Source organism: Lagenorhynchus albirostris, chromosome 4 (assembly GCF_949774975.1).
Source record: "Lagenorhynchus albirostris chromosome 4, mLagAlb1.1, whole genome shotgun sequence".
NCBI lineage: Eukaryota > Metazoa > Chordata > Mammalia > Artiodactyla > Delphinidae > Lagenorhynchus > Lagenorhynchus albirostris.
This window is the reverse complement of record NC_083098.1, coordinates 109,461,226-109,533,314: the sequence shown is the minus strand read 5'-3', so window position 1 is coordinate 109,533,314 and position 72,089 is coordinate 109,461,226. Positions and strand designations below refer to the sequence as shown.

The 72,089-nt window shown below is 43.1% G+C and overlaps 1 protein-coding gene across 1 annotated transcript; it reads right to left on the bottom strand.

The window, feature by feature from the left end:
* Positions 1–36,028: 36,028 nt before the first annotated feature.
* On the bottom strand, positions 36,029–66,797 carry HS3ST1 (heparan sulfate-glucosamine 3-sulfotransferase 1). Its single transcript, XM_060147349.1, has 3 exons — positions 66,538–66,797; positions 65,815–65,924; positions 36,029–37,405 (listed from the first exon to the last, which is right to left on the bottom strand). The coding sequence occupies exon 3, from the start codon at positions 37,294–37,296 to the stop codon at positions 36,361–36,363; it is 936 nt and encodes a 311-aa protein (XP_060003332.1). The 5' UTR covers positions 37,297–37,405; positions 65,815–65,924; positions 66,538–66,797; the 3' UTR covers positions 36,029–36,360.
* Between the last annotated feature and the right edge of the window lie 5,292 nt (positions 66,798–72,089).

The window sequence follows — 72,089 nt, the reverse complement described above, 5'->3', positions numbered from 1 at the left end:
GCTCCCTGGTACAGCCTGGGAAGTACCTAGAGACTCATTCTGACACTGGATGTCTTGAGTTAATGCTCCAGCTACTCAAAATTTACTATGTCCCATCCAACCCCCTTCCTTATGCATCAGACCTCCATGCTTTTGTTCAAACTACCTCACAGAATAATCTTTCCATCTTTATTAGATGATATAATTCCATTAATTCTATAAGACTCAATTCAGATATTACCTTCTTCTGAAAGTCACCCCTGAGCCCATACCTGGTCTGTTCCCTCTTCCCTAGCCTGGCCAAATTCTTCCTCTGAGATTTTACAACCTTGGGCTCTCCCTCCTCTCCTCTTTGTCATGGGACTTACCACACTGTCTTGTGATTACTTCATACATATCATTTCCTCAGTGGACTGCATTTTCTTGAGGGCGGGGCCATCTCTGCATCCTAAGTGCATTTCAATGTTTGCTGCACCATTTTGTGCTCAAGTTGGTTACTATAAACTCCCTCCGGGCAGTGGATGAATTGTGTTGCTGCTGTTCTAGGCAATCAAACAATAGCAATTCTAGTTAGTGGCAGAGGCCACATCGGGGACCTATACTGACTTACCGAGTGCTTTAATATTGAGACGAAAAACCTGAACGACTAATACCAGCAATGTATGACATGGGGATTCCAAGGATGTCGGCTTAGAGGCAAACTCACCTTGGGAATCATCGGGACAATAAGGAGGGTGGATGGTTTTAGATGTAGTTTAAGTGAAAGTCTATACACTAACAAGATGTGTTGGGATTTACCAAATGGTAAGCCCTGCTTTCCAGACAGGCAATCTTTGCTTTCCAGGTGCCTGTAACCCCACTGAGGAAAGTAAATATGCACACACTAAAATGGCAAGGAATGGTCCAAGTGTATAAATTATATGGAATTGACCATCAGTAACTGAGACCCCAGGAGGAGAGCAGTCACATGGCTCAGGGGCAACACTCAGCTTTAGCGGCTTCCAGATCTGAGTTTGAATCCTGTTTCCTCCACTTGCTCAATATAGGACCTTAAAGGAGTCTCAACACTCTCTGAAAGATGATGTAATACATTTGAGCTGTTTATTTTCTATGTGCCAGACACCACTCTCACTACCTTACCTGGGTTGATTTACTTAATCCTTACCTTCACTCTATGAGATTACGTTCCTCTTCATTTACAGAAGAGGAAACTAAGGCACAAAGTGATTCTATTATGTTCCCAAAGTCATGACCCCAGTATGGGAGGAGCAGGAATGTCACCCCACACCATCCCTCTGTGTTTCTGCCTCTGTGCCGTGCTCATCTGACCACCCTTCAGAGCTGTTGCAAAGGCTGAACAGTGCAATGGATGTGGAAGAAGTTGTGAGTTCTTGGGACATACCCCAATGCAGAGAATGACTCCATTTCCCCCCCTCAACCCCTTCCTCTCAACCTCACTTTGTTGGCTTAGGTTGATAACCTTAGGATTTGATCTGCTCTGAAACATGCATAATGATATTGTATATGATTTGCCTACTTCCGTTAGCAGTTGTGAGAAATCAAGTGAGATCACAAAGATTAAATGACTCAGTCGTAGGAACTGAACACATTTTTATTGATGTAGTTAGTTGTTCATGTTTCCACCGGTATTCTAGCTTCTCTTCTTTTATAAAGGTTCTAAGTTTTCCCAGACCATTCCAAAGCTTTGTAAATCAACTAAGTTATTTCACTCACTCAATCATTCAGTCATTCATTCAACAGGTGATTATTGCCTACCTTTTTCGTTCCAGGCACTGGGGGGTTGGTATAAACAAGACAGACAAGGTTTCAGTTCTCACAGAGCTTACTTTATAGTAGGGTGTCCACAGACAACATACAAGTTAGCAACTAGATAAACAGGGTAAGTTCAGATAAAGGCAACTGCTAGGAAGACACTACAATAAAGAAATGTGACAGAAAATGGTCTACGTGAGCAAAAGTATGTTAGAGGCAGGGGTGTGCACAGGCCTTTCACAGGAAGTGACTGAAGCTAAAATCCAAATGGTGAGAAGGATGCCCAAGGTCGGGGTGTTTGAGGCACAGAAGGAAAACCAGGGAGCAAGGGAGATGGAGGTCATGTTGAGGTCAGAGAGGAAGACAGGACCCAGATTAGGGAGGGCTTTGCAGCCAGGTCAGCAGAGGAGTGTTGTGATCCGAAAAGAAAGTTTAAAAACTCTCTCTGGCTTTTGCATAGATGGTGCATGATGGCAGTGGGGTGGGGCATGGGGAGGGAGATGAAGGTACTGAGACCAATTAGGAGGCTATTCTTATGCCCACGTGAGAAATCATAGCTTGGAGTGGGTGTGACAGTGACGGCTTCAACACACAGTGTCTAGTAATTGCAAGTGCTCTTTTCCTATATGGCATGAGCCCTCACCTGGAATGTCGAATCTGTTCCATCCAAAACCACATCAGATACTTCCTTCCGTCCTCACATAAGTATCTGAGCATCAGTCAAGAGTGAAAACTAAAAATTTATCTCCAGATGAATTTTATACTCTCGTCCCAAAAGCTCAGCTTTCTACTTCAACAGACCTTTAGATGTTAGGTTTTGTCAGATGTGTATATTTTGAGCAAAAGCAGAAGCAAAAATTAACAAATCTAGTGTAAAATATGTTGCCACCATTTCATCTCTCCTTCCTCAACAGAGCAGAGCATGCCACACTGACTATAGAGATTAACTTCGGTTAATTTTTGGTGATCTTAGTTTCTACAGTTTCTTAGTTTCTGCATTAGTTTCTACAATTCTCTCTTTCCCATCCATGGGATTAACTTATAATGTTACATTTGGGGAGCAGCTCCACCCTCTATTTCTAAATTACCTGCTATCCCTCTGTGCATGTCATTGAGGCCCTGGGTATCCCTGTAGAGCTTTGGAGACATCATTCCTTTTATGGGTTTCACCTCATCATCACAATATGTATTGGTTATTCTAACCTTTCTTCAAGAGACAAAGAAGGCAGGAGTCCCTCCAGGGACTGTTTTGGTTTTTTCTTGTTTTTTGTTTTTGTATAATTCTCAACGTGTAGGCCATGGGGATGGGAGGCATAGAGTGATTTCAAGAGCTCTTGAACCATATATGTACTATGCTTTGTCTCTACCCCAGATAAAATAACTTGCCCTTTATAAGTTCTAATATTTTTTCAAATGCATATTAATGATGGTTTGTGAAATAAAATCCTGACTCATTTTACATTTTTATTAATACATGACAGTCTTGTATTTTTTTCAATACTTGGATATTTAATTGATAAGCACTTTCCCGTGGTGGTTGCAAAACAGACTTTTAAAGAGGTGTTTCACAGTCCACAATGTGATGATTCTCTGAAGTACGGGCTGGGGAGTCAGGCATGTGGGTTCTTGTGCCTGGCAGACTGTGGACTCCATGAGGGCAGGGTTATCCCTGACGCTGTCTATGTTTCTCACATCGCTGAGCACAAGCTCCGGGACCTCCTAGGAATGAAAACAAAATCACATTCCTGGGTGTTCACACACTCTGTGCATTAGACTTGGGAGGCTGACACAATTCATTTTCCGAAACCCAATGAAGGAGGTATTTTCATGAGGATGATTATACTGATGATGAGAATCTTCACTTTACAGAGAAAGAAACAGGTCCAGAGGAACCTGGAGCTCAGAAAGATTAAGTAACCTCCCCCAAGTTCACAGAGTCTCAGAGGCAGAGTCCAGACTTGAGCTCTAAAATGTGAATCAGAAGCTCTCGGTAAGACCTCATGCTGTTTCAAATAGAAATGTGTCAAATCAGTGAACGAATGACTCACCTTACAAAGCCGAATCCCAGACATCTCAAAAATCTTCACTTTCATAGCTGGGACCTGGGACCCTCTTCAGGGATTCATGCCAGCCTGAGAAAAGGTGGAGATGCAAAAGGAGGGAGGGAGGAGGAAGTGTGGGATGCTATTTGCTTCTCTAATAGTCCTGTGACACCAATATTTAATTTTCTCGCTGAGGATATTTCCCGTTGTGTCAGCAGAGCTAAGGAAATTGCTCATTGCAGAGAAGGGCCATATTTATGCTTCTGTTAGGGAAGAGCAGAGTGATGCTGTTCACTGACACAGTTGGTGCCCTCCGCTGAGAGCCGACAGCAGCACTGACGTTTATTATCCACTCTCTCATCCATCCTCCCCCTGGCCCTGCAGGACAGGCAGCCAGAACTCTCCTTGCCCTGCTCTAAATGAGGAGCCAGCTGTCCACATATTCCTGTGTGCCCTTGGGCAAGTCACTTTCCTTCGCTGAGCTCATTTTCTTTTCATCTGTAAAAGAAGAAAATTAATCTTATATTACATGGTGATTTTGAGGATTAAATAAGACATCAGGTAGAAAGTTCACAGCACTGCGGTAGTACCTTGTAGATTTGACTGATTTTGTCATAGGCATTGGTAAGTAGTGACATGCAGGTAAAAGCATGGGCCTGGAGCCAGTTCTGCCCAAGATCAAGACTTCAGTCTGTCACTTACCAGATTTGTGATGGTGTCACATCTCTGAAATTTGTCATTTGCCCCTGGGAAACCACAGTATGGCCATTTCTTTTCTCTGGAACCCTTCACTTGCCCCTCCACCTGCAGGCCCACCTCTGGGCTAGGTCAATACTCAGAGTCCAGCATTTGGTCAGCAGGTTCTGGGCTTACTCCAACCTGCAGGTCACCAGGTAACGGAGTTGTTATATTTTCCCTTGTGATTTAGGTCTTGTCAAATGCAGCAGCCTCTTCCCCAGAGGCTGAGCCCTGTCCTGCGCTTACCATCGGGGATACTTACTGATTGGCTAAGGAGTGTCCGTCACAGGGAGCAAAAAGGTGGACAAAACATAGTGCCTGCCCTCAACAAGATCAGATTTTAGGGAAGAGAAAAATAAAGGAAAAATACCAACCATTTATTTGGATGTTTACTGCAGGCCAGGGACACTATAGCACCTTCCTACAGCCAGGTCTGAAACAAGACTTATTTTTATAACACAAATGTTTTCCAGCATAATTGATATATCAGGGAACAATTTGAGCATAACACAAATTTTGTGTTTGCTTAGCAGAATTTTGTCCACAAGAAGCGTTAGATAAACAAAGAAAACTGCATCCATGTGAACAGAGACATATGAAAATAAAAAAAACACAAAACGTACCTCAGACATCCACCAACTACCCAGTCCCTCGCGTGTGCCCTAAGCCACACTCTCCCATCCACATCCTGTGTTATGACTTTCCACCCAGTTTTATGCCTCTCCTTCCTCACTTCTCCATCACTCACAGTATACAAGCTTCAGGTCTTTTTCAAAGTCAAGGGCCACATTTATTGAAGTATTTTATTTCTTATCTACTTACTACGTGTAAAGCTGTGCCATCACTTTTATTAAGTTCCTATCTGGTTCTTCTTTAAATGTATCAGTGATGAAGTTTTTGAGTGCTGTGCCAATAACTCCATGCTTCCCTTGAGCCCTGTCATTTTTATTGCATGATTGTGAATAGTGTAATGATTTTTAGGGACTCATACGTCACATTACAGCAAAATTGACTGTATATAATCTCATTTAATTTAGCTTCATAATAGCAGGTGGGTATTATGTCAGTATTTACTAGGCGGATATTATTTTCACCAATAACATCTGTGGGAACTAGGGCTTAATCCAGATTTCCATCTACTGCTTGGTAGAGCTGAAATTAAAACCCAGGTTAGTCTGATGCCCAAGCATGGCTCTTAGCCACGGTGCTTCCAGAACTGAAGAAATCTACTTCCCTATTACTCAAGAGATTCACAGAAGCAGGATCAGCTTTTCACAGAGCGTTTGAAGATTTCCAACTACAATTTTCAGAGCTTGGATGCTATCCAGGGGAAAGTAAAGTGTGACACAGTCCACTGCTTCTGTTTAAAAGTTTATCACATCTCAGAGAATGAAATCCAGGTCTTCCACCTGGAAGAATCGAGGTATTCATTAGTTCCTTTCCCCCAAGGGATTTCACTGTGATTCAGGCATTGCTAGGTGTGTGGATACTGAAGGAAGCAGACATCTTCCCCACCTCACTCTGCTTAGGGTCCAATGGAGGGGGTGGAGGAGGAGACAAGCCCGGGGAGACAGGTATCACGCATGCTAAGAAATGGAGCATTCTAAACTGGAGGGTGTGGCGGGTAAGGTCAAAGATTGCGGGAACCTCCTGTAAAATAGGTGTCAGCATGCAGGAACCGCGAAGGGGAGGGCTGGGGATAGAACCCAGGTATACCTTTGGATTGAGCAAATGAGAGAGACGCGAGACATAGGGGCAGGCGGTCCAGGGAAACCCTTTGGAAAAGTTTCACTAAAAAGCAGTATTGGGCTTCCCTGGTAGCGCAGTGGTTGAGAGTCTGCCTGCCGATGCAGGGGACGCGGGCTCGTGCCGGGGTCCGGGAGGATCCCACATGCAGCGGAGTGGCTGGGCCCGTGAGCCATGGCCGCTGAGCCTGCGCGTCCGGAGCCTGTGCTCCGCAACGGGAGAGGCCACAACAGTGAGAGGCCCGCGTACCGCAAAAAACAACAACAACAAAAAAAAAACAGTGTTAATAGGTGGGGGCATGAGAGTATGGGATCTTTCATTTAAAATGAGAGGAAATGAACCTGCGTAAATGCCAAAGCGAAGGAGAAGATTGAAACCTCTGCTGGGGGTAGGTGATTGCTAGTAAACCCCAGCCTCCACAACCAGGAGTTCTCTTCCTATCCTCCCGCACCCTCGGGGGCCGGGGGCGGGCGGCTGTTCAGAGCATCTTCCCTCTGATCACGCCCCTGTGCCCCATCCCCAGCAGCCAGTATCCTTTGAAATGAAAAGGCTCGTGGGTGTGTGTCCCGCGTGATTCCAGCAGTCTGGGTGCCTGAGCAGCCAGGTAGGACAGGTTCACCCAAAACCACCGGCCTCACACTTTCCTTCTCATCTTTAATCGGCCAGATCGGCACCTGAAACAGGGAGGAGCCATCATCGAAGGCGAAAACCATGGCGAGGGAACCCCATGTGCTGACCATGAGTGTGATGTGTGGCTCTAGCTGGAGCTGGGTTCCCTAGTCTGGAACCAATTCTCCTTCCTTCTTCTCCTATTGCCCCTGCCATCTCCTGCAATTGCTGAAGTGGATGTCTGCAAACATTCGGCTGAAGTAAAAGCTGGGCTTCCATTTCAATCAGCTTGTGGCAACATCAGGCAGAGTGGGGCAGAGATTTGGAGCCAAAAATAAAAGGTTTGCATTGTGGTCGCCCTACACCTAGACATGGCAATTTTATAGCACACAGATGATGATTTTTTTAGTTGAAGCTGAAATTCACATAAATACAGTTAACCATATTAAAGTAAATAAATCAGTTGTTTTTGGTATATTAATAATGTTGCACAACCACCACCTCTCTCTAGTTTCAAAGCTTTTCATCATCCCATAAAAACATCCTGTACCTAGCAAGTAATCAGTCCTCATTCCTCACATCCTCTGGTAAATGCATATCCATTTTCTATCTCCATGGATTTGCCAATTCTGGATAATTCATATAAAAGGAATCATACAATATGTGACCTATTGTGTCTGGCTTCCTTTATTTAGCATAATGTTTTGAGGTCCACCCAAGTTGTAACATGTATCAGTACTTCTTTTTTGGCCTCATAACATTTCCTTTTATGCATATACCACATATTATTTATTCATTTATCATTGATCGATATCTGAGTTGTTTCCATTTGGGGGCTATTACGAATAATGATGCTCTGAACATTCATATACAAGTTTCTATGTGAATATATGTTTTCATTCTTTTAGGGGGGTGGGTATATACCTAGTATTGGAATTGTTGGTCAGTGATTCTAGAGGCAGGGCAGGAATAAAGACGCAGACGTAGAGAATGGACTTGAGGACACAGGGAGGGGGAAGGGGAAGCTGGGACGAAGTGAGAGAGTGGCATGTACATATGTACGCTACCAAATGTAAAATAGATAGCTAGTGGGAAGCAGCCGTATAGCACGGGGAGATCAGCTCGGTGCTTTGTGACCACCTAGAGGGGTGGGATAGGGAGGGTGGGAGGGAGATGCAAGAGGGAGGAGATATGGGGATATTTGTATATGTATAGCTGATACACTTTGTTATACAGCAGAAACTAACACACCATTGTAAAGCAATTATGCTCCAATAAAGATGTTAAAAATATTTTAATATTAATTACATATTTATTTTAATGTGTATTTTATATGTTTATATATAACACAGTAAGCCCTTAATTATATATATTGTTTCTCAAGACAACTCTAAGTAAAATTAAATCAGTTTAAAGAAAATATCAAATACAATGGAAATACAAGTAGTAGGTATATGTGGCCCAGACTGTGTAGGTGATACAGGAATTATTTGGGAAACACTTAGGCAGATAAATAGCTCAATGGAAGATATTCAGTCTCCTCATTCTTAAAATAGGACATAATAACCACTCATGGGTTTTTATAAGGTTGAAATTAGATGACAAATGTGAAACCTCCCCAGTGTCCTCAGCTTAGAAGTACAGATGGAATCCCGTAAGCATCGTTTACCTAACTTTCCAGCATAATCATATGACCTCAGTTCCCTTCAAAGTGCCCCCTATGTTGCAGTATTATTTCTGGGAATTTTTTGAGCCACTGACACCCAAGATGGAGACATAGTCCAGGCCATCTCAAACCTATAAAACCCTCAGGTGCCTAGTTGGTTTGGTGCAAACTTCCAACTCCCCAACAGGCTTCCAGAGAAGAGTTCCCTTTAGCTTCTGCTCCAGATTCTTCGACTTCTAAGTTTGGCCCATAGTCTATGACTATAGCCATAGCTATGACTCCCCCAATGCCTATTCCTCTGCCTCAGACTTCAGCCAAAAAAGGAACAAGTCCAGTGTGAGCAAATTGATGCTTGCAGCCCAGCCCACTCAGCCCCTTTTAGATAGAGCAGGGCAAACCTGAGTTCCCCATAAGAACAACTAGAGTCATACTGGCACATGGTAGGGGCTTATCAAAAGTTCTTCACCTCCCTTATTAGGGTTTGAAATCCAGGTGCCCTGACAACCCCTCCAGGGCTCTCACATGCATGAGGCATGGTGACATCTCCCTGGTCTAATACTCATGAGTAGCACTTGGGCAGTCACAAATTACCTTTCTATATATCTTCAAAAATTCTCATGTACCTCCTGGGAGGTTTGCAGTATGAGCTTCTTCTCACAGATGAGGCAACTGAGACTAAAGAAAGGTCAAATAACTTTGCTATCACTAGAGATAGTCACTGGAAATGCCAGATATTATAAGCTGAATTGTGTCCCTCTCCCCCAAAATCCATATGATGAAGTCCTAACTCCCAGCACCTCAGAATGTGACTATGTTTGGAGATAGGGTCTTCAGATAGGTAATTAGGTTAAAATGAGGTCAATGGAGTGGGCACTAATCCAATAGGACCGATATCCTTATAAGAAGAGGAAATTTGGAGACAGGTATGCACACAGGGAGAATGCCATGTGAACAAAGAGGCAGAGATCAGGGTGATGCTTCTATAAGTCATGGGATGCCAAAGATTGCCAGCAAACCCCAGAAGCTAGGAGTGGGGCATGGAACTGATTCTTTCTCACAGTTCACAGAGGGAAGCAACCCTGGTGATACCTTGATCTTGGACTTCTGGCCTCCTGAAATGTGAGATGATACATTTCTATTGTTTAAGCCCTTAGTTCACAGTATTTTGTTATGGAAGCCCCAGCAAAATGATACAGCAGGATTCAATCCCAATTCTATCTTAAAGCACAGCACTCACCACACACCTACAAGCAGGCTTAGAACAAAGAATATACATATGTGCACGCACATGTGCACACACACACACACACACACACACACACACAATCCCTTTAAACCACCAAAAAATTTCAGAAACTGAAGTTCATGTACAACTTTCAAAGGACTACTACTCAGGCCAGCATGTAGCACCTGTTAAGTTTTATTTTATTCACAGTTCTAAGTAGTTTGACAATATATTTTCCAGCCAGTTAGGAAAGAGATGAACTAACATGTACCAGGTACTGTGTTTATGGTTTACAGTTACTGTAGACCATTTGCATCTAACAAAACTCCTCTGATTTAAAATGTTTATTCCAACACTTATGGTAAGTTGTGTCTAAGAAGAGACAGGAATCCAAAAAAAAATAGTACCCCAGAGTAAATAAAGGGAAAATCTTACATACATAAACATATCCTCAGGGGACTACACATTTCAATGCAACTTAAGGGTACATATGATGATTGTACAAATATCATGAACATGAAAATAATTTTCCAGGAAAGTTTTTCCATCTAAGAACACAGGAAAATGTGATTCATTGTTATGAAAGAATCCATCAAGAATAGTATCATTCTAAATGTAAAAGTTTAAAGGAACCAAGTTTTACCAATTCCAAGAAAATGATTCACTCTAGAAAATGTAGTTTCCTGAGATTCAAGAAGGTAAGCATTGTGTGAACTCACATTACCATGTTCTCTCCTGCAATATTACTTAGGCATAATCACCTGGAGAACAAGGCAAAAGAACTTAAGTTACAGCGGTGTAAACAGTGTTCCCAGGAAGGTCTCACACTCCAAGGTCTCCAAGATGCCAGAAAGGACATCTCCTCCAGTCCACCATGGTATTTGGAAATAAAACATAACCCCTGTAGTCATCTTTTACAAATGTTCCCTATTTGATGAGCTATCAGGAACTAAGTACAAAATAAAACAACAAAGACCCAAGAGAATGACCTGAAGAGAGACTAGAATGAAACAACACAAGACAGGAACAACTTTTTTCAGGAAATAAACGTGGGTGCAAAATAGTCAATTTTATTTTTCTAGAAATCAGTTGAATCTTTATACCTTTGCACCTGGCGGCTGAAAACTCCAGCTAGGCACTTCCAGGTAGACATTGCTGTGTTAGTTTTCTGTGGCTGCTGTCAAAGTACCACAAGTTCCTTTCATTTTCTCATAGTTCTGGAGGCTAGAAGTCCAAGATCAAGGCATTGGCAGGGTTGACTCCTGGCTGTAAGGGAAGTATCTGCCACAAGCCTCCCTCTTTGGTTTGTAAATGGATGTTGATTGGGTATCAACTGTATCCCCCCAAAATTCATACGTTGAAGACTTAAACCCCCAGTACTCCAGAATGTGACTGTATTTGGAGATAAAGAGGTGATTAAGTTAAAATCAGGTCCTGTGGGTGGGCCCTGATCCAATAACATGACTGAAAGAGGAGAGTAAGAGACAGACACAAACAGAGAGACTGTGTGAGGACACAGGAAGAAGACAGCCTTCGACAAGCCAAGGAGAGAGTCCTCAGAAGAAATCCACCCTGCTGACATTTTGATCTCAGACTTCTAAAACAGAATCATGAGAAAATACACGTCTGTTTTTCAAGCTGCCCAGTCTGTGGCACTTTGTTACTGCAGCCCAAGCAGATTAATAGAGTCATCTTCTCCCTCTGTCCCTTTACATTGTCTTCCTCCCACATGTGTCTGTCTCTGTGTCAAGAATCTTTGTTTTCACTGGGATAACCGTCATATTGTATTAGCGGCCACACTGATGGTCTGATTACCTCTGTAAAGACTCTGCCTCCAAACAAGGTCACGTTAAGAGGTATTGGGTATTAGGACTTTAACACGTATCTTTTGGCGTCACACTTCAACCCATAACAATTATTTCAGCTTTAAACGCTGTTGAACTATTCTTTTTTCCAAACTGCACAACTTGACCAATAAACATCATAAGAGAGAGGGCTTTAGTTTCTTCATCTATGAGGAAATGAGGGGAGTGAACACGTGACACCGAGCTCTGACTTTCTATGACCCGAAGCCACCGTGACTTTCCTTAAATGCTTGCAGTGTTTCTCTTCAAGACAATGAACCTGATTGATTCCTGCTAGATTTAAGGAAATGGCCTCTGGGTTTCCCTTAACTTTAATTTAGAGTGATTCCAGTGTGGTAAAGGCCCCGTTCATATTAGTGCTTTGCTGAGGGCTACGTACAGTATGCTTGCTCACGAGAGGAGGACAGGAAAAGTGCCAAGAACAGTATCACAGGCGGCAGGTTTGGGCAGTGAGTCAGTGAACAGAGGCTAATGCCTGCAGAAGGGATTTGTTGTAGAGTTTGGCTGACATTCTGCCATCAGTTAGGGCAGTTACCAGTGTTAATATCTCTGCTTGACAGGGTATAAGTGAAGGAAACCCAGGCTTCAGAATCAGACAGCCCTTAGTCACGTTCCTGCTCTGAGATGCTTGAGGCCTATAACTCTGTCCAAGCCAATTCCAACCAAAATGGGTTAGTGATTCCTAACCCATTAAATTAAATTAAATGAGGTATGCTCATTGACTTTTAGTAAATGTCAAAAACATACCAAAAAACAGCAAATCAAAAAATACTGTGTCCTTTCCCTGTCGTGCAACTTACGTGAGTCTTCACTGAAGAATCAGTACAACTTTAGGACAGTTATAAAGAAAAGGAAAACACACTAGCTATACTTTCCTTGCCTCCGTGTTCACTGTTCCTGTATTAAAAGTCTTCAATGAGGAAAGATCAGTATAATAAGCGATTCAATTATGAATTCATTTTTAAAGCAGGGAAAGCTGATTAATTTGTTAATGGATGAGTGTACTCACTGGTTAATGAATTTTATAATTTGGTTAAATTCTGTACCTGTTCAATGAGGTTTTATTTTATGCATATTCACTTAGCACAGGTATTCATTTTGTAAATGACATTTTATGAATATTTATTTAGCAGTTTCACTTTTCAGCATAGCAATGTATTTAGTATCCCTGTATGAATTTTGCCATTCTATGGAAGCAGTAAGAACGGGAGTTGTGATGCCTGCTCTGTGCCTCTACCCTCAAATTGAGGGGTCTGCTTTTCAGAACATGGCCTGTTTCGTAAAAACAGAAACAAAAACAAAACACAGTGCAAGCTGACTATTATAGGAATGAAAGAAGCAACATCAGCTGCTAAGCACAAAGGTGGGATTCTTAAGAGAGCAGACCCAATACACTGTGGGTTCAAAGATTTATATAACTCAGTTTTGCATACATTTTGATATAAATTATTGAGTAGCAATGCTGCTGGGGAATTTTATTAAACACTTAACATGAATTAGCTCATGTAATCTTTACACTACCACTAATGATGGTATGATACCCATTTTACAGATGAGATAAGTAAGTTGCAGATGAAATAAATTTCCAAAGTCACTAAAAGTGGTGAGGCTTAGCATGACCCCATGAACTCTGAGCCAGTGGGTCAGTCATTCTTTGTACAAGAATGGGGACAGGCTTGAAGCAGAGTAGATGGATTGTGACACAGTAGCAGGGGCCACCTGGAGGGAGAGGAGAAAACAATAATGATGAGAGTTTACATTTATTGAGGGATTATTATGTATCAGGCACTTTACATGTAATATCCTGGTTAGTCCTCAAAGTAAACCACTGAAATGGGTGTTACATTCTCATTTTATAGAAGAGGAAACTGAGGCACAGAGAAGTTAAGTAACTTGCCTAAGTTCAAAGAGCTTACAAGTGATGGAGCCAGGATTCCAGGGTCACTTTCACTCTGCTAGACTCCCACTGGAGTCTGGGGCTGAGGCTGCAGACACGTTTCCTGTCCTGAGCAGACATAGCTCAGACACAGGGACAAGTCTTGTTCTTAAAGGATGTCCTGGGGTCCATTGAGGAGCTGGAGTGTCATAGACTCAAAGGTAGGGCTTACAGATTCTTCTCAGGAGCTGAAAATAAATATTTTATTTGCCTTTTAGTTTATTTATCACTGGAAGACACATGTGGGAAGAATGTCTAAAATGGCATACTATAGTATAGAAGAGTATTGAAAAGCAATTAACACAATCGTATGGTTCATGAAAGCCACCAGTTTTCATAAGAGCACAGAGCCCTTGCACCCCAGCCATAAGTCCATCTCACTGTGATGCAGTCACCTACTCAAGGGCTAAAAATTCCCATACACTTAGAATTATGAAGGAATCATGGCACATCACGTGCATAAACCTATGCTTGTCAACATCAGAGCTTGTCATGCAGAGAGATACATTAAGAAGTAAGCTAGAGAACAGAAAACATTTTTAAGGTTTTTAGAAATCATGACATATTCAACAAAATCCCTTTTAAGAAGATAATTCAGTAAGATGCATTGTTCTTCAGAGAATAGTATAATTCTTCCAGAACTTATAGGGACAGGAACGAGTACCTGCTGTCTGTATTTCACAGTGCAGGTAATACCTGAGGGACCATCCAGTGGGACTTTCCAGGTGTTCTAGTCTATTCCAAAGGAACCCTTTAAAGACCAGATAAGCAAAGAAATGAACACATCCAAAGGAGTACTGTGTGGGACCTAAAATTTGATTTCTCAACAAAACCTATATTTGATGGAGATAATTAATAATTATTTTAATTTAAAATAAACAACCAAAGGAACAAAAACCTATAACAGTCTATTAATTATATAAAACACGAGTGGAACTTCCAAGTTCTAACAGGCTATCCTAGACTTTCTTGGAAATTAAAACAGTGGAAATTCTTTGTTAGAAGTTCTTGAAAACCCTGAAGAGCTTTGAACACTTAACAATATGGAAAGAGAAGAAATGGGTACCAAATTAATGAAAATATCATGGACAATACCAACAATTTATTTAGGTTCTTCTGCTTGTCAGCAAGGAGGCACTTCATTCATAATTTCATTTAATCCTCCCAAGAAGAAATCCCAAGAAAGGGAACATTATTATCCTTCTCTAGTGGCAGGAAACAAACACAGAGAAGTCAAGGAAACTGTCTAAGGTAACACAGCTCATTATCAGTACAGCCAAATTCTCACCTATGTTACTCTAAAGGTCATTCCAGCCCCCAGGATAGCACACTGCTTCTCATTTTCAATTTTCAAAATGGCCTAAAAATTGTTTGTTTGTTTTTTAACTTTTTAAGATGGATTCAAGTAATGAATGATTAGAAATAGTTGAAAGTACAGTACTTTGTTGAAGATCAGATCATAATGAGAAAAAATTACCTCTAGGACTCACTTTTTTCCCTTAGAAAAAGCAACTTCTGCCATAAGCTGGGACTGTAACTCAAGTGCTTGTATGAACTTGATTATCAAGTTCATAAGATATTCTGGGAATGAGATAAACAAGTTGGAAAATCAAAATGAATTCTCTTGAATCCCAGGAATATAAGGGAAAATGTCAAATCTAGACAGAGCTTCTGAGTAGGGTGTCCTGAGTATATTCATTGGCAATTTCATGAGGGGAGGAGTATTGCAAATGATAATATCTTATGCACTTGTGGGCAATAGATTCAAGAGCAATCAATTTAAATAAATCAAAAAGTGGGTCCAAGTAGGGGAGAACCGTATTATTTATAAATGGCTTTGTGGATCAGCTAGTGTCCTAGACCCTTAAATGTTCACTGAATCCTCCAAGGAACCCATGAGTTGGGAATGGAGATTCTCATTTTTTTTTTTCATATAATTAAACAAAGCCTCAGGGCAGTCAGTGTGTCTGAGGTTTCACAGCTGGGAAATGTTAGAACTGGTTACATTCACATCTGTCTAAGTTGCCTCAGGAGAATGAGAGTGAAGAGGCATCTGAACACTGCTCCATCATGAGGAATGAAAGAAAGTACCAGAGGTGCTTTCCTGAAGAGCAGAAGTCTCGGATCAGATACAAGAGATGTCTGACTTCAAGTCAGGCGAAATAGATAAAGAAAGCAGGGATGCTTTGGTTAAATGAGGAGAGAAGGGGTTCCAAAAAGGTGTTCCTAGGCAAGTTAAGCTAGTCAGTAACACAAGAGTCAGAGTAGTAAACAGATAGTTGAGTCCAATTGCCTGGGTTTGAGCCCCAGCCTAGGTCTGTGAACTTAGGCAAACACCTGAAACTCCCAATGGCGCATGCATTAGTTTGGGTCCACGGAGAACCAGATGTCAAGATGGGATTGTAGGAGTAAGACATTTATTGGAGGAGTGGATTAGTATCAGCACAGGCTGCCATAACAAAATACCATAGACTGGGTGACTTAACAGAAATTTATTTTCTCACAGTTCTGGAGGCTGGGAAGTCTAAGATCAAGGTACTGGGCAACTGGGTTTCTAGTGAGAGCTTGCTTCCTGGCTTTCAGATGGCCACCTTCTGGATGTGTCCTCACATGGGAGAGAGAGCAAGAGAGAGAGAGATTAGGAACAGGGGAAGGGGATATAACACAGTCCATAGCATGGAGGGAGCAGAAAGCAGGCAGAGCCTTCCCCCTATGTGGATCTGATATCTGTGAAAGAAGAAAAGGGAGGAAGATTTGAGTAGGAAGGATCTTTTACTGCAGCCCACTTTCAAGAAAGGTTAGGCCAGGCTAATAAGTATTTTTTTGTTCTTCTTTTAGCTTTATTGAGTTAAAATTGACATATAAAACTGTAAGATGTCTAAAGTATACAATGTGATGATTTGACATTCATAGACATTGTGACAGTGCCCCCATTAAGTTAATTCGTACATTCACCACCTCACATATATACCTTTTTAAAATTTCTTTTTATTTTATATTGGAGTATAATTGATTTACAATGGTGTGTTAGTTTCAGGTGTACAGCAAAGTGATTCAGTTATACCTATACATATATCTATTCTTTTTCAGATTCTTTTCCCATTTAAGTTATTAGAAACTATTGAGCAGAGTTCCCTGTGCTATATACTAGGTCCTTGTTGAATATCTATTTTATATATCGATATAATAGTGTGTATATGTTAATACCTAACCCCTAATTTATCCCTCCCCCCACCAACTTTTCCCCTTTGGTAACCGTAAGTTTGTTTTCTAAGTCTGTGAGCCTGTTTCTGTTTTATAAATACGTTCATTTGTGTCCTTTTTCTTTTAGATTCTACATATAAGTGGTATCATACGATATTTGTCTTTCTCGGTCTGACTTACTTCACTTAGTATGATAATCTCCATGACCATTCATGTTGCTGCAAATGGCATTATTTCATTCTTTCTTATTGTTGAATAGTATTCCATTGTATATATGTGCCACATCTTCTTTATCCATTCATCTGTTGATGGACATTTAGGTTGCTTCCATGTCCTGGCTATTGTAAATAGTGCAGCTATGAACATTGGGGTGCATGTATCTTTTTGAATTATGATTTTCTCCAGATAATCTCCAGATGATTTTCTCCCAGGTGTGGGATTGCTGGATCATATGGTAGCTCTAATAGGTGTTCTTGAGATAGTCACTCTCTGGAGGAGTCTTGCATCTCACTATGCAGTAGAGTGTCCTGTCATTGGGCTGGGAGTAGCCCAAGGGAAGTATGCTTTTGGCACACATGGTAGTGAGAGCAAAGGGGCAGCAGCTGGGACTATCAGCAAATTGTGCTCTTACAGAAGAAATCTTAGTGGTACATTTCCTTGGCTGCTTCTGGGCACAGATTGGAAGATACTAACCATAGTGCATAGTTCAAACAACACTTGGCAGGATGAAATGAGTTAATATAAAGTACATGGCTCAATGCCTAGTGCATGGTGGCCATTTAATATTCATCAGCTCTTATTAAAATGTGCTTCCCATCCACCCTGGTCTTTGGGTGACAAACGTAAAGAGGGCCAATTACATATTCATCCCAGGTTGTGTTTGTTGATCATCAACACCCACACTTCAATTAAATATATCATTGGTTTTATTGCTTTGTAAAAATCTTCCAAAGATAATCAGTGTGAATGCTGAAAATTGTTCTTGCACTGTAAAAGGAATAAAGAGCTCAATTTTCCTGACTTGAGGCTGGTGATCATAATACACAATTGCAGCTGCATTGGTTATTTATATGTTTCTAGTTCAGTGGAGGTACCTTAGAATTACAAAATCTCAGAATTAAATGGAAAATTTTAAGCCATCTGGTCCAAACACCATGCTCTGCTTGGATTTCCCAAAGAAATGATCCTTCAGCCTCTCTTCACCAACAGCAATGATGAAAAACATACTCTTTTATATGGTTGGATATTCCTTTTTTGACACGCTTTTCTCCATAAGGATGGTCTCTAGGGACCATATTCTCATTTCCAGTTAGATTGAGCCAATAGGTTTAGCCAACATCCAGCAGGATATTGGTGGGTGAGAGGAGAGGAGTCAGGCTACTTCTCTCCTTGGGTCCTGTCCTAGGGGTGATGTAGGACAAGCGAGTCCCCGATTGAAGCCACCACTCCTCTCGAGCTAGTGGGTGCTGATAGCCATCTCATCGTGCACTTTTACTAGCCGTGGTTATCACATTATCCTTCGTGGTTCTCCCATACCTTTATAGTTAGCTCCATTTATAAGCCCATTTCAAACAACCCCAGTTTGAATTTGCCATCTGTTTCTCATTGGTACCCTGACTACCACAGACTGTTCCTAACTAATAGAAAGGTCTCCCTTACCAAGGTGATGGGACCCTTGTTCCATTCCTTGGAGTCAGGCAGAAAGGGTCCCATGTATCTTTCCAAATAAAAGTTCTTCAAGTCCACAAGGCAGATCTTAATAGAAACCTAAAAATCTGGACATGTTCAGTCTGAGGCTTTTGTGATAAAGATTTCGAAAGCATTTCAGGAAAAATCAAATTTGAAGCTAAGTACTTTCCTTAAATATCCTGCTGAGCTTAACAATCCTTTGTACACCTTCCATTCAAAAAATGTCTAAGACTTTTAATAGTCTACTTATATTTCCAGTCTTTACATCTTAGGAAAACACTTTCCCTTTGCTCATTCTTTTGTGATGCTAGATGCTTCCTCTGTGTTGAATAAAGTATTATAGCCTTTAATTTGCCCTCAGTTGACTATGCAAAAGCTTCCCCTGAAGACAAATTCTACATCTTTAATGTTATTATATGTTTTCATTTTAAGAGACCAGTAAAAATCGGGGGTGGGGAGAAAAGGAGAAAATGGAAAAAAAAAAAAAGAAGAAAGACAGAAATCTACAACCTCACTATTCAAACCACCCAGTTAATAGTTTCCTGAATAATTTATAGTCCTCTGAATGTATAGTAACCATATATTTATTTTTAGCCTGCATTTTCTATTTAACTTGACAAGCATTTTCCCATATTTTCATGTAGCTTTCTGAAAAGCTGCTTGAAGACAACATAATACACCATTGCATGTCTAGGTCACAAGTTACCTGACCATATCCCATCATTTGATAGGTAGGTTGTTCTTATTTGACTTTTTAGAAGCTTTGAGTATTATAATATTTGTTACAATAAATATTTTTGTAAGTAAGACTTTCCGTTATTGTTGCCCTTGATGTTAGTTTTCTTCCTCAGGTTTCATTCTCAGGATTAACCCTAAGTACCAAAATGTTTAACCAATCATCCATCTCTCCCTGGAATGTGTAAGAATTTCTGTACAACCACATCTTGGCCAGCAAGATGTTGCTATCAATGCAAACTCTGCTAGTGTTTCATTTCCAACATTTCTGGAATTGTTGTGGTCTTAGCTAATACCGAATCAGTTACACAAATGATTACTGACCCAGAGGCTTGAAAAATTAATGGTTAGAGAGTGTTTTCTTCACATCAGGATTTATTCAGACCTTATGCCAGGTGGGCTGATGTTTGTAAAATATTCAAGCAAGATCTCTCATTTTATATATTTTGTAATAAATACATTTTAGATTGATATATAGCACATGTGTGTCTTAATAGATACACTTAGTCGCTTTCAATATAACTTTTACAATATCTGTATTACAATATCACTTCAATGCAATCTTTGTTCATAAGTCTTTGCTTCAGGTATTGCTATTTTCTTAACAGAGATTTATTGCAGCAGAATTAGTGAGCAGAGGACTCTACTCATTATTAAGGACCTTGATATATATTGTTCAGTTGCTTTCTGGAATGTTTTCACCATTTGAACTTGAGATTATATGAGCATGTCCTAATCTATCCATAGATCTTTATCAGTGTTAAATATTACACACATGTAAATTATATATGCACATATATATTTAAATATTTAATAATTTGGTGGGTGAAATCATCATTCATTTTTATTACAATTAATTTAAAAATTATCCCTGGAGTGTTGGAGCAATTATCTATATCTTTGTTTAGTAAGTATTTTACCTCTAGGGAGTATGCATTTTTCCCTCCTGCTCCTGGAATTATAGGTGGACCTTGATAGAAAGTCTCCTTACTCTACATATACATTTCTTAAATTTGGCTACACAGCCCCTCAGTTTCTCACTTTTCAAAATGAAGAGAACAAATAGCATAGGAGCCCCAGAAGGAGAATGTCCAGCTGGCTGGTGGTTATCAATGCATGGCTTGCTAACATTCTAATTCCTCCCTCTCTGGTGCTGTTTGTGGTTTCGGCTAATGCTTGTTCACTTACACAAATGGTTACTGACCCAGAGGTTCAGGGTATCAAGTTTTGAAGTGTAGCCCATTGTGGGCTTGGGATGCCCCTGGATTTAAAAACAGGTCCTTCTCTCAAAGTGGAGAAAGAAAATATTAAATGAAGGCAGGTAGAAGAACACCAGTATCTACGAACTATCTATTAAACATTCAGATATTCTTTCACCAAACCTTTTTTTTAGCACTTCTGCTATGAGGTCGTTGCTGTGTGAGGTGCAAGGGAGACAAGGTGACACAGGAATATTGATGGACTTTGTACCTGGTCAGGGACTCGGGCCCAGAATTGACCATGACACTGAATGGTCAGGCCTGCCCCACAGACGATATTCTTAGAAAGTACTTTGAGGATGCCATGGAGGTGCTAAGTCCTTCCACCAGTGAGGACCAGGGAAAGTTAAATCCAAGAGGTGACATATTAGCAGGGCTCTGAAAGCCATGGAGGCCACTGCTGGGTAGCAAAGGGAGGAACATGTTTTGAACAAGGCATAGAGGTATGAAAAGTTGTGGCCTGTTTGGGAATCTAGGCTAGAGTGTCTGGTACTCTTGTGTCTTAAAATGTGGCCAAGAAGGTAGACAGGTAGAGAAAGAAGACAAGAAGGTAAAGGTGGACCAATATTGCAAAAGGCTTTAAATGCCACATTTAAAAAGCAAAAAGCAAGCTTACCTGCCATCAATGGGCAGCCATCAAGGTTTGTGAGTGGGAAATAATTAATACCCCTCCAAAGATCACAGTCAACAAAGATAACTTGAACTCCATGCAAATGCCAGCCAGCTACAGAAATGGAGCTCCCAACACCATCCACTTGCTTTCTGCGTAGAGGTTCCCATCCCTTTATTTACTGACTTTTATCTAAACCTCAAAAACACATTTGTGTTTATTAATGACTGTCTATAGTATATCACAATTGTGACATTTGAAAACCTGAAGTCATTTGAATTATGACATTGCCAAGGAAACAACAAATTCCTTTACATTTGAAAGCTTCCGAATTCTATCTGCCCCCATGGTGTTGGAACAAGAGCTTAAGGGTTTTCAAACTCCAAGCATGTTTCATAGGAAGAGGAACCAAGCATGAAGTATTTCAAACATTAGCTGCTGTTGTTTTTTTTTTACACTATGAATATGTCAAGGTCTTCAACAGGAAAGGTCCATTGTCTCTAGTGTAGTGATAGTAAAGTACATAATGAGATACGATTATGCACACTTTAAAATGATGCATGTGCAGGACAGGGATGAGAGCAGAGCAAAAAGGAAGACAGACTCAGTGCTATATGATGGGGAGAGTTGGCTGCAGGGTGAGACAGTCCTGGCTCAAACCCCAGCCTCAGTGTCCTCTCCTCTAAGGAATCATTGTCAAGGTTCAAGGGGACAGAATATACCAAAGACATTAATGCTGAATCCAAGCAAGATCTCATTTACATGCAATCTAAAACCATGGTGTCATGAACCCTACTGACTTGATTACAGGGTCTCATTTCCTCTCATCAGCATCTTCCAATTCTTTATTGGATCCCCAAAAGGAGTATATCATACACTCACAGTTATCAACTAGTTACCACAGCCTGGTGGGTTGTTTGTCTGGTTAAGCTTAGGTTGTATCATATAATGTAAGGTTTCTACAATAGTGACACCCCTGAATCTCAAGGGCTTGACACCCACTGTCTGTATGGCTGGGGAGGAAAGGGCTGGGATGTGGACACTGGCCTCCCCCCCATTCAGAGTCACATTTTCACTGGATCCTAAGAAAACCTTGCTCCACCCAGAATTCCACAAAATCTCCCATGAAATCAACTCCTTCATCTACCCTTTTCCATACCTCCTCTCCTGCACGCAAGTCTCAGAAAACAAACTTTCAAACACCACCTCCATCTCTCCAATGATAAGGTATGGTTTGCAGAACATTCTAAATCCATTTCCTCTCACTAGTCCCTTGCCAGGCTCCAACTCTAGACCAAGACAGCCTAACTTAGCCACTCACACCTCACCAGTGACTGACCAAGATAACATGTGAAATAGAAAATGGATTTGAATTTCTAAACCCATGCTGAAATCCTGTCTCTAAATCCTATCAGGATGGAGGGGTGACTTTTCAAGAAATAAGATTTGTAAATAGATGCTCTCAGGACAGAGGAAAGAAAGTTGTCCTCCAGTTTCCTCCTCTAAGAGCATAACAAAATGGTTATGGCTTTTAAGTGATTATTTTTCTGGCTTCTACCCAGGACAATTTCAAAAATTTAAGGTACTAATTTCAGCCAGAGCAGCCTGTTACTTAAAATCTTGGCACAAAGAAGAAGAAGAAAAGACAGAAAAAGGAAAAAGAAAGAAAGGGAAATGAAGGAAGGAAGGAAGGGAGGGTGAGAAGACAACCCTTTCTTCTTTTTCTTACCTAGGAGAAATTATAGCATTCTAGAACTTGTCAGGAACATAAAGATCATCTAGTTCTATGACCTTTTTCAAAGAAGGAAATCTGAGGCTCAGAGAGATGAAATATGTATCTAAAACCTCAGAACCAGTGAATGGATGAACTGAAATTTTGTACAGCAATTTCCACAGTCCCCTGTTGCCTAGATAAACAACAGCTTAGGTAAGAGGTGATTTTCTGGCCCAAATTTGAATTGCAGAATCCAGCCTCCCATTTGTATAATGGTACTTTATTTTTATGCTCAGAGAACAGTGCTTGTTTGAGCTCCTGGCCACCCGCCAGAGGAGCTGGGTTCTGGACAGGCATCATGGGACTGCAGTGAATGGGAGGGAGGCGCCCAGCTGGGAGGAGAATCTTGGCTCTCTACTGAGGAGTGTGTAGGAATCCTGCACAAGAAACTATTGAGAAATCCCTTTAGGATGGTAAACAACATCAAGTGCAGAATTGTAGGCCAGGATGAAATACCGATGTGAGCAAATATTCAATTAAAAGCCCTACTTTGTTACTCTCTTTGTTCTTCCTTCTCTTCTTCCACCTCCTCCATCTCTTCCCTACCTTCCTCCTCCTCCTTCTTCTTCTTTTTCTCTTTCTTTCATAAACACTGAGGTGACTTATACTTTCATGTATCTAAACCTTAGCTCTTTAGACATCTACTTTACATGGAATGTATGGTGGTAGAGTGTAGAGAAACTGTGTGTGTAACTGAGGTCTTTGCCAATCCTTCACTCTTTCTTCTAGTCACTAATCAGTAAGCTTGTGCTGCTCTGAACAGATACAGTATATAGAGCATGGAACTGGGGGTCAAATAGACTCTGTCCCAGTCTAGCTGTGTGTCATTGAGGAAGTGATTGGATGTCTCTGATTCCCACTTTCCACAGCTGACCATAGGGACAAACACAGACCACAGGAAATCATGAGGGTGAAGTATGAGATGCATTCCATCCCTTCATTCTCTACCTGTGAGAGATCTTCAGAATTTGTCCCCCTTTTCTCCCTGGGGTAAATTTCTATGTGACAGATTTGAAAGATCATTTGTTCATTCATTCACTAGGTGTTAACAGTAGGGCTCAGGCACTGTTCTGGCTCTGAGGGTTCAGGAATAAACAGAAGATGCAAAGTCCCTACTCTCATGGCGCTGAGATTCTAGCAGGGGAGGGCGGTAAACCAACACCAAAAGAAAGCTTAATGATGGAAGAAACTTTACTTTTTATCTACTGTGGCATTCCCTGTCCTGTGAACAGTGCCTGGCCCACTAGATGCTCAGCTAATATCCAGGGAATAATTGAACAAATTACATTTGGCACAAGAAAACTGAAATAAGAGAGATGAGTAAAATATATATATTTAACCTACAAATAAATGTATATCATCTCCAGTAATGATCAGTTCTATGACAGACCTCTAGAGCCCTGTGGTAAGCTGAATAATGACCCCCAAAGATGTCCACACCCTAATCCTCCAGAGTCTGTGAATATGTCACCTTCCACAGCAAAGTGACTTTGTGGATGTGATTAAGTTAAAAATCTTGAGATGAGGAGATTATCCTGGGTTATCTGGGTGGACCCATTATCTGGGTGGACCCAATGTCATCACAAGGACCCTTGTAAGAAGGAAGCAGAGATCACCTGAATAAAAGGTGAGGTGATATGGGCCTGCTCGTCAGGGAATGAGGACAGTCTCTAGAAGCTAGAAAAGAAAATTAAATGGATTTTCCCCTCAAACCTTCAGAAGGAATGGGTCCTTGACCACAGTTTGATTTTAGCTCACTGAGACTGATTTTGGACTTCTGAGTTCCAGAACTTTGAGATAATAAATACACATTGTCTTAAACAATTAATTAAGTTTACACTAATTCGTTATAGCTTCCATAGGAAGCAAATATAAGCACCTTGATGGGTCTTCTGGTTTGACCTAAATCCACATGTAGGTGAACAACTTGTTCCTATACAAGGCAGACACTCTGATTACATATATCATCTGCTTTTGCTTGCTAAGGAGCTTTTTTTTTTTTTTTATCATTTATTTCCAACTGTTTGGTCAGTTAGGCTCAACTCATGATGGGAAATTTTTGTCAAACAGAGCTGACAGAGTCATGGGCTAATTTTCACTCTGGAGAGACCTGACTGATGATGCTGAGACCCCAAGTTTGTGATGTTGAGCATTTCACAGGTAGATTGGGAACAATACAATTTAGAGAGGCAGTAATGTACTTCTCAGGATGGGAACAATACATTTTAGAGGCAGTAATGTACTTCTCAGGATGGGAGGAATTGAAAACTGTGTACAGTAGCTTAAATTAGAACTGTAAATAGTTTATTTTGTCTGAAGATAAGTCATAAGTTAGGCACATGAAAAGTGGGGGTAATTAGGTCTGCTTCACATTAAGTATCATGTTTACTTTCCATCTATAAACTGATAAATAATGCAGTAATTGGAAACTAGAATTGTCATGCAATTATTGGTGACGCGTGAAGTTAACACTTTATGAAGGTCCTTCTGCATAAACTGCAGATGAATTAGGAACATAGCTGACTTGCTTGCAATTAAGTAAAAAGTTAATATAGTACCTAAGGTTGGATTTGTGTCCTTTTCTATATGTATCTATATCTATATCTATCTATATCTGTGTGTATATATATATATATATATATATATATATATATATATATATGGTAAGAAATATAAGAAAACATAAATTTTAACCATCTTAAGTATACAATTCAGGAGCTTTAATTAAATTCAAAATGTACATCAGCCACCACTGTCTATTTCCAAAACTTTGTCATTACCCCATTGGAAATTTTATGTTTATTAAATAACAATTCTTCATTTCCCCCTCTCTCTTCAGCCCCTGATCACCTCTAATTTACTTTCTGTCTCTCTGAATTTGGCCATTCTAGTTATTTCATATAATTGGAATCATACAATATTTGTTCTTTTGTGTCTGGTTTATTTCAGTCAGCATAAAGCTTTCAAGGTTCATCCATGTTGTAGCATTCATCAGGATTCATTTGTTTCCATGGCTGAATAAATTTTCATTGTATGGATAGACCACATTCATTTATCCAGTAATCTGTTTATGGACACTTGAGTTGTTTCTACCATTTGGTGATTGTGAACGAGAGTAAGACTGGGCTTTAATAAATAGATGGTCATGGCTAAAATATCCCTTGAAATTTAAAACCCTTTCCAGTTTCCTTTTCAAATTTGCCTTACCCCCTGGGTCGGGGCGGGGGGAACTAAACAGGACATTGTACATTGGGAGATGGGAGAAACTGGATTTTAAATGAATGATTTTGGTACAGGTGAGAGAAATGACAGTTAATTGAAAAACAGTCATTTAATGTCCTTGGCAAATAGTTAAGAGCCTTCTTTATCAAAACAGGTAAATTTACAAACTATTTAGTGGACTATATTTTCTTTCTAAATTACCTTTAATCTGCATCTGTCATGTATAGAAAAGAAAGGAACAAAGAGGCCATTCAAACTTATCTTCTTCATTATTTGAATATTTCAGGAAAACAAATAGACTTTTATTATTCGGATAATTGTCTCAAAAGCTGTGTTTGCTTGTCAATGGCCTGGATTTATGTGAATGTTTATGTTTAGAGGCACAACAAGATCTCACTGATTTTGGATGTGTTGCCCTTGATGTTCATAATGGGCATAATGGGCAGCCCAAGGGCTGTTCTATTCCAAAAGCCAGTTCTTTATCGCAGACCCTTTGGAGAGGTCCACAAAGAGGGTATTAAAAGAACAATGGGGCTTCCCTGGTGGTGCAGTGGTTGAGAGTCCACCTGCCGGTGCAGGGGACATGGGTTCGTGTCCCGGTCCGGGAGGATCCCACATGCTGCAGAGCGGCTGGACCCATGAGCCATGGCCGCTGAGCCTGCACGTCCGGAGCCTGTGCTCCGCAACGGGAGAGGCCACAACAGTGAAAGGCCTGTGTACCACATAAAAAATAAATAAATAAAAAATAATAAAATAAAATAAATTAAAAAAAAAAAACATTCGTTAAAAGAACAATGAATGCACATGTGTTGAATGCCTACTATGCACCTGACTGTGCTCTTGGCCTTTAAGATAAGTAAATAAAAGACTGTGCTCTTGGCCTTTTACTTAAGAATTCCTTAAATAAAATCTTATTCCCATTTAACATATGTGTAAACTGACCCTCTAAAATAGTTAATCAAATTTGTCTAGTATTACAACTAAAGTCAAGATTTAAAACCTAGTTTTCTTACTGGGAAGCAGGTAAACAGATAAACAGAGGGGAAAAAAATGTAAATCACAGCTGAGGTGGAGTCCTTAACTGTGTGGAAAATGTAAATTGTTACTAAAAATAGAACTTCCAAATTAAAGAAAGTAGAAATGGAATCTGCCATGCATTCTTTTCTGAATGTTATACACAGTTTCTAATATGCAGTGTTAAATGTCTCAGCAACTTTCTTTCTTTTTTTTTTTCAGCAACTTTCTTTTGTGTTTGACAGATTTTCTAAGATGTTCTGTAGGTTTGCCTACATTAGAGGACAAAATTTTCCCTGCTGACCAGAGTCCACAATTTGTTCTAAGTATATCTTTTTCTCATGTGGTTTCATTGGGCTATAATAAAAATACAGTATAAGCAACATGGAACAAATGATTCATGCAAAATCACTTAACACCATCACATGTGATCAAAAGATTGGACTGAAAATAGGCAAATGCTTTAGGTCAAAATTGCTGAAATTACATAGTAGGCCCAAGGACTTGTAATAATGATAGCTTACATTTGTATAATGGACTCTAAGGTTCATGAAAGCTCATACCTATATTAATCTCCCTTTTAAATATGACCAAAAATCCATTAAGTAGGTGTTCTGTCCATTTTATTGTCAAGGAACAACCAAGCATGAGAGCCAGTCCCCGCAGTGAACTACACCTCCTATTATTCAGCTCCTTATGTAGTACTTTCCTACAGAATCTGGGCTGGCCCCATTGGAACAACACAACGTAGCAGTAGTTTCATTATGTAACACTTGCAACTTTTACTTCGTTCTTCTAGAACAATCACTCTCATGGGAAAGTCAGGTACCATATAAAACATTCCACCAATGACCTGAAGTCTATCATGCTATAAGGAAGCCCAAGTTGGCCACATGGTGTGTGTGTGGGGGGGGAGGATGCCCAGCCAGCCCCCAGGCATTTTAGTCATTCCAGCTGAGGCATCAAACATGTAATGAAAGAAGCCATCTTGGACCTCCAACACAGTCCAGCCTTCAGGCAACTTCAGTCCTAGCCACTATCTGACTACAACTGGGTGAGCACCCAAAGAAGAACTGGCCACCCACAGAACTGTGAGTGATAATAAATTGTTGCATTAGGCCACTGAGTTTTAGAGTAGTTTGCTACACAGCCACAGGTAACTGTAATACCACGTCTATGTAGCTTTTATTGTTTTTCCCATTGCACTAAAAGCACTGCTAAATGAAAATTTTAATCAGCCACTCTCACCTAGATATCAGCTTCCTGCAAAACACTGTGAGGCACTGGTTTCATAGGAAGTGCAGGCCTTCACCTGGGGAGCAAACTGTCTGGTGGGGAGTTAGACAAGTGATTAGACATCAAACATGCAGTGCGGAAGGTATTAGGAAGTAGCTCTGAGTTCTCATATAGATTCAGCATGAACAGTGACTTGACTCCTCCAAACCTCACATCCTTCTTCCATAAAACAAGAAGATTAGCTTAAATGACTTCTAAGATCCATTTCAACTCTATCAATGGATAGGTGTCAGCTGATGTTTACTCTCAGGTTGCTGAGTTATCAAAATGATGTAATTTATTTTTTAATACACACACACATTCATGTGTTGGAAAAATCTGAAACTATACAAATCAAAATGTTGACAGTGATTATTTCTGAATAATCTTACTTGAAGAAGCTGATTTTCGTATAATGGACATGTATTCCTTGGGTAGCAAAAAGTCATGCATTTTGTTTGTTTTCAAAAGAGAGTATAGAAAAGTGAGTATAAACTGAGAAGATGGCTAAAAAGTAGATTTAAGTCTTTGTATTAGTTTCCTATTACATAAAAAATTACTACAAACTCAGCAGCTTAAACCAACATACTTCTACTATCTCAGTTTCCATAAAACAGAGTCCAAGCAGGCCCTCACTGGGCAACAGTCAAGGTCTCAGCCAGAAGTGTTTTCATCTGGAACTTGGGGCCCTCTTCCAAGCTCACAGCTTGCTGGAACACTTTGCAACTGTAGGACTACGGCTTTTGTTTCCTTGCTGGTTGCTGGCTAAGGGACACTTTCAGTATTGCTGGCCACTGCAATCCCTTGCTAGCCCTCTCACATAGCAGGTAACTTCTTCAAAACTAGTAGGAGAATCTCTCTCCCTCCCCAGTCTGCTAAGTTGGAGTCTTAGATAACCTGATAGGTCACATCCCATTATCCTTATTAATTATCCTTATCCATTATCCCATTAATATAACCTAATCAAGAGGGTAAACATCCCATCTCATTTACAAGTCCTGCTCACATTGAAGAGGAGAAGATTACATGGAGTGTGTACACCAGGGGCTAGAAATCTTGGGAAGACATTCTTGAATTCTGCCTACTATGTCTTTTTGCTGATTTTTATCTTAAGTTCCTAATCTCTATTCTTTTCTTCTTTGTGCTCTAGCTCTTTTCATGGGCAGATATGTTGGAGAAAGTGTTCTCTTTTGCACTGAAAGGTAGGGTAGCCAGGAGGTTAAGTATGCTAGCCATGAAGACAGACAGCCCAGGGAACAGATCTGACACTGCTATTTACTAGCTATGTGACTTTGGGAAAATTACTTAATATCTCTGTGCTTTGGATTCCCCATCCATAGAATGAAGTTAATAGTGATATCTGTCTCAGAGGTTGACCTAAAGATAAAGTGAGATAATACACACCCAGCTTTCATTAATACTCAGTAATTATCCCATTAGCCTCTATAAGGGATGACACCAGTCATAAGATCTGAATTACTTTTCAATATTAGATGAATTTTTATAGAATTATGATCTCTTATATTTATACATTGGTCACTAACCATGCAATACTCATAGAACCTCTGTGAAGAAGGCATGATTTATCCTGTTTTGCAGAAAGTTACCAGAATTTCAGAGAAGCTAGGGAAATTGCCCAAGGTCACATAGCTATGAAAAATCTCTAAGTTCAGGACTTCAGAACCCAAGGCCAGTGTTTCATCCAGTGTGCTAATACGGAAAAGTGGAATGAGACTTGTTCTCCATGACGCCCTGTGGTAAACTCATTTCTATTGGAGGAAGCTACGGGAATAGAGATTTAGTTACAGGAAGTGTGAATTTTAGTAGCCAATTTGGAGATGTAATGGGTTGCCTTAGAGAATACTGGATTCTCCACTAGTGCTATATTCAGGAAGTGTGGTTGTATAGTACTGCGTAGTGGAGAGAGCTTGGGCATTAGAATGATTCATTTAGTTAATAAATACTTGCAACTCCTATGTCAAGCATTGTTCTATTTGCTGGGGATATGATGGTAAGGAAAAAACAATGAGCTTGGATTGATTATTTCCCTAGGGTTTTCTAAGGATTAAATAAAGCAGTATATTGTGAAGTGCTAGCAGTGCCTGGCCCACAGAAGGTGCTCCCAGGAGGTCAGATCATGAAGCTGGGATATAGTAGAGGGGATTTTCACCTCAGATTGACAACTGGGCTAGAATTACAATTCAATCCACAAACAAGTACTTTCTGTCTACCATGTGCCAAGCACTGTGCTAGGTGCCAAGTTGTTGCAACCAAGAGCAGAAAACATTCATGCACAAGCTCGAAATGAAATACTTATCAAACAATAGAGATACGATATCCTGTAACATAAGATAGCGTGATGCCCTTATATTTGTGAGAACCAGAAATCTTTCATGAAGTTAAAGTTTGATGTTGATGCATGAACACTATGTTGATAGTCTGATAAGCCAAAGAAGAGACAACTATTATACTTGGTAACAATTGTGTCTATTATTGTATTTAGCTCTTTTATGTGTCAGAGGATAAGACAGACTCATTCCTTATTGTCTGTTATTTAACTGGAAAAATTATAATAACCCTGTGGGCTGGTCATATTACTCATATGAAATATAGAAAGAATAAGACATGTATGCAAGTTTACTATCTTAGATTGTATGCCCTAGAGGCAAACATGAGATGGGGATTCCTGTATTCTTGGGTAAGTCATTTACTAAGAATGGGATTACAGAAGAAATGGGTAACAAGGGGCACAGGATAAAGTAGAAGAAACTAAGCAAAAGTGTGGTTTCAGAAGTCTAGCCTCAGCCTGATCCCAGGAGGAGTTCTGGAGCATAAGTTGTACCATAGAGGTTGCCCTGCCCAGAGACCAGGAATCTGAGCTGCTTCCCCAAGACCCCACTCCACATCCCACATCAATCAAGTGTTACTCACAGGCAACCCCAAGGAGAGTAGAAAAGAAGGGTGGGCATGACTTCCCAGGTACCTCCAGGGAAGGCAGCAGCTGACAACTGAGAGAAATGCTCCAGAACACAGTACAGGGTGAGCTTTTAGTAGCCAACTCTTCTGATGGTGGGGAATGGGGACATTTCCCTGGTAAATGGGCTCTGGATGGTGCACCAACAGCAAAGGTTACAGTCCCGAAGCTGGGAAATGGATGGAGAAAAACCAAGGCAGTGGGTGCCTGCTGACTGTTTCAAAACCAGTTTTGGTCTACTTCCCAAAGTTCTAAATGCTCTTAACCACTAAGCCACATACCCACAGATTTTACAGTTTTTACTTATCTCATTGAATTCTCCCCCAAACAGAGTTAAGCGCATTTACATTGAGAAAGAAATTGAGCTTCTGAGAATTTGAACCTAAAAATTGGTAGAGGGGGGATTCACATCCAGGTCTCTTGGCTTTACTTGATTTTTCTCTCAGGTCACCTAACTGGGAAACTTGAGGAAAATGGAGTAAAGATATTGATATCAGGGTGAACTGAAGAACCAAGGCCATTTCTTACATCAAAATACTTCAGTCAAGCATCTCAATCAGGGACAGTCTGTAGCTTTGGTCCTCACCCCTTGCTTGCCATTTGGAGAGCTCCATTGTGTTGCTTTGGTCTCTAGCTCAAGCTTAGACTTTCTAAATGAATATCTGCCAGTAAGGGACATGCTTTATCATGTGTCCCTTGTATCAGGTCCCAGCCACTCCTGGCTTGAAGGTGATCTGATATAACTCTCTCTGTGCATCCTGGCATTCTGGATGCCCATCATTCTTCCAGGCTCTGCCTAATAGACAGATGCCTATGCTTTATTTCTTCCTCCCTGTCCCACAATTGCATAGACTGCAAAGCAGCAGAGCGTGGACATTAGACCCTAAATTCCAGTTGTGGCAATCAATGGCTCTGGCATCGTGGGCAAGCCCTTTAGAGTCTGAGTTTGAGTTTCCTCCTTTGTACAATTAGTACTATGCCATTTCCTGCTTCTCAGAATTGTCACATGGATTAGAAGCAACCTATTTCAAATGCCAAGCACATAGCAGGCATGCAAAAAATGGTAGTTATTTTTATATGATAGATACACCTGCACAGGAGACAGAGACACATGGGTGCCTTCTAAGCAAGCTTCCACCACTTGGAAAGCAGATCTCAAGGCCACAGAGTGAGTTCCCAGTGTGCTTCACTCACTCCCATGACCAGTAGACAGTCTCTTGCCTGCATCTCTCTACTTCCTTCCCCCTCTTCATCACCACTGTCGTGATTCCTCAAGCTGCCCTTGTTCAGAATGCCCTGCTCTGGTTATGTCCTTTGCCTCGTGTACTCCAGTTCTATGGCAATTTCACCAAGACTTCCTGTGGAAAGAACAGGGTCCTGTGGCCCACAAGGTAAGTGATCTGGTTCACAGCTTGGCCGTGCAGCCTTCGGGAAGATTTCCCATCTCTTGCTACTCCTGAGTAATGAAACATGTCTCTGTCATCTCTCACTTTCTGTGTATGATCCTTAATTCCAACATTCCCCGTCTCTGGGACAACCATCCCCCTACCGTGAGTAGTATTCCTCTATTTATTCTAAAACAATGAGTGCAGGTCCATTTCTTATGCCCAGTTTAGTCCTCTCTATCACAGGGCTAGTTGATTTCTCCCAGGGATGTTCTTGAATTCAATGAGAATGACTGCACTGGTGAGTCTACACACAGTTAATACTACCTGCCTTTCTAGCCTTTCCATCCTTTCCATGTGTGTCTTTTTGTTTGTTTTGTTTTATTTTTAATTTAAACACAGAACAGTTAATGACTATTCGTTCTTGCATTAACATTTTCATACTCCTGAGATCTTAATACCATGCTAAGCACATAGTAGGGGCTTGAAAGAAAAATACAATTTTAATGAATACCTGAACTCTTGGCAGTGATCTCTGATTCCACCTCATTGCTCAGCAGGCACCCTGAGCAATGGCCTCTTCTGCCTCACACCTCCCTTCTGCTGAGTACAGCCTCCCAGGATAGAAAGGGCAAGGCACTCTGCTCAGAGGCACATCATCAGTTTTGCTAAAATGGCAAATTTTCAGGCTGTGAGCTGATAACCAAAGTGTTACCAGGGTTTCAGCACTATCCAGTTCCTGGAGGATGGGAGGGGGCTGTCCTGACTCAGAAGCATCAAGTGAAGTGAATATTCCAAATATAATAGCTGAGGCCCTGCTCAACTGCCCTCAGCCACCTCTGGGAGGCTGTCATCCAGAGGCCCCCAGGCTGCCCCTGAGCCTGGACCAGTCCAGGCAGCAGCCTCACTCCCTCAGCATCTCTCTCTTTGTTAACAGACTTAGTATTAGGTGTGTTTGGAGAGGGATCAGGTGCCCATCTGGCTCCCGAGTCATTGCATTTGTCTCTCTGTGCAGGTGGTCTACTGCAGGACCTCCTCTGAATTTGACAGAGCTCAGATGAGATCTAAGTGCTTGGGCTAGGTCTGGAGCGATAGGCTCCTACTGCTTATCTCTTCCAAATGGCTGGCTCGGGTTGTACCATAAATAGATGAATAGAAATATTCATCTGACCCTTGACCCCTTGCCCATGGTGGACCCCATGAATGCATTTTTAGTCAAGACTCATACCTCCAAACCAACAATTATTGAATTTATACCTTCTGATCATTTTAAACTGGATCATCCCCTACCATCAGCTGTGTGAGCTGCAGCAGCTAGATGTGTCTCCAGTGCTTGGTCTTCCCCTCCTCCAGCCCCACCCACCACCTTTTGCCCCAACAGTGCAGGCTTTCAGCACATCATCCTTATCAGGGAACAGACATGCATAAGTATTTTGCAAAGAGCACCCTCTTAGGAGTCAGAAAACACACCCTGGAGTCTCCACTCTGTCAGCCAATTCCTGGGCGAACTTGATAACTCAATTTCACCTTTGTTGGTCTCTCTCTCTTTTTTTTTTTTTTTGTGGTACGCGGGCCTCTCACTGTTATGGCCTCTCCCGTTGCGGAGCACAGGCTCCAGACGTGCAGGCTCAGCGGCCATGGCTCACGGGCCTAGCCGCTCCGTGGCATGTGGGATCTTCCCAGACTGGGGCGCAAACCCGTGTCCCCTGCATCGGCAGGCGGACTCTCAACCACTGCACCACCAGGGAAGCCCGGCCTCTCACTTTTTCAGTCTTGAATGAGTGTGATATAAGTAAGATCCAATGATGTGCTACAGAGAGAAACACTCTGCAAATGGCAAAGTACCATGTCAACAGGAAACCTGCTATATTTCTGCCACACCCTCTGGGGAGTTGGTTGTTTAATGACAACCTTAATAAAGGAGGAGAGAAGACATTCTCTGCTGTCTGTGCAAGGCCCAGGCTGGGGCATGGGCCATGCTAAGGTCAAGCCAGGGTGCAGCTGCAAAGCACAACCAAGGTGACTCATTTCCCTGATAGCACTGCTGAGAGAACTTCAGGCTCATCCTTGCCCTCTTCCTCTGGCTCAGGCTCACCTCTTGGGGTGGAACACATTTGGCACCAGGGAAGGAATATATCAGGAAGAACTGTCTCTGAGCCTGGGCCTTTCCATTTGAATTTAGAAAAAATTGTGTAGGAAAAAAAAAAAACAAAAACCAACCCAAAAACCCTGTGCTTTGGCTTTAAGTGGACTCTGAGCTCTGGCTTATAGCCAGTGTGAACTTGCACGAGTTCCTTATCTTCTTCATGCCTATTTCTTCCTCTTTGAACTTGCTGTAATAATTCCTTCTTCCTGGGGTTGCTTGGGGGAAATTTCAATGAGTTCTTATATATAATGTCTATTTCATTCATAATAAGAAAAAATATCCAATTTATTTAATTCTGTAAAAGGCTGACTGAATGAAGAACGCATGAGAAAACTGAGGCACAGAAGGGCTTATTCTATCACTTCTAACAACCCAGTTGTTCAGGGCAGAAGTGAAACTGAAATTGGGCCTCTGGCCTATCAAGGCAGGTGCAAGGGATTCTTTACCTTTCACCATTTGCTTTGCACTTTTCTCTTTTCAATTGCAACCCTTGGGAGTTTAAATTTCCTTTCACCTTCAGGACTCCAGAGTTGATTTTTAAACATACATACACCTATGTCTCAAAGTATATGGAGTATAATATTTATATTTAAGGAAATAGATTAATAGACTCCCAACTCAAGGAAACAGTTACCACTTTAGTCAGCTTTTTACAAATGGGGACATGCATAGGTTTTGCAATTCCTCTTTTCTATTCTAAGTGGTTTTCCAGAGACCCACTGCCACCTGGGGCAAAGTACACAGCCCCAAGATCGTTCTGAAGACCAATGGTTTAATTCCCTTTATTGTAGTTTCACATATTGCTGCAGTCAGAAGTAAGTGCAAGCACTCTCTGAGGCAAGCCTCTTGCTGGTTAGTAACTACTTCTCCAGCTTAACTTCTTTGTCCACTTGGAGTTTACATGGGGTTAAAATCCACATTCAGGTACTTGCTTTAGTTGGGAATGGGTGAGACTATCACCTCCAAAAATAATAGGGGATCTCAATGAAGAGAAATCTCACCATGCAAGTAAAAAAATAAATCTGATGACCACAGTAAGCCATTAAAAATTTTAAAAGGTAATGAAGAAGGGAGAGAATGGGAGAGGAGTATAACAGCTATGAAAAACATTTTTTTTTTAAGTAAGTAATAAAGGAATATGTGCAGTGAGTGAACACAGACAGCTATCTTGAGTTGGGGGCAAGTTAATTACATTCAAAAAAGACAGCGTCTCCAGATTTTTTTTTTTTTTGCAGTGAAATATTTTAGTTCCTTCATATAGAGACATATTACACATGTTAACAACCATGAAAAACAATACAAAATGCCCTCAATTTAACAAGTAGAAAAATATAACTAGTATATATGGCAATTGTGAATCTAATACTGTACAGAAGTAATTTATGGATTTTACAAATAAATTATAGCTTAAATGCCCTTTTAAAATTCTCTTTCCCCCCTAGATGTACACTAGAACTTACAATAGGAAAGGTTCCGAGCCTAGCTTATCGCAAATCAGTGCCAGTCAAATGTTCTGCCGACAAGCTCGAAGAATTTCTTATTTGGCTCGTGAAAATATTCATGCAGTTTATTGAGGAGCTTGGGGTCGACTTGCGGGTGTGCCCGGCCTTTGGACTCGTGTAAGCAGCGGTCCCGGCCGCTGTCCCGCAGGCAGTAAAAGCCCTTGGTTTTGTTAAAGTAGAAGTTCGAGGCATTGATCTGCGGCGACAGCCTCAGGAACCTCTCGACCTTTTGGATCTCGGGGAAGGGGTCCCTGATGAGGCGGTCGCCGTCCACGATGTGGATGCGGCGCAGCGAGAAGAAGCGAAGCCAGTTCTGCATGTGCACGTGATACAGGCTGCGGTTGAGAGCCTTGTAGTCCACGTTGAGCCGGCCATCACGCACCAGGAACTCCTCGATGGACGGGTAGGGCTTGTGCTTCTGCATGTGGTTGTAGAACACTTGGGTGTAGTCGGACAGCACGCGCTCTGACGGGTCCCGCAGGATGAGCAGCAGCCGGATGGACGGGTTCATGCTGTGGACCCGCTCAGGCACTTTGGGCGACGTGAAGTACGCGGGGGTCTTTTCCACTGTGAGCTGGTGCGGGGAGGAGAAGGGCATCTGGCTGAGGTACCAGCCCAGGCCTTGGCTGTAATGCTCCTCCCAATCGAAGAAGTGCACCTCGTTCTCTGCGGCCGCCACGTCGGGATGCAGGCTGAGCATCTCCAGTAGCGCGCGTGTGCCGCCCTTGCGCACACCGATGATAATGGTCTGCGGCAGCTGCTGGGCGGAGCCGTTGGGGGCCGCGCCTTCCCGGATCTCGTTGTGCAAGGTCGCCGCTTTCCTCACAAGCTGCGGCTGGCCCAGCTCGGCCCCGGGCACAGCGGGGCGGGAAGGCACTAGCTGGAGCTGGACCACCAGCATCACCGCGCCCAGGAGCAGCGCGGCCATGCTGGACACCACGGTGGCTTCACTGGGCGGGGCGCCGCTGGGTCATGAAGCGCTGCCGCGAGGGATGCCTCCAGATCAGTGACACATGGGTGTCGCAGGCTTCCGATTACTAGGAAACAAAGGGGAGAAGTATTAACCCCACATAAATACTGGGCTTAATCAAGCTGACAACTCTGTCGTCTTGGGCACGACATTCACCTCCTGGGGCTTTCTTGGTTCCTTTATCCTATGAAGCAGGGGCGGCGAATGGTTTCTGTACAGGCAAGAGAGTAAATGTTTTAGGCTTTTGGGGACATACAGTCTCTATGGCAACTCCAACTATGCTATTTTGCTCTAAAGCACCCATAGATGATACACAGAGAAATGGGTGTGGTTGTGTCCCAATAAAACTTTATTTATGGACACTGACATTTGAATTTCATATAATTTTCATGGGTCATTAAATATTCTTCTTTTAATTTTTTTCAAACATTTGTATTTTTACTGCTCTGTTGGCACTAAAACCAGGCCAAGCTTTGGCCTGCAGTCATAGTTTGCCAACATCTGCTATAAAGGAAAAGGTTGGGAAGGACTTTTGGACCTTGGCAAACATCAGAGAATATCTAACAGCTGCCAGCCCCAGGCGGAGGGGCAAGCGATATGGAAGCAGGCATTGTTTCCAACCCACTAGGGGCTCCTGATCTAACAGGGCAGGTGAACCTGTTTGAAAGATTGAATGATTAACTACAATTCTTTACTCTTCCCTGAATCCAATTCTTGCTATAGCCTCCTTGTAGGGGGAGTGTACTTCCTAGCAATTTGATTTTTTTTTTTTTATTTGCCACGAGAAGAACATGCCCTGGCCAGCCAGCTGCTGGTCCCAGGAGGAAGACAAGAGACACCTGCAGTAGAGCTGCCCCATCAGCCCCCTGTGTGCAGCCCAGCCAACTCCCTCAGGAGTGAGAATGCATGCTTGTGGTTTTAAGCCAGTGAGTTTTGGGGTGGTTTGCATTACAGCACCAATTTGGCAAAGGTTAATTGATACAACCGGACTGTAAGCATCAGTGCGATATATGTTACGATTATAATTTAGGGAGAGTACTGTGAGGGCCTATGTTCATTCATTTTGCCTGAAATGATTAGAGATGTCTTCCAAGTAAAGCAAATGTTTGAAGTGGGCCTAGAGGGATAAACAGGCGAGGTTATTGGAAAGAGCAAAAAACCTTCATGCATGCAAACGTTTACTATTTATAAAGAACAGGTCTTGCAGTCTGCTCAGTGGATTGTCATTTTAACACTACAGTGTAAGGTAGAAGCGCAGGACAGTTATAGAAACACAAGGACACAAAAATTTAGTCCACTTCAAAATTCACGGTCCAAATTTAAAATTCGAAATTCAGGGCTCTTCCTGTGAACTGCCTGCTTTATACCTTTTTCTCTTTAACTGAGACTTATCACATTTGGGCGTTAAAGTCCCTCAGGAACACGGGCACTGCTGAGCTACATGGCATGGAGTTCCCAAAGACACAAGAGCTATGGTTGTTGTTTTTAGGAGGCTGATAAGCAGCAATCCGTGTTCGACCCTCTCCCGGAAAGAGCAGATCGGAAACTCTCTTTTTTTTTTTTTAAAGTTTATTTATATTTATTTATTTATTTTTGGCTGCGTTGGGTCTTCATTGCTGCGTGCGGGCTTTCTCTAGTTGCGGCGAGCGGGGGCTCCTCTTCGTTGTGGTGTGCGGGCTTCTCAATGCAGTGGCTTTTCTTTTCGTGGAACATGGGTTCTAGGTGTGCGGGCTTCAGTAGTTGTGGCTCGCGGGCTCTAGAGCGCAGGTTCAGTAGTTGTGGTGCACGGGGCATAGTTGCTCTGAGAAATGTGGGATCTTCCCAGACCAGGGCTCGAACCCGTGTCCTCTGCATTGGCAGGCGGAGTCTTAACCACTGCACCACCAGGGAAGTCCTGGAAACTCTCTTTTAAGTAATCTCTGTCTAAACACAGCTCAGGAAGAGTTGCACAGAGGCCCAGTTTGGGGACTATGGGATTTACAGAGCCAGAAAAATGTTTTCTATCAAGAGGGCCCATCATCTTCTTTATGCCAGGTTTAAAATTCACTTTATTAGCTTAAAACTTGTCTAGAATGTGTAAACAAAGAACAACAGGCAGGACTTCCGTGTTTATGATCAGATCAATTGATCTACCTCCCTCAGATATTAACTGTAATAGCCACTTTGTAAAATGTATATTAAAGATCAAGCAATTAAAAAGCTGAAACCTTTAGAAAATCACAGAACACTAGAAAAGGGACTTGCCAAATCACCTGACATACATATTTAGGAAAAAGAAAGAGAAAAATTTAAGGAGGGATGGCCAAACAAGATGGGGCTCAAGGCTGGTCTTACTGATTGGATGAGCCCAATTTAATGGGCCATTTGCTTCAGTCAAATGAACGTTTTAGTATGTTTCAGTGAAATTCTATTTCCTTCTCAACTGCCCATGTGGGTTGACCAAAGGGACCAGTTGTGCTTGCTTTTTACATGTTTGGGGTATGTGTGTGACGGTGCAAGTGTATGCTTTCGTGTGTTTATGTATGTATGTGTGTACACGTGTGTATGTGGGTGTGCACATGTATGTGTGTGTGCGTGCGTGTGCAGGGGGTGGGGTGGGTGAAGTGATGGAGAGAGTAGCTTCTCCACACTAAACTGCTATACTCTCTGTGGTGGGTATTGTCATCCCCATCATACAGCTCTGCATCCAGACTTAGGAAACAACCTGATCCTGCAACATCTAAGGGTTAGAGTCAGAGCCCAGATCTGAGATTCATATTATCTGACTATTTATGCTCTTTCCATTCTGTTATGAGGCATCTTGATTAGCACAGTGCACATCTGAGATCTTTTTCCTAAAGGGAAATTACCAGCAGACAGCAGAAACAAGAAACTAAATATAGTTTGTCCTTTACAAAAACAAAGCAAAAAACAAAAACCCTCCCAAACAACCAAAAAACTGGGCAGTTTGTAGTTTAAAAGCTCCTCATTTATAATGTAATAGTTTCTAAAATGTATATTTACTTATTCTAAGCCATCTACATTACATTCCAAAAGTACTTGAGATATATGGAAAAAAAATCTGAGCTAAAGTCTCATATGTACACGTGTGTGTGTGTGTGTGTGTGTGTGTGTGTATGAAACTTTAGCTAAGTTTTATGTATATATTATACACACATATATATTATGTATATATACACGCATATATTTGTACATCTAAATATATATAAAATGTAGTTACACACACACAGTGGCCATTGAGAGCCAAGTTCTTCCTGTTGTAGTTTGATAATGTGAATTTCTCAGTGGTACAGATAGAATTTTTGTGCCTTTTAGTAACATTCTCAGAAAAGGAAAGATCCCCAAGCTCAGGTGAACCTGTAAGCCAGGACATCTGGGCCAGCTGGTCTTGACAATGGAATTATGAGCATCAGAGCATCATGTCATTAAGTCCCTTTTTTTCATTTTATGGGTGAGGAGGCCCTGAGGTGACAGGCCCAAGATCAGGTAGAAAATCAGAGCCTAGAAATTGTGGATCCTGAGTTCCAGTTCTGTACTCTCTGCTATTATTGCTATCTCCCTAGCATGTGGTCTTAAAACAAAGGCAGTGTTTTGGGGATCCTAAAGAAGAAAACCCCCCGAAAAAACCTACCTAGCAGTGACAAGCCCTGGCTGCCAACTCTAGAATCAGCTGGTACACAGGGGATATACATATAGCATGTGGGTGAAACGCATTCATTTGTTCTACTCAGTAGAAGAGTTAAAGGAATCACACAGGCTACGGAGTCAGGAATCCTGTCTCCAGTTTTGACTTTGGTCCAAGTGCCGTAACCTCTCTTAGCCTCAGTTTTCTCATCTGTAAAGTGGTAATAATTCCACTTGCCTCAAATGGTTACTTTGGGACTGAAGTGAGATGGGTTATCAGCACTGTCCTATAGAAATGTAACGTGAAGCACATATGCACTTTTTTTCCAATTATCAAACAAATATTTATTGAATTCATGCTACATAGCTAGCATTTTAGCTAAGCTATGAGATGAATTCCCCACTTTCACCAATACTTTCTCCCCTCCATTATGCCAACCACGATGCCTTCCCCATAGGAGTTATGCAGCAGATGAGTTGTATAAATAAAAGGTGTAACACACAGTTTTACTACGTTCGGAGAAAAAACTCAAATCTCCTTAGGCGATCTAGAGATGCTCAGGAAAGTAACAGCAACTCCCCTCAAAGGTGATAGCAGCCACTATTTATTTATGTCCCTGACACTTAGTCATATCTTGCCCTAAGACAGATCATGTCTTATTGTTACTTTTATTATAGGTGTTAAAATGACCCACATACGCACTTGTACATTTTCCAGGAGCCCCTTTTTAAAAAGGCAACTTTTATGTAAGCCAGTATTTCCAAAATGTTATCACTCCAACACATAATCACTATATAAAATTAAGGAGATATTTTGCATTTTTTTTGTTTTCAAAATCCAGTGTGTATACATTTACTCTTACAGGACATCTCAAGGCCACATGTGGCTACTGGCAACTGAGGTGGACAGCAGAGAGGTATTAGAACACTGAGCAGTGTTGCAGTTCTTACTCGGAAATCCCTTTAATTGTGGAAAGTGCTTTCTTAATAAGTAAGATACTCTACCCCATTCACAAATTAGGAGCTTCCCAAACAGGAAAAGGACCAGGAAGGCAAGTTTGAACTTGCAAGCAGCACAAAGTTGATTATTCTCCCTCCGGAAGTAAACTAGGTACTGTCAAAGGAATCTTCTGAAAGTCTGGAGCCCTGAGTTGGCACAGGCACAGACAAAGACTGTTCAACAGAACCTGGAACCCAAGCCACATTCCTCCCAAAAGCAATGATGGCAGCTGCCATCTGCAGCCCTCGCTACTAAGCGGACACTAGGCTGGCAACTTTGCACACAGGACCCCTGTGATGCTCACTGCATTCTCGATAGAACTGATATCATTATAAGAAAGTGAGGCTCAGAGAAACAGAGTGGTTTGTCTAGAAAGTTAGAGGCAGTACTAGGACTCAAACTCAGTCTGAGCAGGCAAAGCCAGGAACCTCACCATCCCTCACACTAGGTGGCAACACCCAGAGTTAGTGTCTAAGTAGTTACTGGGCTCCTTGGTTTGTCTTTGGTCTTGTTGAACCATCATGCCAGCCACTGATTCTTTGATGAAGAACAGGATTCCTTGGAATGGCCCAGTCTTGCTAGAATGAGCATAAAATGAACCCCATCCTTCCCTTTGTAGATGGGTTAAAAGGTCCCCAAAAGAGATCCAGCCCACTCCCTGTTCACTCCCTTTTATCCAGGAGGCTGTTTGCTTCATCCTGCAGTGATAAACCAAGCCTGGAGTTTCAAGAATTCCAAAGACAAGAGTCTTTCCCATCAGCAGCACTAGGTGTCCTTGGGCCCCACCATGAAGATGCTGACCACACACCAGGCATTGGGAACACATGGGAGAGGACACAGGATTTTCCAGATGGAGATTTCCTTGCATTAAAAATTAAATCGAGGGTTCCCCTGGTGGCGCAGTGGTTGAGAGTTCGCCTGCCGATGCAGGGGATGCGGGTTCGTGCCCCGGTCCAGGAAGATCCCACATGCCGCGGAGCGGCTGGGCCCGTGAGCCATGGCCGCTGAGCCTGCGCGTCCGGAGCCTGTGCTCCGCAACGGGAGAGGAATTAAATCAACACTCCTCTTCAGGTCAGGGAGGAACCTAGGATGGGACCTGCCTGCCCCTCCCGCCTCCTTTAAGCCAAGCCCTGATTTTTCTGTTCATTTGAACACACCAAGCTCACACCAGCTCTGAGCCTTGGCATTTAATGCTCCCTCTTTCCAGGATGCTAGCCCCAGGCTTTGCGAGGCTGGCTCTCTCTTGTCATTCAGATTTTATTTCAAATGTTGGCTTTCCCACAATGTCAGCGCCCCCACTCTCCTTTAATCACTTTCTTTGACATCATCTTGTTTTATATTCCTCATATACTATCCAAAATTGTTTGCTTGTTTACTGCCTGCCTCTCCACCCAACAATGTTAATTCAGAGCTTCCTTATCGATGTCCTGTCTCTCTTTGCTGCATCCTCTGGGGCTGGCATGATTGCTAGTACACAGTGGGTACTAGAGATGCTATTTGCTGAATGAATACATTGAATGTTGTGGAAAGTCAGGCAAATGATTGAAGGCACTGAGAAAGCCTTTTAATTCAGCAGAAAGAGAAACTTAACACTCTGTCCCTTTATGAAAATGTCTGTGTCAAAAAGTAGTGAGTTTTCCCTCCCTAGAGGGTCAAGCAGAAACCAGATGTTAAGAGGGGGACTCAAAATTTCTCATGGCCATTGGACAAGGTCACTGAGAGTCTAAAACATATTTTCATTACAAAAGGAGGGGAAGCAGTGAAGTCACCCTTCAAAAATATTTTAATTTTCTCCTTAAGTCTTCTTACTACATAATTCACATCATGACCCAGATTTCAAATGTAACTAATACAATATATTTGCTCTCAGTCCCACTACTGGAGTATATTCGTGGATAAAATGAAATAACTAGAATATTTAACAGGAGGGAAATTCAGTGCATCGGGAACAGTGACGCCTGCGGTCCCTGTGTCTGCAGGAAAAACCTCCCAGCCTCTCAACAAAAGACGGTGACCCAACTGGCACAGGTGAGAATCTCCTTGGATAACAGGGACGATCAAAACATGGGGACCCAAGTCATCTAAGGGATCTGACAAAAGGGTTGAAAAGAAATAGATTCCTCCCTGGGTGCCCACTGTGTATCAGGCAGTAGGCACTCGTGTGTAAATTATCTCCTCTAATACTTGTAACGATAGTAAGAGGTGGTTAGTCTCCTTTTATTTTATATATTTTTTAAGCCATGAAAAGGCAGTGTGCAGTAGTAGAAAAGCAAAGAGGCTTTTGTAATTGGACAGAACCAGGCTAGAATTCTTATACTTAACTGACCTCAGCTAAGTTTCTCACCTCCCTGGGGCTCAATGTGCCGTTCTGCAAAATGGGCTAAAATCTACTTCATAGGGATGCCATCGTGACTCAGTAAGATTACCCACGGCAAAGAGATAGTGCAGTGCCTGGCACTCGGTGGGCATTCAACGAATGTTAATGGCCTGTCTCTCTCCCCAAGGCAGACATGGAAACATGCTATTAAGGTTAAATGACCTTCTCAAGGTCACAGAACCAGGAAGTGTGATGACTAAAATTCCGCAGGCCATCTGTAAAGCCCATTGTGCTGCTTTGCCTTTGAATGGAGATGCCTTCTGTGGGCAGCGGCAAGTGCATTCCCGGCAGAGGGGAGAGCTTACTCCAAAGAATGATGATAACATAGCAGGAAGGATAAGAGCTCTTGTGCTGCTCTACAAGAATTGTTTCTCTCCAAGCATCCCCGAGTATTGAGTGATTTAATTTTCTGGAATGCACTGATATCTGAGCCAAGACAGTTTGATCAGAACTGTCATTTCCATATCCAACCAAACTTCTGAGCAATCAACAGTATACGATTTTTCGTTCATCTTTAGGAGAAAAAAATGTCTTCTCTTTTACCTTTGCACTGCTAACTTAAGAGTGCATGGCAGAGCTGTCAAATTTCTATCCTTGGCAGATCATCTTGGAAACCAAGAAAGAGGAAACAGATTTAGCTCATGCCTGTCAGTCTACAGAAGGACAGTGAGATCTCAAGACTTGCATTAATATTTATTTTCTTGAAATTGCCTACACATGACACTTGTCATCCAGTGTTGACATTCACTTCTGTTTGGGTTTACTTATGGTAATTGCTGTGAGGTAGGATGGGGTGGAAAGAGTCCAGGGTAGAAAAGACCCCAGGTCAGTCCACATAATGTTAATAAGTTTCTCTGAGTCACATTGGCTATCTGGGAAAAGGAGGAGTAATTGGCCCTGTTTTCCCCTTGAAAAAGATCAGGACTCTTCCAACACTCCCTCTTCCAGACTTTCTGTGCTCTGTTGCTTCCATGGCACGGCTGGGAGGTTCCATATATACAAAAGGTTACCTACATAATGAATGTAATTCTTCAGGATTGAAGGAAGGAGGGACCTGGGCCAACCAGGGAGGGCAGCATGGTGGGGCAAGGCTTTAGGGCCAGAAGATTTCAGTCACAGTGTTTTGCCGAGCTTCTGAGAATTCCATGATACTATGAGGATGATAAAGGAAAACTGTCCCATAGGTAGTCTGAAGTCAACCCATGCAAAGTTGTTTTCCAAATTAGTGAGAGATTAGGGTTGAAGCATCTAGAAAGGAGTTGCAAGTGGGAGGTGACTAAAGCATCCCCCCAGGAGCTCTGTCTGCCCCATGACAATCACCAGCAACAGTGTTTTGAAAACTTATACGTGCATACCGATCCGCTAGAGATGTAGTTCAAAATGCAGATTCTGATCCACGAGTTCTGGGGAGAGGCCTGGGAGTCTGTGTATCAATAAGCTCCCAGGAGAACTGGTCTGCCCACCCATAGCCCTCGGAATGGCAAGAACTCAGTGAGCTTGGAACAACTGTGTTCATTCACATTCAGATCCTGATGCCCTTGGCCTTGGGCTGTGAAGGCTGATGTGCCTTTGGTTTTTGTTTCTTATGATTGTTGGGGCAGTTTGTTTTTAAATCCAGGTTTGGAACCCCCTGCAGTAGACAAAATAGAGAGGGATCAGTCCCGTCACAGAGGTGGTGTTATCTGTGGAGGCGGGCAGAGGGGAGATGTTGGAATTCAGAGGATTAGAGCCAAAAACCCAGGCTCAAACCTCAGCTGTATATCTTAAAATCCACAAGACAGGATTGAAATCTCAGAGCCTTAGATTGAATGCCTTGGCCCAATATATACCGATTTTGAGGATTAAATAGAACAGTCTGTGTGGTGCTTACGAAGTTGCCATATTGCCTGGCCCAAGGCAAGCCCTTCAATCGTGGTAGCTATTTCTGTCCCTAAAAAAGAAGGCTGTGTGGTATAAATGGGAATCAAGGATGATAATTAGTCAAACGCATTTGTTCATGATCCAAAGTACTGCAGTGACTCAACCAGACAGAGGCTTACAGAAGAAAGGACAGTGACACACAGAAGCAATCCAGGCTCTCTATCTGGGGAGGGGGCACACAGAGGGTCCTCCATGAATACCCCCTGCCTGAGTGATGGGCAGCCATATGTGTGCAGCGGGGAGGCCCCCAGGAGGGCTGAGGAGGGGCTAATTCTCCTCAACATGTTTAATCTGCGGTGCTGTGCACAGAAGGCAGCAGTGACCTAAATAAATCCTTCATTAGAAGCAGAAACACACTGGCACAGGCAGAGTTCTGTGACAGGAGGGCGGACAGGGCCTCTCTTATTACTCAGTGCGGCTGAGTGGAAAAGAGGGCCGTGCTAGCAAACAGGAGACAGGAGCTGGGCTGCCTCAGTGCACTTGGATATGCATGGCTCGATCCCTGCTCCAGCTGTGACCCAACCTCCCAACAGGTACCATCTGACTGTGGGAGCCTCCCTGGCTGAGGTGGACGGTCATCATCACCCCACAGATGGCCAGCACCTATGAAATCCATACATTTCCCCAGAAATGGCAAGGAAAGACACACAGAGCATCAGAGGCCAAAGAACCCTGCGCTGTCATCTTGTCCTGTCCGTATCCCTGTTGATGGGGAAACAGGTGGGCACAGAACGGGAATCCCAAGGTCAAGTGTGTAGGGGCTGAAATGAATCAGAAAGCAAGGTGTTCTGATTCCCATGCCACCAGGGCCCAAACACATGGGAATCTGTGTTTCTTTTATGTTGGGACAGGGAACATTAGAATACTTTTGCAGCTGAAAATACATATATACAAGCCAAAGTAAATTCTTCCCCTGGGTGGGCAAAGGTAGAGGGCGGATTTGTCTCATTTCTTGAGCCAGACTCTACAGAGAGAATTTTGTTTCCCCCCAAAATTCAGAGGTTGAAGCCCTTATCCCCAGTGTGGTGGATATTTGGAGATGGGGCCTTTGGGAAGTAATTAAATTTAGATGGAGTCCTGAGGATAAGACCCAGAGTGGGATGAGTGTCCTTATGAAAAGAGGAAGAGAGATTGGTACTCTGTCTGCCACTTGAGCACACTAGGAGACAGCAACCATCTGCATCCAGGACAGAGCTCTCACCAGGAGCTGAATCTGTTGGCATCTTGGTCTTGGACTGCCCAGACTGGAGAGCTGGGAAAAATACATTTTTGTTGTTGTTTAAGCCACCCGGTCTATGGAATTTTGTTACAGCTACCTGAGCAGACTCATACATAGCCCTTAGAAGAAATAGTAAAGAAAAAGAGTCTGCTTGGGACTGCTTCCACCACGTAAGTTTTCCCAGGGGTAGCACACAGCGGTCTCCTGGATCAGGCAAGTGACATCCACCTAGGAAGGCTGCTGGCCAGTGGGGACTGCAGCAAGCAGCCACGTGTGTACGTGGTCTGTCTAAGGAGCCAGCTGCTGCCAACTCTGGCAGATGTGGTTGGAGACAAGAGACCAGTGTGGGCTGATCTTTGGAGTTTTCAAGATTGAACTATGGATATTTATGTGAAAACTCATGATTATTATTAGTTATGAATGTAATAAATGGCTATCAGTTGCCAAGACAGGTGAAGATGAAAAAAAGAAAAGATTAGAAAGCAAGTCTGCAAAGACTGATGCCTCAGGTCTATACTTTGCCCACAGGTGCCCCTCCCCCCAAACTTTTACAAGGCACCTATGATGTTGCTAAGATTGTACTGAGTTCCCGGGGACACAGAAATAACCCAGTCACCGTCCTCAGAGCACCCTGTAAAGTAGAAGATACAGGTGGAAGGAGACCTATTACCGTGTTCAGTGTGGGCAGGGATCAGGTACAGTTGCATCAGAGTCCAGGGGAGAGAGGCCACACAGGTAGAAGACCAGGGAGGGCCTGGTGCCATTCTACCAAAAGGTGATCAATGGCCGGGTATAACCCGGGAGGAGGCTTGGGGTCTGCTCAGCAGGCAGTTCCCCAGGGACAATCATCCCAAATGGAGTTTGTAGCAGAATCAGGGCAGGGCAGGGCAGGGCAGGTTGCGGGGACTCGGCCTGTGCTGGGGTTGGCTGTGGAGGTACAGTCTGTGGGGGAGGGTGACAGATATGAGGCTGCAGGAGCCAGCAGGGGCCACGACTTGAGATTCAGAAACACAGTGGAGGGAAAAGAGCCATGGCAGTGGAACAAAGCAAAAGGTGCTGAGCTTGAATCCCAGCAATGCCACTCACAGACTCCAAGATGGGGCAAGTTAATGGAAAATCTTGGAAACTACTGCTACTTTTGGTCCAAGAGCTTGATTTTGTCTTTGCTTTGGATATGCATGTTCTTGGTTTAAACATGATCATTTAAAGGCAGACATTTAAGTGACAGCTTAGTACTGACCTTGAAACACACTGGGGGTGCAGTGAGGACTGACATCCCTGCCTGCAAGTCGCTGAGGGGGAAACAGGCATGGACAGAATTAAAGCATGGTACCATGGCTGGTTTTGATTTTACATTGTCTGTATTTTTTCTTTCATTTTTTGAATTAAATTGCTGCTGTTCCTGTAACAGCACTGAATGCAGCAATGGTGGTGCATGGCTTTTTCCTCCATCCTCCCCACATACACATAGGGCTGTGATTTCTGTTCATCCCTTACTTAAAAATTTTTTAAAACCACTATTCAAGTTAAATATTCCTTTATTCTTAAGCTTCAGGTTTTAAAAAATGAATTAGTGTCTCATGTGCCTCTGATTTGAGCTTGAACTTATCTATAATGAATTTACTTTAAACAGGAAACACCTACCTTATTATCTCAGTCATCTTGAAATCTTTAAATGCCATTTAATCTATCGAAAAGATCTTGCACTTGACACAAGCTTCCCTGTGATCTCTTGTTATCTCTTGTTATAATTTCAGTATCTTCAGATTAAATATAACACTCTACAATAAGTTCAATCATCATCAGCCTGGTCATTTATTCTTTCTGAATGTTGCTGCAGAGTGATTTATGGTTTCTTCTTTTAAAATATTTTCAATTTATTATTACTTAAATAACATATTTGAAACGATCTGGCATCTGAGGGAGACATTCAGGAATCCTAAGATGAATTACAAGAGCTCAGAGGGGGCAGACTGGTGGTTAAGAGTGTGGGTTTGAATCCCATCTCCATCCCTTACTCCCTCTGTGTGACCAAGAGCAAGTTGTGTGTTCTCTGTGTGCTTCGTTTGTTTTTTACCTGAAATGTAGGGATGGTTACAGTATTAATTTTGTAGGATTGTCATGAGGCTTAAAGGAGATATTTACTACATGAGTGCTAAGAAGAGGGCCTGGCATATAGAAAACCCTCATCAAATGTCATCATCAGCCCTGGCAGGACTCTGTTTTCCACTGTAGTGGCTGATAAAGGTCTTATTCAGGTAGTCAATATTGCTAACACCGATCATTTCAGGCACATAAAATGCATCTCCACAAAGTCACCTTTGCTTGAAAGGACCAGTGCTCAAGAGTGAGTATGGTGCTGAGCTGGGGTCAGGAGCTGGGGTCTAGTCCCAAGTTCTGTCCTGACTTCTGTGTGACCTTGGCCAAGACAAAGAAATACTCTAAGCCTCTTTTACAAAAGGAAGCAATCGGACCACAAATGCTAAGAACATCCGCCCTCTTATATCTATCTACAACGCAAAGGCTTTAGAGAATTAAGAAACATTCTTGACTATCAAAGCAAGATACTATTATCCAAAATTCCAAACAAAACAATTACTGTTAAAAATAAATCATAAAGCTTTGTCACTTGGCATCAGTCTAACATTTCATGGGTTAAAGGTAGCAACATGTCTTGAATTTCTACACTGCCAAAGTCCTTTTGATATAAGGGAAAATAATACAGCTTCTAGCAGGAAAGACTGTCCCCTTGGGTAGGGTCTCCCAAACCACCTGCTGCTCTGGTTCTATTCAGATCATAACCAGCGTTCATTCAACAAATATTAATTGAACGTAGCACCTGATTAAGAGGTGGATCAGCTAGATTAGAGAACCATCTCCAAAGGATGCTTAGTCACCACTAGAACAAAACAAGATGAAGAAAAATAGCATTATATAAAAGGCTTCTCAGTGATAAGAAGATATACATTTAAACCAAGCCCTTCAGGCTGGGGTAGGGGCTGAGGGGTTGTGTGTGCTGAGATAAGCCTTCCCCACACCCAACTCCAAAGGGTCAGCTTCAGGACCTTCTAGGCTGGATAGAAGCAGTGGACTCTAGGGCTTTTGCTTGTGTAAGAGAGGGATGTAAGTTTGGGAGTGAGCAAAATTGCCTAAGACAACAGAAAAGGGCTGAGGGCTGCCACAGGGGTCCATTTTCTTGGTTCTGACCACACATAACACTCAGTCTCTCCCTAAATAAATGAAGATGCAACCTTTGAAGAATAGTAGGACGTGCAAAAACCCAATTATCAGCCTGCTCAGCGTAGCCACAATTCAGACAAGCCCTAAATAGACTAGCTGTGTATCAGGCACTGGGGAATTGGAGATACAGCTTGCATCCTGTTCCTTCCCTCAAATAACTCAGGTACACGCAGGGGTGTAGGGTGTACTGGGAGGCAAATGGAGGGAGACGGGGCAAAATATGTGATGAGTGCACTAAGGTTAGGGCTGAGAGATGGCTACAGATATGCTGCTTATTAGCAGAAAGATTCATAGACAACAGAATAATGGGTAGACATACATCACACATCAAATTATTTTGGTCTTATTAATGTGTCAAGAGACGAGAAGAATTGTAACAGAGTTACATTTAGAAATAGCTTGTTTTGTGTTTCAAAATCAAAGATGGAAAATGGCGTGGGAACGAGTTATCATGTCCCAATAACTGTATTTCTTTGTCCAATTCTTAGTGAACAAGAAGGAAAAAGCAAAGGCATTGGAAGAGGGAGTCTTCATGTGATTTTCTGCATTGCTCTTTGTTTTCTGGTGTTGATTAGATTTGATGGAACTTCAGTAGGGCTCATCCATGGGATTCCCCATTCCAGTTCCTTCTGAAAGGAATTTGCTACATAAAATTGTGTGTGTGTGTGTGTGTGTGTGTGTGTGTGTGTGAGAGAGAGAGAGAGAGAGAGAGAGAGAGAGAGAGATAGCTCCAATGATGAACTAAGTTTTCAAGACTTCCTGCAACTTTCACACCCTCTCAAGGCCATCAATGCACTAATGAAGCTAACACATGTCTTGAGGTCCTGCCCATGTGATGCTTCCATGACAATGAGTTTCCAAAGTTCTCAAAGAAAAAATATGACTGTGTTCCCCTTGATCATTGAGCCACATTGCTTTCCCACTTTGACAACTACCTTCATTCCCCCATCAGCTGGTAGGAACGTGCAGGCCTGGCTTTGTACCCCAGATTAGGACCAAACTCAAACAAGCATTGGTGTCCAACATGCCAGGGAAAAGGAGGGGCTTGGCCAAAGCACAAGTGTTCAAATTAAATGAGGTTTTGAAGATTGTGCTGAAATTCATAGTTTGGCTTTCCACAAGTCTCCTCCAAATGTTTAGAGTCATAGGAAGAAAGACATTTAGTGTGAGTCACTAAATTAGATTTCAAGAAGATTTCTTCTTACACATATTACTCTCCTTCTTCCCTCAGACACCACCCAGGAGTCTATGTGATTTGCTCAGGACACAGACACCAGGCCTCCTGAGGGCAGGTCCCTTCCAGGCATTGGCCAGGGATACAGGAAGGAGACAGGTCCCCCCTCAGCCTCCAGGAGACCACTGTGGAAGGGGAAAGATGGATGTGGAAATATGTACTTACAGCCCAATGAGATGGAAGAAGCTCTGTGGTAGACACAATTTTAGCAACTTAAAGGAGGCCAGGAAGAGGAAGTTTGTGACATGCTTCATGAAAAAATACCCAAGAAACATTCAGAGGTCTGATGAGGACAAAAACCAAGCTCAACGCTTTTAACTGACATCCAGGGTAAAGTATATAAACAGAAAAATAGAGAAATAAATAGAACGGTGTGGGAAGATCAAAGCAAGTGAGTTGATATCTGCCGGAGTTTAAATCCTGGCTTAGTTATTTGATCACGGAAAAGCTACATGCCTCCCTGGGTCTTATTATTTCCCATCCAAAGATAGGGTATGCTTCCTACCATGTTGAGTGGCTGTAAGAATTAAATGAGATATTGCAGAAAAATACCTCAGTCCACCTGACACAGGGTTAGACCCTCAATACATAGGAGTTCAATAAAATTAGTTCAATCAACAGTAGTATGATGAATTAGCTTGAAGAGAAAAATAAAAGGACAATAATAGCAATTAAAATTCAGATTTTTATAACAACTAGGCTGCTAAATAATTGTCGTAAGAAAGGAATTGCAACATTCCAAAAATTGACAAGGAAAAGCATTCTTCAGAAAAAGTGGAAAATTTTGAGTATTGAGAGCTATGCAGAGAGAGATAGATGGCAAAGAAAACAGCAGAATGAAAAGCACCAAGTGGCTCAATCTAATGTTTTTAAAGGACAACAATTATGAGATAATTACCCTTTGAACCATCTTTGCAGAGGACCGTAAAGAACTATTTAAGTAAGAAAAGGCGGCAGGTGAAGGCAATTCTGAACACACGCGATTGTTTAAATCAGCAGGGCCCGGTGGCTTGTGTAATCAGAATCCTCGCTAATGGCTCCATGCCAACCCCGAGCCCTTCTGCTGCATCTGCTGGAATTTGTGTGATGGAGGAAGCGTGGCTGGGATCAGAGCAAGGCCAAGGCCGGCTCCACTTTCAAGAGTAAACAGTGTAGAGCCTTCCCTGGGACAGGGGCCTCCCAGGCTAGGGGAAGGCTTATGCACACAGGGCTGCCTGCAGTGAGAGGGCTCGGGAAAGGACAGAGAGCCGGGTGGCACTGACTTTACCCAGAGGACATTTTCTGGGGTCACTTTCATTCCTTGGTGGGTCACTAAGGACAGCTGCCCACATGAGCTCAAAAAATCTGAACTAAAACATCAGGCTTCTCTCAAAGACTGATGTTTCTGTTTACGATAACGGTACTTTCACTTCCCAGTGGTACATTCTGTTGAGCAATCCTGCACTGAGATCAGGGAGCAGGTGGGAGCGGGTGCAAAGCTCTAAGAGCAGTGGTTTATCCTGCTCTCTGGGGGCAGCTGTTTCCTGAGGGATGCGGTGAAGCCCACAGCAATCACAGCAACGTCACGGCGCCAGAAGGAGCCAGGAGAACTGAGAATCGACCCCACATCTCAGTGCCTCCTCCCTCGGCAGCTTGTCCCACTCAGGTCGGTGGCAGGACTCTGCCTTGAGGCTCTCAGAGACCTAGAAAGACAGTGCAGGCCATCACGCCAGAGTGGGGAGAAAATGCACAGAACCTCAGCTGGCCCTTCAAGCTCCAGGAAGTGACACTTCACTTCCTCTTGCTTTCACTGCCCACAGCAAGTCACAAGGCCATCTAATCTTCAGATAGGAAAAATGCAACCCTACTCTGTGCCTGGAAGAGAGAGAGCCGCAGAGCTGCCACATGCAACTGCCACATGCACGTTATTTATTATGGATGGAGCTGGGGGGTGTGGTGGTTGGAGAGCATCCAGGACAGACCTAAGGGAAGGACAGTCTGGAGCTAATAAAACAGGGCGAAGGGCTTCCCTGCTGGCACGGTGGTTAAGAATCCGCCTGCCAATGCAGGGGACATGGGTTCGAGCCCCGGTCCGGGAAGATCCCACATGCCACGGAGCAACTAAGCCCATGTGCCACTACTACTAAGCCTGCGCTCTAGAGCCCGCAAGCCACAGCTACTGAGCCCATGTGCCACAACTACTAAAGCCCACGTGCCTAGAGATCATGCTCCGCAATAAGAGAAGCCACCGCAAAGAGAAGCCCGTGCACCGCAACCAAGAGTAGCCCCTGCTTGCCACAACTAGAGAAAGCCCAAAAAGCAACAGCAACGTGCGCAGCAACGAAGACCCAACACAGCCAAAAATAAATAAATAAATTAATTAAAAAAAAAGGGGGGAGGCTGTCAGAGGGAACAGCATGGGCAAAGGGTGGAATGTCCACATTCCTGATTTATCTGGGGAAACAATGGGCAGTCCTGTGGTCAGAACACAAGGTGTGTGTCAGAAAAGAGGATGGTGAGGGACGAGGCTTGAAAGATTAGAATGTGAATGCCATGCTGCAGGATTTGAATTGCATCATTACTTATAATTATATTTAAAAAAAAAAACAAAACAGCAAAAGAAAAACTAGGTTTTGAGCACCCACTCTGGGCATTAAGTGTTCCCTATGTACCACCACATTTAATCCTGACAAATCAGAATTAAAAACAGAATATATTGGGTTCTTAGGTTTTTTTAGTCAACAGTTATTTCCTGGGTGCCAACTGCCTACCAGGCATTGGTTCAGAATTGTTCCAGGGTTGTAGCCTCCATCCTCCTATGATTTAATCTACTGGAACAGATTAAACATTAAATAAGTGTATGAAAAAATCCATAATTAAAAATCACAGAATATGTGAGGTTTAGAGAGACGATGACCTTGCCCAGAGGGATATCGTGATGTAGCAACATGGCTGAGCCGAGATCTCATCTATGTTTAAGTGTCCTGCACTCAAACACTAATACTGTAAATCACGGTGATCCATGGGACATTATTCATCAAGGCACAGGGCAGGGACCTGATTATAGTTGTGTTTTGCAAAGATTGTTCGGATCAGGGCTGGAGAAATTAACATAGAGAAATACTGCAGATGCAAATGGTTGTAAAAGTTATGGAGCTGGGGAGGGAAGGAAAAGCATAACCAGGAGAATACAAGATTTGTATTTCAGCCGAAGACAGAAATAAAAGATGTTATGAAGCAGAGCAGGGTCCATAGCCCATTGCAAGATACAAACATAAATGTAACAGTTGCTCAAAGGCAAGAGGGATCAATTTGGGATGACCGTATTCGATTAATTGGCCTCTTCCACAGTTTCAAATGTCTGTGCCTTAGTTTCTCCTTCTGTAATTCTAGCCTGTGGCTAATGGGACCTACCGGGGAATCTTCTGCAGGCTTTTGAGAAAGGTTTCCTTCCCCAATTAAAAGAGTTCCCCAAACTTGCTCCCTTCCTACGTTAGAGCAAAGGGATGAGGGAGGCTGCTGGGGCCACCATGGGCTTCTCACCACCTAGACAGAGATCAGCAGAAGTGGGAGGTGACCTGGAAGGCAATACACAGCTAGAGTCTTAATAACATTCTTGATCTGCTTTTCACACAAAATCAGGCTTACCAGCAAGAAAAGCTAATGATCACTACTAAGTGCGGCATTATACACACTTCCTTGGTCCAGACTCTCAAATCAATGTTTCACATATGTTATTAAATGTGATTCTAGCAACAAAAGGTCCATGAAGTGTAATTCCATTTAACAAGGCAACCAAGGTTGGGAAAAACAAGATCATTTTTCCCAATGTCAAACACCTCAGATAATACACTACCTTTTGGAGCAGGGGCAGTTCTTTTTCGTGACCTCCAAAGTGCTCTGGCCCCGAGGATGCTCCCAGCTTGCTGAACAACTGAGGAGGACCGACCTGTCCCCCCGGAAAAGGTCAGTTCCTCTGATGTGTGGTGTGGAAAGTGCTTAAAGATCAAAAGGGAGGGAACCATTTCACAGGGAGAAATAGGGGCAGGAGAGATGCCACACTGAAACTCTCTCTAATAAGAGTCCATGTTTAATGAATGGAAATGTAAAACTAAACCCAAAATAACAGACCCACCTCTCGCAGCAAGAGGAGGACCAAGATGGGCACGGTGGCTGTGTCCTCCACACAATGTCACTGGGTTCCCTTGTGTTCAGTTGTCATCTGGGACTTTATGCTGTTACAGAGCAGGGGGAAAGGTTCCATTTTCTCTATTTCCATCACGTTCCACACTCTTTCCAGTTTCACCATTACAGTTCTTGCAGTCCTTCCCTCAAGGTCATAAGTATTAAGTTGGGGTCCTGAGAAGCCTTGGGAGAGGGAGAGGGAGTGGCATTTACTTAAATGACTGCATCGGGATAGGATTTAACCAGGGACTTATTGTTACAAGATGTCACTGCACTTCCCTGGGCTTCAAATCCTCTGTCTTCTTACATTCCTTTTCTGCCCTGCTTCTCTCCCTTCTCTTCTCTTCCCTCCCTCTTCCCCAGGTTCTTCCTCCCTCCCTTTCACTCTCTGTACTTTGTGTCTTCCCCTAACAGTAAAAGCTTTTCTACATTACTGCTTCTAAGCTATTGGCCCAGAAAATGAAATAATAAGATCTGTATGGATTATATAAATAAAGACTAAAGAAACAAAGGGCAAAAGACTCAGAGAATCTCCCATGAGTATGATGCACGAGATTCAGTCCATGGTCTCTGTGACATGACATTGAGTTTGCAATCTCAAGGTCTACACTGCTTTCTTTTGTCGTCTTATTAATAACATTTTTTAAAAAGATGACTATGAGCCGGGCACCATGTAAATGCTTGATACTACTTATTTGGTTTAATGCGCACTAAGCAATCCTCTGCTATAATTTTAATTGTGCCCAATTTGAAGATGTGGAGACTGAGGCTTAGGGAGGGGAAGTAACACCTCCTACTGCATGACTGAGAAGTAGCAAAGTAGATCTAACCAGATCTCTCTGGCTGATTAAGGCTGCATCCTCACCACCATGCCGCTTTGCCTTCTTTCTGGTCCATATTCCATATAAACATAATGCTAGTAAGCAGCTCAGGTTAAATGAGGAGTTAGTAATATAAGCTGCAACAGAAACTGATTATTTTGGCATGAGCAGTATCTCACTATAGAAGAAAGCATTAAATTCTGCTTGGGAAAAGTCTACCGGCAGCCAAAGTCTTGCTTATTGAATTCCCCAGCAGGTTATTACTTGAAATGGAAACACATTTTCATGGCCATCCTCAGAACAACATATTCTAGCAGTCCTGGGGAGATCTCAGACTCAATTCATAACCTGAGTTCATCTACTTGGGAGGAGCGGGTCTGAAAGGCCCTCTCACTGTTTTATGAGCTTTGGATTCATCAGACGAGGGAGACATTGCAGGTGTGAGTTTTCAAAGCACAAAGTATTCCTTCAGTGTACTCAGTGGAACCCTTGTGTGTGCCTCGTAGTTCCAACTCCAGCCCTGTGCGGTAAATGAGCTCGGAGCAATATTGTTGAATCATGTGCTGCGTTAGCGGACTGAATGCTCCCCTGGTAGCCTCACGGGATTAAAATACCTTCTTCCCAAAGGGTATTGGGAATAATCTGGTGCACGCATGGGAGATATCTGACTAACTTATTAAAGGCACTCAGAGATCTGACTTGTCCACAATTCTTCTGCTTCTTTTAGCAAACAAGTAAGCTTGTCTTGGTTTAATCTGTTGCTAAGCTCATCAGAGAAAACAGCCCTTCATCATAGAAAACAGCCCTTCCTGCTCTCCTTGGAACCCTGGCTAAGTCATTTCACCTCCAAATTACTGTATTCCCCCCTCTGTAACTGTCTACAGCTCTGGAACTTTCACCAAAGGCATTATCCAGAACTGTCACTGCAAGAATAGAGATGCTTAATAAAATATAGGACTTCCGGTTAAATTTAAATTTCAGAAAAAACAATCAATCATGTCTTAATATTGAGTATCTGGGATATACCTATACTAAAACAGTATATGCTATTTATTAAAATTTAACTGGGTGTCCTGTATTTTTATTTGTTAAATCGGGCAACTCTGCATAAGATGAATATAAGTTTTCTTGAGCATTACACTAGGCATTTGATATGGGCAATCTCTTTTAATCCTCATTAGAATGTTGAAAAATCTGAGACCCAGAAAAACTGTCTTTTTCTCAGGGTGATACAATCAGTAAGGAGGGGAATCAGAAATGCCAACAGACATGACTTCAAAAGCCATGCTGTTTCCACCTCAAGAATAACTCCGAAATCTAATCCCAGAAATCTGTAATTGACACCTTTTCTGTCCTTCCTGTCCGGGACACTGGGAAAAATCTGGTTGAAGACGTAATTTACATCAAGTGCAAGTGAGTTTTCCAGAGACAGTGCCAGCCTGCTTTCACTCCATGCCACTTGCGTATGTATTTTTCTGAGCACAGCTAAAAGAGCATGCCTTTTCATTTCAGCTGCATCTGCAATCACCTTTCTCCCACTGTATTTTAACTGCTGATGCAGGACTCTGATTTACTCTCCTAAACTAAAGAGTGAAGACATTTACATAAAGCAACCCTATTGCAGGGTGTACCTAATCTGCAGAATTCTAGGGGAAATTCAACAAGACACAAAACACATCTCAGAAAGTGCTGAAATGGAAGTTCTTAACGAATCAAAGGAGACGTGAATGTTTGAAATCTAAATATATTTCTTCGCTTATAGAAAACTCAGTCCTCCAGGGATTTAACCAGTCTCCACCTTGAGCGATCTGCTCACTGCAGGCGGAGAAGCACAGCCCTGGATCCAGGGTCTGCCGCCTTCGTTCTGAGGATCTAAGAAAAGTCGCTTCACTCCTGGACCTTGGTTTCCTTAAATACAAAATGAAGATGCTAAGAGCTCCCTGTCTGCCTTGAAGGACTGGGTACAGAAGAAAAAGGAGACAGTGGGTATTAACGTACTAGATGGAAGTAAAGAATTATCATTTTCACTCTTTTCTCTCTTTTTCCAGTTTTTTCAGTCTTTTTAAATCATTTTCATTCTTTTCATGCCAGAGTGCTTTGGAGCTGCCAGGATCTAATCAGGGAAGGGTTTGTATTTAGCATGTCAGCTCTTCACCTGGGCTGACCACACTAGGAATCCCTAAAACTGACAAATGAGATCGCACCTAGGGCTTGGGGCCATATTTTGATTATCTTGTATCATCATCGTTCGTTGGCTTTTCTCTGCAAGCCTTTCTCTTTCCCCCATGAAGCCTTTCCTAATTCCCCCAGGCAGAAAGGTTGCCTCTTGTTTCTTTTCTGAGCAACTACTTGGAACCAGACACACTGTTCTGGAAGCTGGTGGGAGAAACAAGCCTGTACCTCCAGATGCCTGCTCACACAGGGTGCATATTCTGATGGGGGCGTGAGAGATAGTGAGCAAGTGAACCAATGAAGTAATGAGAGGACTCCAGATAAACATTATGGCTACAAAACCATGCTGTGGGAGCGAGTACTGCAATGAAAGAAATAAATAGGGTGATTGTAAAGAAGGTGTTCTCAAGGACAGGCTTACCTGATGACACAGGCAAAGGCTCAAACAGGATGCATTTCTCAGCTCATACGCAAAAAAAAAAAAAATTGCTAATTTATCTGACTACCATACTAAACTGTCAGTTCCTCAAGAACAAGAACTATTTTCTTTAATTTTCTGCACAACTTCCCTGGCAACAACAGTCACTATCAATGGCTGGGCTGACTGGGGAGAGGGTGTACTAGAGTTTCAAAAATCATAAGTACATTTCACACTTAGAACGGATTTTTTAAATACTTTGTTTTCTTGACACAAAATGAAATTTGGTAATCACACAAAATGTCATGGCCAAGTAAAAAAAGCTTTAAAAAAATCTTCACTGATGATGGGGTCCAGGATTCAAATAGGTTGAGAAGCACAGACCTAAACTGTTCCTGACACATATCAGATGCTCCATTAAAAAGATGCTGAATGCCAGCATTCCGAATGTCAAAACTCAATAGTTATGACACCCTTTCCACACTCCTTGCTCACTTTCGCCATCTACTCTTTTGCTATCATTTATTCATGTCTTCCATGCTGGTCTACAATTTCCTTGAGGACTGTCCCTTGATTGGTTTTGTCTGTTAGTGGATTCTAGCACCTAATCCAGCGCCTGGCACCTGCTAGACACTCAATGAATGGGCTCAATAGTTGATTTCATTAAAATTAAGATAACAGTCTGTTATTAGGGGTTTACCCACAATAGCCACTCCCAGAATATAATCCAGGGTCCAAATTCCCACACCCCAAAATCTTTTATTTCCAACAGTGAAAGCTGACTTTGGTTATGCTGAGTCAGAGACTGAACTTGGAGATTCCTGCCCCGCCTGCCGCAGGTTTTACCCCAGCACCCTGACACTTCCTCTGATTTATTTTTATTCTTAGCACATCTCGATCTAATCTAGGATAGATTGTCCTTACCCATCTTGCTTTTACCTGTCTCTTCCACTAGAAGACAAGTAGAAGGGCAAGGCTTTCCCTCTGTTTTATTCCCTACTGTGTCACCAATGAGAAGAACAACTCTTGGTACATGACTGGAACTCAGTAAACATATGTTAAAGGGATAAATGCAATTGGTGTAACTGCTTACAGGACAAGGAAAAGGAATACCGCAAACACAAATTCTGTAGACATGAAATTTAACTCACTGGAGCACTGTCTACACTACACTCCCAACATATCCTTGCCTCAATACTCCCAAGAACTGATTTTACTTAGCCTCATATTCCAACCAATTTCTTTTCTATTCCCAGAACCCAGAGGCCGTAAATTGGAGGCCTGTGGGATATAGATGAGGAGGCCTACCTGTAGAATTGCTTTGAATTAGCGGCTGGTACTTAAAAGTCAGTAGATTCTACATAAAATTGTGAACTTGCAGCCTATCTTGGAAAAAAGAAAAAAAAAACAGATGTGGCAAGACAGGGCCTGAGGTCCCAACTTGTGTGTTGGGTCAGAGCTGCAGCCCCCCACCCCCCTTACCCTGATTGTTCCCAGGCCTGTTTTGCTCAGGCTATTCCTTGCCTGGCTGCTGAAGGCATTTGAGTGAGCGACCCCTGCTGGAAAGTTACCAAAAAGCATGTAACATGAAAAAAAAAAAAAGAAAGAAAGAAAAGAAAAGATGTCCCCTGGGATCTATTTCCGTTATGTTTACGCTATTTCTTGGAAGAATAATATATTCATTTTTCTAGAACTCTGGTGGTATCACATAACAACCGACAAACTATGGCCCAGTAAATATTATTCTAACGGCCTGAAAAAGCTATGAGCTTAATTCCCTGTGGGTAGAGGAAGCTGAGAATGCTTCATGCCAGAGGCAGGCCTGAAGACAAACTGTGAACGGCTGTGCATCAGCTGGTTACAATTCTGGCTAAATCAAACAGAGAAAGAATTTACTTGAAGACTATGAGTTACCTCTAGGAATTAATGAGAAGCTGAAAAGCCAGGCTTGGAAATGAAAAGGAATGGAGGGAACCTGGCACCAGGGACCGTCAGGATAATGACATAGGAATGGCATCCCTGGGACATCCTGTGACATTGAGGCTGCTGCTGACACCACTTGGTTCATGACCCACGGTCATAAATAAATGCTCAATTGTCCTTTTGTCCCTTAGTTAGTCCCTCGAGATTCCAAGTCTCAGGTGGAATCATCCAGCTGAGCCCCAGTTCAAGGCCCGGAGATGTGGACACAAAGGAAGAGCCCCACCCCACCATGGAAAAGTCCCTCCATGAGGGGAGGGTGGTACCCCCTGAATAAGAAGGGTGTTTGGTTGCTGGGAACCTTCCAAAATGCAGAAGTCCACTATGGATTAGGAGGAGATTTTAAGTGGTGATGGGAGAGGGAGGGCAACACAGGCAGTACAGAGGAATGGAATGAGGACAGACCTGAACTCCAATCTGGAATCCTCTGTACCCTCAGAAAATTAATTAACTTTTCTAATCAGCAGATTCCAAATCTTTAAAACAGAAATGATGCCATCTGCCTGTGTACAGCATGGGGTTGCTTGTGAAGATTCAGTTCAATCGTTCATTCACTCACTTCAAAAATACTTATCCAGGGCTTCCCTGGTGGCGCAGTGGTCGAGAGTCCGCCTGCCGATGCAGGGGACACGGGTTCATGCCCCGGTCTGGGAAGATCCCCCATGCCGCAGAGCGGCTGGGCCCGTGAGCCATGGCCGCTGAGCCCGTGCATCCGGAGCCTCTGCTCCACAACGGGAGAGGCCACAACAGTGAGAGGCCCGCATACCGCAAAAAACAACAACAACAAAAAACTTATCGAGCATGTATTAGCCACTTAGCTAGGTCCTGAGGACAACTTTTGAACACCAAAATGCAATAGAGAGACACTTTATGTTGATGACAGAGGTAGACAAGGGAAACCCAGGTCATCTCCTGAAACTGATACACTCATCTGCAAGTTCCTCCTTTTTTGGTTAATCAATATAAGGGCCCTTCCTGAAACATATATTTCCTGAAGACATATGAAATGCATTAAGCTAAAAAAACCAAAAAACACTCAGAAATTTAACTCTGGTTCTACAAACAAGAAACTAATAGTTCTCAAAAGCCAGGAGCCCTGATGCTGGTGAATTTCAGGTGGCATAATCACAAGAAGATACTGGTCCATTATATGGAATCCTCTCCCTCATTTAAAGTTTAGCATATGTAATTCACACAGACATTCACAAACTATAATAAAATTTAGCATTAAAATAGACCAAATGAAATTGGCAGGAAAAGCATATTAAGTAACCTTGTACATTTTTCACCGGTGTTTGAGAACTGCCCAAATGCTCTTCACATACATTTCTCACTTTTAATCTTTCAGTCTCTATTTTGCAGAGGTAAAATCTGAGGCTCAGAGATTAAAAAATAATTTGCTTAGGGTCCTGGGGCAAGAAGCTGGCTCCAAATTCAGCTAGCACTCTTGCCATTCCCCACTGGAAAATGTTGGCCTTGCTAAGAAGCACTGGGTCATTAGTGAGGTTGAAGGAAGATACTTACATCAAAGTGATGGGGAAAAACCCAGATCTTTTCCAACACCAGCTGGAAAGTTACTGCATTTCCCACAGAGCAGTTAGAAAGTTGCTACTCCCCAAAGTTGCCTCTACTCCTTTACACAGGCCTTTACTCCTCCAAGACTCTCTCTCACACAAGGACCCTGGCTTAGAAGCATGCCCTGGAACCTGGATTCTCAGCTGTGACCCTGAATACAGGCTCAGTTCCATCAGGACATCACTACCTTTTACTGTCCCTCTCTCCAAACTGTCCTCAATAGAGAGAAAATGACTCTGTACTCCCTGTGGGTATGGGCCACCCTGGGTAGATGCCCTGTTCTGGGAAAGGCACTGTTTACCCATCAAGCAATTTTACATCAGCCAGTCCACCTCCCTAGCCCCTTTCTATTCGCCATCAAATTTTAGTTCAAGATAAGAAAAGCTTCCACTTTGTGTTTCCCTTCAAGGAGCACTCCAGACTTTTCCAGTAAGAGGATTTCTTCTTTTCACAACAAAAGTGCATCCCCAATTATATTGTGGAGTCCAAGGGTTCCTGAAAATCTACAAAGTGGAGGACTTGAAATTTCACACAAAGCACAACACAGCTGAGAACCATGGGTTTTTCCTGATGCCCTTTGCAAGTTCAAGGTAGCACTTTCTCACCAGTTTCCCAAGCAAAGAATTTCCCATATTAAAGCTACGGTGCCCTGAACAGCCCGCAGCTTCAGCCTGGATCTCTAGCCGGGAAACACCACTCAAGATGCCTCCATAAGGGATCTTCACTGGATGTTACCTCCGTAATTAACTGCTTCGACTTAAGAGTGCTTAGTCACGAAGTTGCTGATCCCAGTCAAACTCGGCTGAAAGAGTTAGAAAGGACCCACTGAAGCCCTGAAAAGCTCCTTGGGAAGCTTATCTTTCCCTGCCTAGCGCTGGAGAAACCTTATGTAACACAACGGTCCATTTCAATATTATTTGTGCAATCCTATGGGAGGGAAAAAAGAAAAAAAATCTAAGCACTGGAAACACAAAGAGTAACGCGGGGATTTGTAGCAGAAGCGTCCATCTCCTGAGATTTCACTGGGTCACGCTTATTCGAATCGCACCCAATCGTTACTGAGAAAGCAAAAGGCAACAGTAATTCCGAACGCCAAAGGAGGGGCGTTGGGTTTTAGAAACCCATTTAGAAATGCAGAGAGGCAGAAGTTGGGTTATCTCCCCTTCCTTTTTTTTAAACATGAAATTCCTGAAATTAACACTTGAGTGGAAGTTGGTAATTACATTTCAACAAAATAAGGTAAGATTTTGAGGCAAGGCGAGAACGCCCGTGTAGGACCCAAAGGATCCTGCGTGTAAAAGGGCTGTGGCCACGAAAGTTGGTCAAGCACCTGCGCCCAGGCCCTAAGGAACTCTCCGGGGATCGGCTCCCGCAGCAAGCGGCGGGCGGAGCAGCCGAGCCGGTGGTGCCGGGGCTTCGAGAGCTCAGGCTGCAGAAGAAGTGGGCGCACTCCATCCTCATCCCTTGGCTGCTCCCTGCTAGCAGGGGACCGCTTCGGGGAGCGCAGCGAGAAGGCAGTAGATTTGGAGTCTCCTCCCTAGAATCCCCTCAAAAGCATCTCTGTACAAGTAGTGGATAAAAATAGCCGGCGGACAACGGTGTGGGGAGGAGCGAGACTCGCGCAAGACAAGGAACGGATACAACTGGTCCTGCAAAGTGGAGGGCGGAGGAAGAGGGATAAAATCCCCTCCCGAGAGAGGGGCCCGGGAGTGCGAGGAAGCGTGGACTCCCGCCCGGCGGAGGGGATGAGACGGAAGACTCACAGAGCCGGCAAACGTCCGCGGAGCAGAGCACACCTCACACCCCGCACCATGCATCCCAGCTCTTGCCCCCGCTCGCTTCTCCATCCCATTTTTTTTGCCAGCTCAGGAAGCGGCCCTCCGGCTCCCGGCACAGGCAGGGGCCAGAAGGGTGAGCAGCGCGCAGTCGGCCGCCTGGCTCGGAGGGCGCACCTGGAGACACCAGGCTCCGTGAGTGTGCCCCTGGTTCTGAGCCGGGTTCTACGCGTTCCCACCGCAGGTTGGCGCCCCTCCTCCCCTCACCTTCATCTGCCGTCACCATCCAAGGTGCTCGAAATAGAAACAGATGCAGGGGAAAAAAAAAAGAGTAGAAAGTAACACGAAAAATCAGAACCGTGCATAATTGGCATTAGGGGAAAAGGGTACTTACTGTCTGTCGCCTCGATCTCTCTCCTCCCGAGCATCCCCGCCCCTCGGGAAATGCCCCATCTCTGCTCCGCTCCAAAAGCAAACCAGACCAAGGTTTCCCCACCCTGGATGCTCCCTCAACAGACTTTTTGCTGACTGTATCCGCGCCCCAAGTTCTCAGCCAGAGTGGTACCCGGGCTCCGCTGCGCTTTGAGCTCCTGCTATCCCTCACGGTCGGTCCTAGAGAGAAGCCTCGGGCAGGAGCGAACCTCCTGACTCTGCTAGGGGGTAAGGGAAAAAAAAGAATCCAATTCACCAAATCAGAAACCCGGATACCTGCCTGTAAAAACCAGTCCTTGAAGACTTGCACAGCTGAGGGACCAAGTCAGGAGGTTAGGAGGATGGGAAAACCTCTGGCCTCTCCTTCCTTTTTCCCCCAATGTACACTCCACTTGCTCCAGCCTCAACTCACCTTGGGCTCTGCTCTTGCCCTAAGTCCGGGCTGCCAGGTCAGGGCACCTCGACGGCCCCTCGTCTTGCCACTCCCCAGACTGACGGCCCTCGCCTCGCGCGCTCGTCACTCACCTGAGCCGCGCCACCTTCCAGCAGGTCTGGCGCCCGAAGTCGGCTCTCGGGCTTGGCCATGGGCAGCGCCGTGGAGCACCGGCGGCCGGCGGAGCGAGCCTCGAGACGACCTGGGCAGGCGGTGAGGCACGGGCGCAGGCACCCACTGAGACCAGGCAGTGGCGGAGGTTCGTGGCTGCCCGCGAGCCGGGGACTTTGCAGGCGCGAGGCTAGGTTATCAGACCCGAGGAGGGGAGGGGCAGGAGGAGGGGCAGGAGAGGGAGGAGGGGACGGAGGAGGCGGGCGCTGAGGGAGAGCGCGTTGGGCAGAGGAGGATCGCGAGCGCCCACTGCTGCCCGGCCCGCGCCGGTGCTGCCCCGAGTCGGGTCCGCTCGGTGACCGGCTAGCTACTTAGCGCTCGCGGCGGCGGGGCTGGGCTGAGGACTCCCGCCGATAGGTATTGAAAGTCAGTCCCGCCCACCTGACACGGCAGTTCCTCGGGTTTTAGTCCCGGGAGGCTGGGGGGTGGGGATGGGGGGTTGGGGAGGCTGGGGGGTGGGGATGGGGGGTTGGGGAGGGACCAGCGCTACCGGGAGGAAGGGGTCTGTTGTGGGTTGGGTGACTCTGCCGTCACTGCAAACCTGGGAAGTCCTGTCTACTCCGTCACTCTTGCTAGGGAAAGGTAGGTCCGAACCCCGAGCCCATCTCTTCCTCCACTTTCCAGCCTTGCAAGGTCCCCGATACCTGCACTCCTCCCACGTGCGTCAGCACGGCCGGTTTCCTTCCCGGCAGGTGCCCTCTTTAGGCGTCGGTGCTCCCCGCGCCGCCCAGGAAGTAGGGTGAGCCATCCTCACACACCGCAGCCCAACCGGGACGCCAGTGGCTGGGCACCCCGGGCCGGGATCAGCGCGAGCAGCCGGCTCCCAAGCGCTCCGTGTCGCCATGAACACGCCCTCCAGCTTCGGTTTCGCGTCCGCGAGCCGATGCCGGTTCACCAGGGGAGCGCAGAGCGTTCAGCTCTGCCTTTGCTAGTGCACCAGGATTGCAAATGTCAGCTCTGAAATTAAGCAGGTCTCCCTGCCCCCTACCCCGCGTTCCTGTGGCTGGGAAGTTTTGTGTGAGAACTAGACCAGCCTTCAGTTCAATTTCAGATTTAAGGTTTCCAGGGGCCTGGAGTTGGAATCTCCTTGGGGAAGCTGGGCTTCCTGCCTAGCCGAGCCAAAGCAAGTCGCCCTCAAAGGCAGATCAGCAAACACGTAAAAAAAAAAAAAAAAAGAAAGAAAAAGAGAAAAAAGAAGGAAAGAAAAAAAGAAAAATACCAGGTGAGCGTCAAAGTAATTTATTTTATATGAAATTTCAGCAGCTCTTCCATATCTTAAATATTGGAAGATAAATACTTGGAAGAATTCGAATTTGTCCTTTAAGTTTAAAAAAATCTTTCATTAACTTTGCTTAGATTAAAAATACTCTCCCATCTAAGTAATTAATGCTGTAGGAAATTGACCCCTTTCTCACGTACTGTTACCCAGTGCCCTTGTACAATAGAAAACAAGATAATGACCAACTTTATCTTGCTGTCTAATAAAGCTAGTAGCATCTGGGAGGCCAAGGCCAAGTCTTATTTTGGAAAATAAGCTTTTAGGGGTTTTAATGACCCTGGTTACTTCTTTGAGCCAGACTAATTTTGACATGCCTATTTTAGGTTGAAAAAAAAAAAGAGGAAAAGAAAAAAGAAAAAAATATATATATATATGTTTTAAAAAGTCACTTTAATCAGACTTGTGGTTAGGGGCTGAGATTGGAGGAAGGTGGTCAAAAAGTACAAACTTCCAGTTATAAGATAAATAAGTACCAGAGGTATAATGTACAACATAATGACCATAGTTAATTAACACTGCTGTATGGCACATAGGAAAGTTGCAAATAGAGTAAATCCTAAGAGTTCTCATCACAAAGTGAATTTTTTCTTTCATTTGTTTCTTCTTTCCTTACTTTTTATCGTGTGTATATGAGAAAATGGATGTTAGCTGAACCTATTGTCGTAATCATTTCACAATATATGTAAATCAAACCATCAGGCTGTGTGCCTTCAACTTACACAGTGATGTATGTCAAACTTATACAATGATGTATGTCAATTAGTTCTCAGTAAAACTGGAAAAAGCAAAGTCAGTTGAAAGCCCCACTTTGAAAAGCCTTAACGTTCAAATTTACATTAGCTTTAAAAGAAGTGCTTTTTTCCCCCTATTCTATGAAGCCGTGTAAAATCACATATGAGGCTGTGTGGGTCAAGTGGTAGTTTAAGATATACCCTTGCCAATTACTGGTGTCCTTAAGCTCCTACCAGAGGCTAAGCCCTGCACAGACCATGAGTTCTTCGAAATAGGGAGCGGCTTTGATGTACTAAGTTGGCATGATTACTTTTCCTTAAGAGTTCAAAGTGATTTTGTGCCCATAGTCCGAATTTCACAACTCATTTGTAAGATGTGAAGGGAGGCTGGCAGTGATTCCATTTGCACCCTGGGAGCCAAAGTCGGGTGAACTGATCTGCTTAGTTCCCCACTACAAGTCCAAAAAAGGAACTAGAACCTCAGGCCCCAGCCTTGAGTCTCTGTTACAAGCTTCACTTGCACCAAGTGACTCAAGGCAGATCTGGCAACTGGCAAGAGTTTAAGGACTGGAATTTTAGCTTCTTTCAATTTTTGATTTTAGCCAACATTCACTGATCGATGGTGAGTATTCTTGTGCTTAGATAACTAAGAAAGAGTTAATTGGTTATTTTGTTATTTAGCATTGTTGTCTTTGCCAAAACATTTGTCATTTCTCCTGAACAACCTTCCCTGACCTCTTCTGGGCCTGAGTTAGGTTTTCTATCCAGGTGTTTATGTATCACCAGAACTCAGCTCTGCTATAACAACACAAACACTGTACTGAAAATATCTGCTTAGAGATCTGTCTTCCCCACTAGATTAGAAGTGCTTTGAACATGGGGAGTACAATTTAGTTATCTCTTCCAGAACCTTGCATGGTGTCTGAAACATAGTATACTCTCAAAAAAGATTGTAAACTGAACTTCCCTGAAGGAGTCAGGGTTTAGGTCAGATGTGGTTCCGTTTTTCCATTTCAAAGCTATCAGTGTAAGAATGGATGGACATAGGAGACACAGTAACAGTCAACTAGAAAAGTGGGTGTCACTCTCAGATGGGTGGCCTAAGACCTTCTTACTCAGTGTCATCAACTAGAAAATGAGAGGGTGTTAGTAGGTGATCTCTCAGCTGCTCATATTCTAAGATACCAAAGTCTTTATAGAGCACCCAGTAGGTATGTGTTTACTACTATGCCAGGTACTCAGGAAGAGATGGAAGAGTAAGACATCGCCACTGCCCTAAGGGAGCAGAAAATCTTATCTCAAGGAGAAACAAGACTGACAGAACCCATTTTTACCAGGACTCACTGGCATCAGTTAAGTTTCATACTGTGTCCTGCAGAAGATAAAGGCTGCAGGAAAGAAATGGAAGTGGAAGTAACTGGCCTGTGTGTTGGATCAAGAATCAGGAATACCCCCAGCTGAGACTCATCCAAGGCTTTTGTGCCAGGTTCTGTACAAAGTGAATGATATGAACCTCACCATTTGTTCTTTCATCGATCTTCTTGGAAATCATGATGTCCACATTTTACAAAAAAAAAAAAAAAGGCACAGAAGTTTAAAGTCATGACATGAGTGAGTGGGAGTAATGAGGGCACCAGAGGAGGAAGTGATTTATCCAAGGCAGCTACCCTTCCAGTAAAACTTAGACTCCTAGCCCATGCTCTCTGTACTTGAATAGTTTGCTTATGTTTGTTTTTGGTATTTTGGGTTGTTTACTTTCCCCCAAATATGTGATGGAAGAGAGAGGTCAGGAGAAGGGGAGTTGGAGAGAGAGAGGAAGAGAGAGCTTGCTTCCTTGGAGCACCTCCAGGACCCACGGTCACTCTACCTGCCTGGGCTCAACCTGATTTTATCTGTAAGGCTACCCTGCACAGGCTCAGCCTTTCCTCCCTTAATGGCCATTTGACTCTTTCAGGATAATAGCATGAATATTAAGGAGTCCAGTGGGATTCTTTATAAGCAGAGGAAATTGGGATCAGGTTAAAAATCCAATTTTAATAAACTTTTCAAGTCTTGATTTAGATAGAGCTCTAATGGCTCTCAGTGCTGAATCATCTTAAAAGTCAATGTTTTTTGGTTTGTTTTTTTTTTGCGGTACACGGGCCTCTCACTGCTGTGGCCTCTCCTGTTGCAGAGCACAGGCTCCGGACGCTCAGGCTCAGCGGCCATGGCTCACAGGCCCAGCCGCTCCGCGGCATGTGGGGTCTTCCCGGACAGGGGCACGAACTCGTGTCCCCTGCGTCGGCAGGCGGACTCTCAACCACTGTGCCACCAGGGAAGCCCCTAATGTATTTTTTAAAAGGTCCTTGCTGTATAGAAAGTTTGATGGGTATTGTTTAATTGTAGATTGTGCGTTCCTGTCTTCATAGGAAAGATCACATGTAAAACTGATAAAAGCAGATATGAAATGCCACCATCCACAGAGCTGGTTGGGTAGAGGAGAGGGAGTTGGGTTTGAAAGATAATTTTCACTCATTTGACCAAAACAAAGAGAGTATGATTACACTGTGTGGAAATGGTATCCTCAAATAACTCCTCTAATTTGATTGTGCTGAGGTCTAGAATTGTTTCTATATCTTTTGACTTGCTAATTAGCTGGAGCAGACGGCTTGTGAGAGAGAAAATGAGGGTCATATCCAGAAAACATGTAGGATTGTGGTTCCTTCCAATCAGCACACCCATCACATGCCTCCCCCAACAGCCCGACCAACTCCCAACTTTATCTATATGTCCTTGAAAACGTTTCACGCCTCTGTGATTAATAGATTATTGGATGTTTTTCTGAAAACAGAACTTTCATCCCCTTCCCGATACCAGATGTATTCTTGGCACATGTGGTTACAGGGTTTAGTTCTAACTTTTGCTTTTATAGGACCTATCCTTCACCAACATGAATTACTTAATTAATTAAAAATTATATTGCATGACTACATTGGTGTAAAGAAGAGTATATTATTCTTATTTATTTAAATATTTTCTGAGATATAAAGCTTGTTATTTCTTCTGATTTTAAAAGAAATTAAAACTTTTTTGAGAAGCACTGAAAGTACCCTGGGCTCTCATGACTTCTAATGGAGAGCTTGGCCATGTGTAGATGGTGATATTGCAAGGGATGAATGCTTAATTGATTCTGGTGAAGAATGTATGATAAACCCAATTTCATACTCATACCTTATAGTCCATTTGTTGTGTTGGGTAAACAGCTCTAGACAGCATACTGCTTTTATTTCTGATCCTGTGTCAAACTTTGCCCCAAATTACACACATCAGTGCTGCAAAAATTGCAATATTGCAGGTCCAAAGTGGTCCCCTTGTTCAAATTATTAGACCCTGCTGAGTGCTGGAAAGCCTTCAGGGCGATGGGAAATTTTGGCACTCTCTTTGATTTCAGGTTTGCTCGGACCAAAGCTGACTGATGCTTTGATGAGCAGGTCTTGCTGATTCTCTCTTTTAGGTCTTATTCAAGGATCCTGGGAGGTTCAAACTCTCCAGGAAAAAAAAAAAAAAAAGGACCTTTTCCTCTCTCTTCAGCCCTATCAGTTCAGTGGAAACATTTACTGGGTACATCCTATATAGCAGCCCCGTGGTACGTACCTGGGCTGAGATTTATAGAGAAGAATAAAATGCAATCCCTTACCCGAAGGGGCTCACAGATGAGCAGAACAGAAAAATTACAATTCAGTCTGACGATTCTCATGTGCTCCTGTTCTCTGTATACTAGGAAGGTCAAAGGAACATTTGGGCTGTGATTCTCACACCCTCACATTCCTACCCTGAACTCTCAGCTTCAAGCAGCACATGATATTTCTAGCAGCTCTCTCCTCTCCGAGTCCCCGCTGAAGTCCTCCAGAATGTGGCCTATTGTCCGTGAAAACTGGCAGGGCTGCCTTCTCACTTCTAAGCCTTGTTTTGATTCTATATTTAAAATAGAGCCAGAGCTATGAGAAGAGTCTTGAAAGATGCTCAAGTTCTCTTTCTGACTTTTGCTATACTTTTCTTATAAAGAGTTTGCAGTGACACTCAGAAGAGCTAGCTGTATGTATATATTTTTTCTCCTTTATGGTAGCAATATGTATTTCAAAGAACACTTTGAAGCTCAGACAACTTAGCTCTAAATGAAAAACAAACATTTTATATTTAAAATGAT

What these genes read in the sequence shown, in the direction of transcription:
- HS3ST1 (XM_060147349.1), bottom strand. Translation starts at nt 37,296, where the DNA reads ATGGCCGCGCTGCTCCTGGGCGCGGTGATGCTGGTGGTCCAGCTCCAG.